At 38.7% G+C, this 72089-nt stretch overlaps 2 protein-coding genes and 1 long non-coding RNA gene across 6 annotated transcripts; 2 read left to right on the top strand and 1 right to left on the bottom strand.

The window, feature by feature from the left end:
• Positions 1-4630: 4630 nt before the first annotated feature.
• On the bottom strand, positions 4631-9311 carry LOC107818714 (phosphate transporter PHO1 homolog 9-like). The gene is made up of 13 exons (XM_016644746.2): positions 8579-9311; positions 7629-7929; positions 7488-7536; positions 7343-7414; positions 7121-7250; positions 6682-6802; positions 6307-6565; positions 6086-6190; positions 5957-6001; positions 5713-5862; positions 5340-5618; positions 5114-5253; positions 4631-4858 (listed from the first exon to the last, which is right to left on the bottom strand). The coding sequence occupies exons 1-13, from the start codon at positions 9048-9050 to the stop codon at positions 4765-4767; spliced, it is 2217 nt and encodes a 738-aa protein (XP_016500232.1). The 5' UTR covers positions 9051-9311; the 3' UTR covers positions 4631-4764.
• Positions 9312-27698: 18387 nt separating this feature from the next.
• On the top strand, positions 27699-33596 carry LOC107817269 (uncharacterized). Of its 4 annotated transcripts, none has more exons than XM_016643071.2 (4): positions 27699-27905; positions 30157-30225; positions 30754-30964; positions 31587-32005. In XM_016643071.2, the coding sequence occupies exons 1-3, from the start codon at positions 27744-27746 to the stop codon at positions 30925-30927; spliced, it is 405 nt and encodes a 134-aa protein (XP_016498557.1). In that variant the 5' UTR covers positions 27699-27743; the 3' UTR covers positions 30928-30964; positions 31587-32005. The 4 variants fall into 4 exon arrangements, with proteins under 4 accessions (XP_016498557.1, XP_075088957.1, XP_016498559.1 ...); XM_075232856.1 differs by lacking the exon at positions 31587-32005 and adding an exon at positions 33376-33596 and having other exon boundaries at positions 27702-27905; XM_016643073.2 differs by lacking the exon at positions 31587-32005 and adding an exon at positions 31210-31422 and having other exon boundaries at positions 27702-27905.
• A 23058-nt stretch (positions 33597-56654) lies between these two features.
• Positions 56655-66888, top strand: LOC142170691 (uncharacterized). The gene is made up of 2 exons (XR_012700062.1): positions 56655-57284; positions 66265-66888. It is a non-coding gene; the product is annotated as an uncharacterized LOC142170691 (long non-coding RNA).
• The last annotated feature ends 5201 nt before the right edge of the window (positions 66889-72089 follow it).

Genomic DNA, 72089 nt, shown 5'->3' with positions numbered 1-72089 from the left:
ATGAATATCCAACCATAGATAAAATTTGAATCGTGGATGAATCTGTGTGTGTAGATGAATGCTTTTCCAACTAAATTTTGGAAACTATGGCAGCATCTGGATATAAACTTTTTGCATTTGGAACCTGCTTTGTTTCACCAAGTCTATCAGAGTTGATATGAGACTGGCTTGTACTGAGTTCATCTGCACCAAGTCTCTCTTTGCCTCTATGAGTTTCTTGACCACCCATGTTGATGTCTTAGGTGTGTCTATTGTTGTAATGTCTTTGTTCTTTATGTAATAACTGTGTGTCCATTCAATCCATATAGCATCTTTCGTCATTGTCAAAGCCCATAAGTATTTCAGAATTGCAGCTTTATTCCATATCCTCATATTGATGATGTTCAATCCCCCAGCAACTTTTGGTTGACAGATCTTATCTCATGCTATCAATGCTTTCCTTGAAATGGCATTTGATCCAGTCCAAAGAAATCCCTGCATATGGTCTCTATCATCTTCATGATCTTCTTAGGCAATAGAAAAATTCGATCCCAGTATGTTTGTATTCCAAACAACACAGATTTAATAAGTTGTATAGGATATCATCCTAGCTGACCAGCAATTTACTCTTTCAGTAATCCTTTCTATTAGTGGTAGGCATTGGTAGATGTTCAGCTTCTTAGCAGATAGTGGGACCCCCAGGTACTTAAAGGGAATAGGCCCCTCTGTGAAGCCTATAAGATCAAGTGAACTCCTTGATATGCTGTGGAACACCAGCTATATACATTGAGCTCTTGTCTGCATTAGCTTACAGTCCAGATGTAGCATAAAATCTATTAAAGGCTTCCTGCAATGTTTTTACTGATATTGTGTCTGCCCTGCAAAATATTAACAAATCATCAGCAAAAAAAATATTTGTCACTCCCAGTTTTTTGCATCTTGGGTGGTATTTGAACTCCTTTAAGGTGGACAATTGGCTCATCTCTCTTTATAAGTATTCCATTGCAATAACAAATAGACATGAAGGCATTGGATCCCCTTGCCTAATCCCTCTCTTGGCTTGAAAAGGCTTGGTAAGGCCATCATTGAGTACTAAAGAGTAGGACACTGTTGACACACATTCTATTACCCAATGGATGAATTTCTGTGGAAAGCCAATGTCAGTGAGCATATATCTAAGAAATTGTCAATCCAAAGAGTCATAAGCCTTTCTTATATCAACCTTGAGAACACACCTAGGAGATAGACCCTTCCTATTATAGCCCTTGAATAGCTCATAACTAAATAGGATATTATCAATAATGCTCCTTCCTTATATAAAAGCAGACTGTGACTTTCCAATAATTACCTCAATTACTCTTTTGATTCTTTTAGTCATGATATTGGCAATAATTTTATGCAGCGTAGTACAGCAAGCAATAGGCCTATAATCTTTCACTGTTGTAGGTACTGGGACTTTAGGTATCAAGGTGATGGCTGTACAGTTCCATGTTGGCTTCATTTTACCAGTATGAAAGAAGAATGAAATAGCCTCATAGATGTTCTGCCTCACTGTCATCCAATGCTTAATAAAGAATTCTATAGGATAGTCATCAACTCCAAGAGCTTTGTCATTTGGCATATCTCTCACTGCTTCATCCACCTTTTCATGTGTTATCTCCTTTATTAGTTCCTGATGATGTTGTAATGTTAGATAATCTCCCGCTTTAATAAATCTGGTATTTGGGCATGGCTTTAACCCAGTGGCTTTCCCCATTAGCTGAGTGAAAAAGTTAGTGAACTCTTTTTCCACAGCTTTTGGATCAGTGATCTTTACTCCCATATCATTATACACAGTAGTGATATTATTCTTGTTGGCTCTAATTTTCAACTGTGCATAGAAGTATTTAGATTTTGAATCACCATAATTAATCCATGTTACTCTAGACTTCTGCCTCAATATCCTCTCATCTATAGTACTCCATTTCTCCAATTCATGCACAGTTTGTTTTTCCTGCTCTATCAGCATCTGGTTGAAAGGATCAAGAACCAGGTTAGCTTGAGTAAACTCCAATCTCTACCTTATTCATGTCAACCTTTGCTCATAGTTTGCTATCTCCTTGTTCAGAACTTTAGCCTTATCGTTTAGCTTATGTAACTTCTGTCAAATAATAGTCATAGGATCCTGAACAATCTACTGTTGCCATATTCTGTCAACCATAGGTCTAAAGTCTTTATGCTCCATTGTTACCATGTATAGCTTGAATGACTTGGGATGAATAGTTTTTCTTTTCCATAGTTGAACTATGATAGGAGAATGATCAGACACTCCAGGTTCTAAAAAATCTGCTTCCACATGCCCATAGTCCTTAGTCCAGTTAAAATTGCCAAAAGCCCAGTCAATCTTACTATACACTCTATCATTTGCATTCCTCTTGTTACACCATGTAAAGAAACAACCATTTGTTCTCAATGGGGTCAGTTGCATATTGTCAATATATTGTTTGAACTCATGTACCTCACTAGCAGTCATTGGTTGTCCTAACCTATCACTTGTGGTTAGGACATTATTAAAATCTCCACTTATAAGCCAAGGTACTTGAATCTGCCCCCTACCTGCTGCAAGTGATGCCATAATATTACCCTTTCCTGCACCTTGTTCCTAGCATAGATAACTGTCAATATTATCTGAGAACTAGTCACTGGATCATCTACTAAGAACTTAATAAACTGCTCATGAATGTGGACTATCTTTACTGTCAATGTGGTATTCCATACTCCCAATATTCTTTCATTTACAGCCTTAGAATAGTTACAACAATATCCCCAATCCTGATCTACCTTATGCAGTATATTTTTTTCCTTCTTTTCTTTAACTCTAGTCTCTAGACACCCTAGAATGTCTACTTTATTCTTTTGCAGAAAGAGTCTTAACTCTTTCTGTTTATAGGGCTTATTTATCCCTCTTATATTTCAAGTGTTAATGATCATGGTGGCTTTTGGATAGGATCAGAATTCATTGCATCTCCCTGTGCAGAACTTTGCCCACACTCTTCCAGAATTGTAAATCTGTTAGAGATGCTAGCTTCTACAGTTTTGGCTTGCTGCATAATTGGATTGTTCTGTATCCTGCTTCCTTCATTTCTGCTTGTCATCTGCATACTCTGATCAGAGTCATTTTCAGCTTTATTCTGATTGCCCTTTTCTACTTCAGTTGGAGGTTGTTCTTCAATTACCTCTCCTTATTCTTGTTGTTCTTTTGGATTCCCTCTTGAACTACTTTCTTCCTTCTGCCCCTATTTCTTCTTTTAGGAGCCTTAAACTCAGCATCTTCGTGATTTTGTTGGTTAGTCCTCCAGCATTCAAAATTATCATGGCCAAAATGTACACATTCACTACAAAACTTTGGCCTCCACTCATACAATATTTCCTGCTGCCTAGTACCAGTAAGAGTTACAATCTCTACATTCTCCACCAAAGGCTTAGTAATGTCAACTTTCACTAGTACTCTAGCATAGGAAATTTTATTCAACTCTGTTGTGAATCTGTCAGTGTACATTGGTAATCCTACAGCACTAGCCACCTTGCTCAATGCATCAGCAATCCAGTATCCAACAAGTAAACTAGGGAAATGAATCCACAAAGGAATTGTAGTAATACACTTGGGCCAAAATGGAAATCCCTTTCGCAATTTTGCAAAATAAATGGCTTATTGTGATACGAATAAGGCCTTGCTTGCATGACAAGATCCCTTTCCTCAATTGTTGTAAATCGAAACACATAGTACCCATCCTTGTGATATAGAATTTGGGGTTTGGTGACAAAATCCCACACAGATTCTACATAGCTTTCCATAGATTTCTCATACGGAGCATCACCAAGTACATACCCAATTAAAGCAGTTGCCCAGTGTTCGTTCAGCTCACTTACATCTTCTTCAACAATTTGAATGAATATCTTACCATCTCGATGACTTGGCGGAACATACTCCAATCTCATTCCCATCCGAGAGTTGCGATTCTGTTGCCAGAGCTCTTTTGCATGCAGATCCTTCTCCATCCCAGCCCCTGCTGCTGCTACAGGCTGTTCTAGATCTAGAGATGGTTGTGCTGAAGATCCAGCTTCAGAGAATTGTAATCTTCTCGGGCTTGTTGGCAATTGGTCCTTGCACTTTTGAATTTCCTTCTCCTTCACTGCCTTTGTACTGTTCCACTGGTTACTGTTACATTCATCATCCTCACTTGGCTTATTTTCCTTTCAAATTGGACGTAAATGTCTTATTAGCTGTATTCTTCAGCTATTGTATTTGAGTGGTTATGCTAACTCCATGCATCAATCATGGGCCCAAAATAATTACGCTAAAAATATTTTCGTGAAAAGATGTTTGGTAGTAGCACGTCTTGGTAGTTTGTAGAGAGAGTCAACCAATTATCAAGCACCATTCCATTTGATATAAAGAATTAATGTCCCTTGCGGATCTAAACCAGTTACGTTAAGTTGAGACGTTAGACGTAGTTTGTATATGTTGGGTTTCCCACATCGGTGGCTTTAAGTCACTTTTGGGGCCTTAAAATCCTAAGCCCACTAAGTCATATAGAATGAGTACTTGACATACTTTTAGGGGTAATTTGGTATAATGTAGAAATTCTATAAATACAAGGAGAAAAGAGACTGGAATCAACTTTCTTTGTGTCCTATATCTTCAGTGCAGTATTATAAACACCAATATTGACAAACGAATCAAAGAATTGTACAAGAAAAAAAGGAAATCATCTTGAGTTCTGCATATATATCAGCTAAATATAGTTATAGACTCGTGTCCTCATCGTAGTTAAAAGGCAATGGTACGGACTTGAAGGCACGATATTTCCCGACGTTATTCAAGTGCTCATTCTCCAATCTGAACAATAAAAAAAAGTGTAACTCATCAAATTTCTACGTGATGTCAAATAAACACACAAGTAGCTGCCTAACTCATCAAATTTCTGCTATAAAATAGATAAATAATTTAACCTGTTGTAGTACATACTTAACTGCATTGTTTTTCAGGTTACTAATTCCTCTTTTTATGGACGATTAGATGACTTCATATTCTTTTACAATATCATTGAATATATATATGTTACTCAAATAGATAATGGCTGGGAGTTCCGACCTGAAAAAATTCCACATGCCTCGGCGAAGGATCTCTAGACAGGCAACTACTGCAACCATTGCTTTCCTGTGCAGAAATGGTAGTTCTTGAAAATCTAGAACCAACTGCATCCATACTAATCTCAGAATGATGTCAAGAACCTGCATTAATTACACTTCAACAAAGTTAATTACACTGGAAGAGATCAATAATGTATATATTTTTCAAACCTGCTTTCTGCACTTACAATGGCAACAAAGTAGACAATCTTGTGTGGCACAAGTAATTTGTCTCTCAACCAACGGTTTCTTGAATTCTTTTGCAATAAACCCCAATCTATAACAATGTCCCAATAAGTATTTGCAACTGTAGTAATTCCTGAGGTTGATGCCGCCATCACTCTCCAAAAAGTTCCTCTCTTTTGAGCATAAAGTGTCCTCATCACAAGAGCAACAATGGTTGAGAAATATTTGAGGCTATTAAGCCCCTGCATTGAATCTTTCTCTTCAAATAAGCGGCGAAGGCACTGTACATATATTAAAGTACAAATTATCACCATGTTAAATAATTTTGAAGATATCTATTTTCATTTTTTCTGGTGCATGCAAAGTTTCTCACACCTGAATAAACCGAGACCAAAAGGGAATAATTGCGACGACTATGTATAAGATTTGATAAACACTGCTTTCTTGACATTTATTAGATCTTGTTCTGAAGTTGCCCCACACATAGTAGCAGACATAGAACTGCAAACTCCTAATTGCCTGAACCTGAAATGCAAGAGCACATTAAAGTTCTTTCCCATAAGTTTTGCAAAATTTGCACAGACTGAATTATCAATTAAAAAAAAACTTAGTGTAAAACCTGGCTGGTAAGTTGATCTGCCAAGAAAAAATCTGGTAGATTAACCTGCAAAATAATGTGAAACATTTTATTATCTATGTACTTTCTGTGTTATTAATCTGTAATATCTCCTAAACAAATTGCTGGTACCTTATAAAGCGGAGCGCACAGACACTGCCAGCCACATCTTATAAGGAAGAAACGACTTGAACGATATATGATGTTCAGAGGACAAAAAGTTATTAGAAGCAGAATCTGAAAGAAAAAAAGTGTGTTACAATCATTAGGGGTTTGTAATTTTTGAAACATTTTTGTATAGATCAGTTGTAGAATGAAAGCAGAAGAAAAAGTAATGTTTTTTCTAGACTTACAAACACCACGACAAGTGGGATCAGTTCAATCGCTGTCTCAAAACTTCGTGTATTTGGATCCATCTCCATATCTAGGTGGGCCAATGCAGCAGCTAATGCAAATACTGAAAGACCAGAAGCAAGGAAAAGAACTTGTCTGTAACCTAGTTCTGTTCCCTGCTTGAAGCCAAAAATGAAGGGATAATTGACCCTAAAACGCCTCCAGTAGTATATGTTCGCGGCGTACATGAGCATATGAAGGACAATGTATCCGAATAGGCTGCAAAAGATACAGCTCTATTACTCATATGTATTGCTTAAAACATGGTTTCGCTTGTAGACAGACAAGGGGCAATTAAGAATCAATATGACTTATTAGACAGATGATTAGTTTACCTGTAGAGTGGAAATATATTTTCCATATACTGTCCACGACTTTCATGCTGTAGAAGGTTTCCTAAATGTATGGATACAGCAATAGCTGCCACTAATGCTATTGAGCCACCAGAGAACAAACCTGTTGGTGAAACATATTTCAATTACTAACATCTATGGTTATGATGCAGTTTACCAACTTTTTCTAAGCACTTATCCCGGATGAAAATAATACATCACCTGATAGAGGCGAATCAAGGATCCAGAGTTAGTTGATTCAAATGAGTATGATCTTTATTATATGTGTACATTTAAAATTTTGTTTTTGCATATGTATTATTCATAGTTTGAGCTGAATGCAATAGGTACAGTTGAACTGGAAGAATCCGCCCTAAATCCGAATTTAACCTCCGATTACACAGGAATTAAGAAGTTGATGCTACTAATGATGCATACTTACCCAGGAAAAATGTTATTCTATGCGTTTCTCGTTTAGCTTGTGGTCTTAAAGATTTCATTCCTTTCCTTCGATTTCCATTGACAAAATGGTTTATGAATGTGGCCTCCACTCTTTCTATGAGCTTAGCAACCTAAAAACGGCGTAGATCGATGAGAAGTTCAAACTATGATAATGCTGAGAGGAAATTAAGCAGTTTTTGAAAGTGAAGGAAAATGTATATACCTCATCAGAGCTACCAAGATAAGATTTATCAACCATCTCTAAGTATGATTTAGAAGCTTTCCTTGAGGTGATCTGTATCAATAAATTGCACAGGTGAAAAGGCAAAACTTAAATACTTTCTATAGTGATCACTTCAGTATAGTACCTTGTCATACTTCTTCATGATCTTGGAAAATGCCAACACATTTAAGAAACTGGCACAATTAAGTGTGAGTTTTAGTTGAAGATAAAAGCAACTACTGTACTATAAGTAAGTCCTCATTTGTAAGTAAAATGCAAGCATTACCAGTAGTTTTTCAAAAGTCGAAGCTTTTGATAGAACTCAACAAAAGCCTTTCTCATTTGTTCTTCAGCTTTTCTGAGCTCCTCTTTGCTGAATGATAAGTTAAATTTTGAAGTATGGATGATATTTTTTAAAGTCGAGACAGGTGTTTCGGGTTCAACATTGATTTTTACATGGTCCAAAATCTCCAATGGAGCAGGCCTAAATTCCATTGGATTTATGTTTGCTGCATCTCTTTTCCCTCTTGTTGCTTCTTTTTCATTGGTCATCTCTACTTCTTGTATTTCCTCCATTTCTGACCTACCTATATTGGGGTTAAACAAGAATTCAAACAAATTAAAGGGCAATCATGGGATGGAGAAATTAAGGGAAAAACTCCAAATTTATTAAAATTTCTAGTTTTAGTACTTTGGGGTCATTCATACTTTTTTCATTAGCAAATTGTCTTGTATTTTCCGTTAACTTTAATGGAGCTCCAACGCGAACAGAACTCACTCTACTTTTGATTATGGTTTAAAATTACTCCGAGTCAAGGGTAAATACACAATGATTTGCTAACAATAAGGGAACGAATGACCCCCAAAATAAAAACGGAGGATAAAATTAAAATATTTCGTATAATAAGAGGGGTAGTAGACCATTTTCCCAAAAGAATGGAACATTGATAGATTAGGAATGTAGATATTCGGGAGAGGGTGGGCGTCGCTACGGTGGACGATAAGATGCGGGAAGCGCAACTTAGATGGTTCGGACACGTGCAGAGGAGAAGCCTAGATGCTCCGGTTAGGAGGTGTGAGCGGTTGGCTTTGGCAGGTACGAGAAGAGGTAGAGGGCGGCCTAAGAAGTAGTAGGGTAGTCGATTTATGTTGTGTTTCACACCCACTGGGTGAGATTTTACTGGGTTGTTGTTGTTGAATGGAACATTGATAGAATAGCCAAAGTATTGGAGATACCTGGATTTCCCAAATGGGAGGGCTTATCAACCTTGATTCTTAGAGCAATAAGTGCATTCATTTGTTTACTCAACTCATCAGCCTCAGCCTTCACTTGTTCTACTTTTTTCTGGTAAAAAGTTAGGACCTTGTTGAATTCATCATCAAGTCTTTTAAAGAAAACCATCTCATTTTCTCCACCTTTTTCAGGTGACATAAGAAACATAGTTTGATAATGGCCTTCTGAACTAGTAACTAATATGGCTTCATCTTCATTGTTTTGACAAACTTCAAAACTAGTCTGAAATCCACTAAAGGCTCTGTACATAGATAGCCTTCTCTTTATTGAGCCTTCAACTTCAGGTAATGCAGCAGTATTCCTTTTCTTGAAATTCAATATGTCTTTTAAAACACTCTTGAGATAATTGTAATCCATATGGGCTTCTTTCCATTCTTGGACCATTTGGGATGCAAATTCTTTCCCAAATTTCATCTTTATTTATCAAAGATGAGATTATCCTGTGGACTTGCTCTGTTTTACCAAATCCAAAATGAAAAGGGTGGTCTTTATATAAGAATGTGGAGTTTGGCTGTCTAGCCGTGATTGGAGAAAGGGTCAGCAACCAAGCTGTTAGTTTCCAAGAATGTCCAAGAAAAATGGACTCCTCGTAAAATCAATGTGTTCCTCTTTTTCTTTTGATAGTTTAGAATTTTTCTTGCCAGCCCAGAATGAGTATGAGTATATTACCGGTCTCTGATAATTTTCAATTATTATATTGAGCACCTTCATTAAATACTCATCAACCCCAAAAAGAGTGTAGTTTTAAAATTAATTGTTAATCATCATGGAGTTAAGTGTAAACACGAATGATGACAAAAAAACGTCCAGGCTGTAGAAAACAAAAGAATACCAACCGGAAAAGATTGTATTATAGTAAGATATTGATAAGTAAAATGCATGCGGATGGATACATTTAACATAACATAAGGTCAGAATACTTGCAATATTCTACAATGGCAAAATACATAGTTTACTCATCCACCTTGCACTCAAATCCTTGTTACACACATATTGACAACAGGTATAACTTTACACATCAAACCTTTCAAATGTGTGTCAATTACACACTACTTTTGACCAGCCCCGTTAATATTCAATGTTGTGTTTACTTGCGCTTATTTAAATTAAAAAACAAACGATTCTTTAATTAAAATGGACAACCCGACTCTATTTTTAATCCCGACCCAAAAAAGATCTGACCCTGTCGATTAAAAACAACTTCGCGACCAGATTAACAAACATAATTCCATTTTCAACAAAATATTTTTCAGCCCTAACCTTTGAAGCGAATCCGACGAGAACACATCTGCTCTTTGTTGTTGTTACTTTCGTCATTTTCAGGTTAATATTCTCATTTTAGGTTGTTCAACCATTTTGATTTAGATGGGTGGGTCGAAATAGTTAGGGTTTATTTGGGTATTTCGTCAGGAGTATTTTTAGGGTTTAAGACATCTTTTGGGGGAATCTCTTGTCATTGTCTACTGAAACCTTTGGCTTTTGAGTTTGTGTTGTCTTTTCTTTTTTTATTCTGTTATATCTTTCTTTATTGTCCATTTTGATTTCTTTATTCTTTATTTGCATGTGAAATTGAAATCTGTTGTCTGCTTCTTTCAGGGACAATGTCTTTTAAAATTATTACTTTAAAGTGGTATCACGGGTGTGAGTTAATTATTGGTCCTTTTAGTAGATATGTAGGGGGTAGTCAAACCTTGACTTTAGACGTGGCTGTAGATAAGATTTCCTTCTTTGAGTTTATGGATTACACTAGGGAGATGGGCCTAACTAAAGTGGATGAGCTGTATATATGCCCGATGGATAGGATTGACAAGCTGGTAAATGTATTGACTGATAAGGATATTTTAGATATTTGCAATCATTTAGAGGATGGGGATATACTAGAAATATATGTGACTCATGCTGCCCTTTTAACAGTACATGACCCTGTTGAAAATGGGAAAAGTGTGAGTTGTAGTAAGGCTTCTGGAAAAAGGCCTATAGAGGTCCAAGAGGTTGAAGAGGTAGATGATGAAGATGCTGATGACATACACTACACTTCAGACAGTTCTGCTGCTTCTGATGATGGAAATGCTTCTGATGATATTGCTTCCAACTCTTCTACTTCTGATGATGCTACTTCTGATGAAGCTAGGAATGAAGGAGAAGTAGACATAGACTGGACTTCTAATAGTTCTAATGATGTTGACTTAAATGTTCCTGATGAGAATGACCTCCAATCTTATATCCATAAGGAGTTGGGTGAAGGTATAGAGAAGGTGAAGAGAAGCAGCAGAAAAAGAAGTGAAAAGCCTAAAGGAAAGGGTGATATAAATATAGATAAAGCAGGTGTAGACATTGGGTTTGATGAGCTGCGTACAGGTAGCAAGCAAAATAGGTATGAAGGTCTAGTTGGGACTGATGAGCCATACTTTGATTCTTCGATGCTTAAAGCTTTGCATCAGATGTGGAAGGTGAAGATGGTGAAGAGCATAAGAGGGAAATGAAGGAAAAAAAAGAAGAAAAAAAAAAGATTGATCTTTGATCCTACTGCCAAGAAAATAACTTGGGAGTTAGGATTGATATTTGAAAATGTTGATGGGTTTAGGGAAGCAGTCACCAAATATGTAATTTAAAAAAAGGTGCAGATTGAGAAGTACATAAATGAGCCACATAGGGTGAGGGTTAGATTTATGGTACCTAAATGTGGATGGCTTCTAGCAGCTAGTAAAGATGGCAGATCCAATAATTTTAAGATGAAAAGATATAATTCAGTGCACAAGTGTTATACAACCAACAAGAACAAGTTTTATAATTCAAGATATCTTGCAAAAAGATACAGGAGCAGAATTATGTCACAACCAGGTATGAAGATTTGGGAGTTGAGAAAATTGATAAAGTAAGAACTGGACCTCAATGTAGGGAGATCAACTGCCCATAGGGCTAGAGCTAAGATATTGAAAGAAATCATTGGTGATGTGCATCAAGAGTTTAAAAGACTCTATGACTATAGAGATATGATTTTGCAGACCAATCCTGGGAGTACATGTGTGGTGAAAGCAGAAGATTAAGGTGATGGAAAACTGGTATTTTCTAAAATCTATGTTTGTTTACATGCCATGAAAAGAGGCTGGCTGGAAGGATGCAGAAGAATTATTGGCCTTGATGGATGTTTCTTGAAAGGAGTTTGCAAGGGACAACTTCTTGTAGCTGTCTCCAAAGATGGAAACAATCAGATGTCAGTTGTAGAGGTGGAGAACACATTCAATTGGACTTGGTTTCTGAAATGTTTGAGTGAAGATTTGGGCTTAGAAGATGGAAGAGACCTTACAATGATGTCTGATATGCAGAAGGTAACTATTTTCCTTCAGTTTCTGTTCTCTTTCATTAACTATTGTTCTGTTCTGCTTCAGTAACTATTGTTCTGTTCTGTTTTTATTGTTTTGTTCTGCTTCAGTAACTATTGTTTTGTTCTGCTTCAGTAATTTTCTTTAGGCTTTTCGTTTGATTTAGACTGGGGTTTACCTTGATTTTCTAATTACTTTTCTTGGTGGGGTAAGTTTTCTTATAGCCCATTTGGTCAAGCCGCAAAAATCAGCTTATTTTGAGAAGTGTTTTTTCTTAAAAGTATTTTTTGGTGAGAAGTAATTTGTGTTTGACTAATTAATTTGAAAAGCACTTCTAAGCATCAATTAGTGTTTGACCAAACTTTAAAAACTGCTTCTAAATGTATTTTTCTCAAAAGTTCTTTTCAAAAAAGTATTTTCGTAGAGAAACTATTTTTTTCTACTTCTCCTCAAAAGCACTTTTTTTCCCTTTCAACAGCTTGGCCAAACAAGCTATTAGCATAAAAGGTTTCCATATTCGTTTTTTTGAGAAAATGTTTTGCATTTTTATTAATTAAAATAATTTCTTCTCATACAACAATACAATAGAGTAGGAGAGTCATCTTAAAGGGGGAAATTTTTTCATTCAATATTTCTGTTTTCTCTTTTATATAGAAGTAGTAGATTATTCATTTTCTCCCATATAACGTAGGCAAATAAAATCACAATATAATAATATCTTATGACATATTTCTCCCTTGTCGTCATAATACATAAGAGATATATTTAATGTATTAAATTAAATTTTTAGACTTTTATTCTCTAGCAGTCCTTTCAGAAATACTTGCTTCTTGATCCTGATTTTTCCATTCAAATTTTGTCCTTTTTTCAACCAAAAAAAAAAATAAAATCCGTTGACAATGTCCCAATTGGAGGCAAGGATACTGGTCAACTTTGCTCTTAAATGATGTATTTGTTGTACGACCATCATCCTTGCAAATTTCTTTGCATCTTTAAACTGCGACATTATTTTGTTTAATTTCGTTCGTGGATTACTTTTCTTTCTTTCAGCTTTTCTTTTTCCTTGGCCTTTTGGATATTGTCAAAGAAACGATAAGAAATTCCATGGTAGTGGTACATTTCAATTTCGAATACGAAATGATTTCAACAAATAAGGAAAACATTTGCATTGAAATAAACACAATAAAAGAAAAGAAGAATATTGCAAAGAAAAGAGAGAATATTCTGCATTGGCATAACCAACATGTAAATATATAATTTGTTTGAGATCGAGCCTTGTGCGGATCAAATAAATACCTAGCATCGGCATAAACCAACAAGATCGGGGCTGCAATCATTGCTATAAAATAAGCCCATATTGATAGCCCTTTTAGATGGGGCATTTGCATCTATACCCGCTTTTTGGATCGTGTTTTAACTTGTACCTGTTTTGCAAAAAAAATTGCAAACGTACCCACTTTTTCGCGTAACTTCAGCATACGGGGCTGAAGTAGCAAAGACAATCACGCAAAACTTCAACATTCTAGTAGACAGGCCTGAAGTAGCAAGTGTGCTGAAGTTTTTGTTTATAATTGTTGAACATAAGCATAGTAGCTGAAGTTTTGTTCTCTATTTGCTGAAATTTTTGTTTGTAATTGCTGAACTTAAGCATAGTAGCTGAAGTTTTGTTCTCTATTTGCTGAAGTTTTTGTGTGTAATTGCACTAAATAAGCTGAAGTTTTTTTTGTCCTGGATTCATTAGTTTTGTCATTAAGCTTTTTCAAAAACTTTAGCAGAAGATGCTGAAGTTATTTAGTTCATTTATAAAAACTTCAGCACTAAATAAGCTGAAATTGTTTTGTCCCGATAAGCTTTTACAAAAACCTCAGCACAAGATGCTGAAGTTATTTAGTTCATTTATAAAAACTTCAGCACTAAATAAGCTGAAATTGTTTTGTCCTGATAAGAGGAGGTGGCAGACCTACTTTCATAAGCTTCTAAGTGAAGAAGGGGATCAGGATACTATACTTGGGGAATCGAGGAATGCCGACAGTCACCATGAAGTAAGTAATTGTAGGGACATTGAGATCGATGAAGTCTTGGAGGCAATGCGTAAGATGAGAAGGGGCAGAGCTACCGGGCCAGACGAAATTCCTGTTGAACTGTGGAGGTGTGTGGGTAGAGCAGGCTTGGAATGGCTTACTGCATTGTTTAGTGTTATATTCAAGACTAATAGAATGCCTGAAGAGTGGAGGTGGAGTACAATGGTCCCGCTGTATAAGAACAAAGGTGATGTCCAGAGCTGTAACAACTATAGGGGCATCAAATTATTAAGTCATACCATGAAAGTTTGGGAGAGAGTGGTAGAAATGAGAGTGCGAAGGACGGTGTCTATTTCAGACAACCAGTTCGGGTTCATGCCGGGACGATCTACCACAGAAGCTATCCACCTTATTAGGAGGATGGTGGAACAGTACAGAGATAAGAAGAAGGATCTCCACATGGTATTTATTGATCTGGAGAAAGCGCACGATAAGGTTCCTAGGAAGGTCTTATGGAGCTGCTTAGAGGATAAAGGGGTCCCGAGTAACTATATTAGGGTGATTAAAGACATGTATGATGGATCTAAGACTCGGGTTAGGACAGTAGGAGGCGACTCTGAACACTTTCCAGTTATTACGGGGTTGCACCAAGGGTCTGCGCTCAGCCCATTCCTATTTGCCCTGGTGATGGATGCACTGACTCATCATATTCAAGGGGAGGTTCCATGGTGCATGCTATTTGCTGATGACATTATTCTAATTGACGAGACAAGAGGCGGCGTCAACGAGAGGCTAGAGATTTGGAGACATGCTCTTGAGTCTAAAGGTTTCAAGTTGAGTAGGACGAAGACGGAATACCTCGAGTGCAAATTTGGAGTTGAGCCGACGGAAGCGGGAGTTGAAGTGAGGCTTGACTCTCAAGTCATTCCCAAGAGAGGTAGTTTCAAGTACCTTGGATCGGTTATTCAGGGGATCGGGGAGATTGACGAGGATGTCACACACCGTATAGGGGTGGGGTGGATGAAGTGGAGGTTAGCGTCGGGAGTCTTGTGTGACAAGAAAGTGTCACTGTTACTAAAAGGTAAGTTTTATAGAGCAGTGGTTAGGCCTGACATGTTGTATGGAACTGAATGTTGGCAGGTAAAGAACTCACACATCCAGAAGATGAGAGTAGCAGAGATGAGGATGTTGAGGTGGATGTGCGGGCATACAAGGATGGATAAGATTAGGAATGAAGATATTCGAGAGAAGGTGGGTGTGTCCCCCATGGAGGACAAGATGTGGGAAGTAAGACTCAGATGGTTCGGGCACATTCAGAGGAGGAGCACTGATGCACCGGTGAGGAGGTGTGAGCGACTGGCTGTAGTGGGCACGCGGAGAGGTAGAGGAAGACCTAAGAAGTATTGGGGAGAGGTGATCAGACAGGACATGGCGCGACTTAGGATTACTGAGGACATGGCCCTTGATAGGGAATTATGGAGGTCGAGCATTAAGGTTGTAGGTTAGGGGAGAGTGTGAATATTTCTACAGCACAATAGAGTGAGACTATCCAGTTAGGAGTTAGACTAGGAATGTCATTGGTCGTCTATCGATGCGGGGCTTTACCTTCTAGTTGTACTATACCAACCATCTATTTCGTAGTTCGTATTTCGTATCATGTATTTCATATTTCATATCTTTCATATTTCATATTTCATATCTCTTATATATTGTTGTTATTTTTATTACGCATTTTTATGGTACTAATATATCATCTCCTGTTGCTTTTTTGAGCCGAGGGTCTCCTGGAAACAGCCTCTCTACCCTTCGGGGTAGGGGTAAGGTCTGCGTACATATTACTCTCCTCAGACCCCACTTGTGGGATTATACTGGGTCGTTGTTGTTGTTGTTGTTGTTGTTTTGTCCTGATAAGCTTTTTCAAAAACTTCAGCAGAAGATGCTAAATTTATTTAGTTCATTTGTAAAAATTTCAGCACTAAAAGCTGAAGTTTTTTTTGCCATGGATTCATTAGTTTTGTCATAAAGCTTTTCAAAAACTTCAGCTTATTTAGTACTGAAGTTATTTAGTTCATTTGTAAAAATTCAACACTATATAAGCTGAAGTTTTTGAAAAAGCTTTCTAACATACTAGATAAATAATCAGATTGTCAACAGTATCTAAATCATAAATTTTGGAAACAATAAACGTGAAAAGAACAGAATTATCATTGTCTACTAACTTACGTACGTGGAAATATTCACAAATTATTGTCTACTAACTTACGTAATTATTTATAATTTATTTTTAAATAATCTGATAAATATATTTATGGCAATCATCCCATGAACTGAAGTTTCATAGCAGCACCAACAGTAGCAGAAGGAAGAAGCAGAAGCAGAAGAAGAATAAGAAGAAGAAGAAGAAGAAAATGAAGGAGGAGAAGGATGAGGAGAAAGGGGGCTGAAGTTGTTTAAAAAGTGGGTACAAGTTGAAACTTTAAAAAAAATGAGTATAGGTTAAATGGGGGCGACCAAATAGGGCGCCTCGTGCAATTTTTACCTTTTAGATACCGTAATATGTGTTTGATTCCATTTTAATGTCTCCTTGTAGGAGCAAAACTATATCTTGCTAAAACATTAAATGGAAAGGTTATGTCAGGCCTTGTAGTATTAGCAAGATACATTAGCGTACCAATTGCACTAAAATATGGTACTTCTGGACCAAGAAGCTTTTCATGATTTTCTTGAGGTCGGAACGGATTCTTATTCACATCAAGTGATCGAACAACCATCGGAGTACTTATCGGATGTGCTACATCCATATAAAATCGTTTCAATACCTTTTATGTATAGGCAGATTGATGAACAAAAATTCCGTTTGCCAAATGTTCAATTTTTAAACCGAGACATAATTTTGTTTTTCCTAGATCTTTCATCTCGAATTCGTTTTTCAAAATAATCAATTGCCTTTTGGAGTTCTGTAGGAGTTCCAATAAGGTTTGTGTCATCAGTATATACGACAAGTACAACAAACTTCGATGTCGTTTTCTTTATAAAAACACATGGACAAATGACATCATTTATGTAACCTTCCTTTAAAAGATACTCACTAAGGCGATTATACCACATTCTTCCTGATTGCTTTAGACCGTACAAAGATTTTAGCAATTTGATTGAAAATATTTTTCGGGACTTTGAATTATGTATGTCAGGCATTTTAAATCCTACGGGAATTTCATATATCTCATTATCAAGTGAGCCATAAAGGTAGGTTGTAATCACATTCATTGAATGCATGTCAAGATATTCATGGAACAAAACTAATGAGATAATGAAACGTTATTGCATCCATAACAGGTGAACATGTCTTTTCATAATCGACACCAGGCCTTTGTGAAAATCCTTGTGCAACAAGGCGTGCCTTATATCTTTGTACCTCATTTTTCTAATTCCTTTTACGTACAAAGACCCATTTATAGATAACATGCTTAATACCATCAGGTGTGTAACGACCCGATTAGTCGTTACAAGTATTTTAACCTCGATCCCCTAAATTATATTCTTTTCTATGCTATATGGTGGTTATATAACTTGTGTGGATGTTTGGTTTGGATCTCCGAGTGCTCAGGTAAGTTTTGGATTGTGTCGCGCTCTTATTTCATGTTTTGGCATCGTTTCTTTTGGCATAAAGGGTACCATATGTAGACATCTACTTTTGACCCTCCCCGAAACCTGATACCTTTTTAGTGCTAGAATATTTCTTTTAGTTCTAATATTGTTATTTAGAGTTAGTTTTATTTTAATTTAGATGTACACAGTATAAGCAATTAGCACGTAGTATCTTGATTTTCTCTTAAAGGTAGCCTTTTACTATTTTAATATGTACATATTATTTACTTTTTCCTTTAACAAAAATTAGTGACTTCACGTCATTTTCCAACAAAAGAAAAATGACAATCATAGAGTAGAGAGATAGCGGGCGGAGGAAGAGAACACAAACCTTTTAGACATCTCTCTCTTCTTTTAATTTCACGCCTCATCTTCAAAACCACAGTCAATTGTCCTAACTCAAATTTTGTCACCTTAATATCTAAACCCAACACTCAATCTATAGCAAAACCACCGAAACAACACCACGTGATAAGCTTGAGCCTTTATTTGTATATCAAAATTTCCTCTGGTTCGAGGTTCTATTTGGTCAAGGTTTCGATCCCATCTCTGTTGTAATGATCTATTTCTGGTCAAGTTGTTCTTTGTCTTCTCATTAATCTGATATTAAAGTGTGCTGCAAAATATTCGATCCACTAAGAGTTGGATAATCGAGGAAAAGACTTACTAGGGAATTGAATTAACGCAAGTCGAGGTAAGTGACTTGTCTAACCTTGTGTGGGGGAAATTCCCCTTAGAATTTGTATTGTTATGATAATTGTTATGTGTTGAAAGCTGTGTACGCGAGGTGACGAGTGTGTACACGGGCTAAATGTGAAAAATTTTGGCTTTAAATTGTGTAGATCTCTGCTACATATTAGTTAAATTATTCTATCATGCTATAATCATCATCATCATTCTAATTTCAGATGTCCAACTTTCCTTTCCTTTTCCTGCTAATTGCTTTACTTGTTTAGTTAAAGTTTGGTTCCCTTTTCTTTTGTGCTCACTAATTGAATGTTGAATTCTTCAATTGAGTTGTTAAATTATGGAATATCGATTATTGAAATTGGTATTAAAGTATAAAAATCGTAATTCATATTGAAATAAAAGTGTTAAATTATTAAACATTTTTCTGTTGAGTAGTTCACTCCCGAAAATTTTGTTGAGATTTTTTTTGTATATATTGTGATTAAGCTGTGAGTCCCTTATTGTGGAAACTATTGTTATTATTGAATTATCTGGCAAGCCGAAATATTTGGGCACTTAGGTGCGAATTGTGATATTAATACGTATGTGATGGTATAAGGCCTGGGTGTTGAAACGCATGCGGTGAGATAAGGTGGGTTTGATACACGTGGCTAGTAGGGAAACTACTAGAAGCCATGCGGTGTGATAAGGTGGGCTAAAACGCGAGATGCTATTTTGGGAAAAATGATTATTTTTTTAAAAAAGAAAAAAAAAACTAAATGTGGAGGCTCCCGGGGTGATATAAGGAAAGATTGTGAAATTATTTATGAATTGAGACTACGAGGTGAACCTCGGGAGTGATCCTGTTGATATTTTTCATTTGGTGTACTTATCTTCGTTTGTTTTGTGTCCCTTATTATGTAAATTCATCTTCCACTAACTAAAGATTACAAGTCACTCTGCACCAAATAAAAATAAAATAAAGTGATTCCTTAAAATATAGTTAACAATATTCAAAGGTGACCACAAGGCCATTAGACTATGTTATGTCTGCTTAACTTTAACAAACAATTTTAAATTATTGAGCTATGGAGTGATAAAAAAGGGAAAGGACAAGAAATAATGAAAAGAACATACACGTACAACTTATTTCAACATTTCAAGAAAAAGTGGTCTGCCTAGTGGACATAATTTTAACTAAGCATATAATTATTTTTCCACCACTCCACTAGCAAAGACAATTAAAGAATATAATACTCTTTCCTAACAAATACACACAAGCACGTATATAGAACAAACCAGTATGTGATAGTAGCAAAGTCTGCAGGCTGGACAAAAATAATTCATAGGAAGAGACGCCAATTTTGGTATGGGTATAAGCACGTCGCTACTACCAAAATATCATTAGATCTTATTATTATTATTATTATTCGTCATGTCCCTTATTATTTATTTCCAGTAGGGCCCTGACTTGACCTCGTCACTACTCAACCGAGGTTAGGCTTGACACTTACTGGGCACCCTTGTGGTGTGCTCATACTACATTTCTGCACATTTATTTTTGTGCAGATCCAGGTACTTCTTATCAGACCAGGTACCAGTGAGCTAGCTGTACGTGGAGACTTCAAGGTATATCTGCTAGCGTCCGCAGACCTCAGAGTCCCCCTATATCTTTACTATCCTGTTTCTTTATCTGTATTAGACTCCGATGTTTAGAGCTATGTTAGAACTCTTTCTAAGAGCTTGTGACTTGTATTTTACATCCGATTTTGGGAATTTTATTATGTACTGAATGGTGGATATTTTGAGAGTCTTAATTGTTATTTTGATTATTCCGTGTGTTAATAGGCTTACCTAGTCATAGAGATTAGGTGCAGTCACGATACCCTATGGAGGGAAAGTTGGGGTTGTGACAATTTGGTATCAGAGCTCTAGGTTCATAGGTGTTATGAGTCACAAGCAGGTTTTGTAGAGTCTCGCGGATCGGTACGGAGACGTCTGTACTTATCTTCGGGAGGCTATGGAACTATTAGGAAATTATCACTTATTTGATTCCTTATCGTGCGTATTTGTTGTCTTCAAATTATTAAACCTTTTCCTTTCTATTCTCTCACAGATGGTGAGGACACGTACGACTGGATCCGATGATCAGACACCCACACCCCCTGCTATAGCTGCAAGAGGCCGAGGGAGACCACGTAGTGCAGCCAGATCACCTGCACGAGCTGCTGCAGAGGAGCCATTAATAGTTCCAGTTGAAGAGCAGGCACTTGAGACGCCTGTTACTGCCCCTACACTTCAGGAGACTCTTGCTTAATTTTTGACATGTTTAACACTCTAGCTCAGGCAGGATGATTCCACTTGCTCCTGCCACATCACAGGCCGGGGGAGGAGCACAGACTCCCGCAGCCCGTACTCCAGAGCCACGGGTCTAGGTTGATCATGTGCCAGGGGTCATACTAATGCAACCCGAGACTAGAAGAGTAGTTTCCGAGGGGGAGCAACTCAAGCTCGAGAGGTACAAGAGATACCACCCTCCTACTTTCAGTGGCTTGGCGACAGAAGATGCCCAGGGATTTCTTGAGGAGTGCCACCGTATACTCCGTACCATGGGTATTGCGGAGACTAGTGAGGTTTCTTTCACTGTATTTCAACTTAGGGGAGCAGCTTATCAGTGGTGGTGGGCATATGAGTTAGGTAGTCCAACCGAAGCAGCTTCACTCACTTGGACTCAGTTCTCAGATATGTTCTTGCGGGAGTATGTTCCCCATTGTCTCAGAGATGCATGGCGCGCGGAGTTTGAGCAGTTGCGCCAGGGTTCTATGACTGTCTCGGAGTATGCAGTTTGGTTCAGTGATTTATCCAGGAAAGCACCAGCCTTGGTTGTTACCGTCAGAGAGAGGGTTCGTCGATTTATCGAGGGGATCAACCCTAATATCAGATATAATATGGCCCGAGAGCTGGAGATGGACATCGCATACCAGCAAGTAGTGGCAATCGCCGGAATTAGAGGCTATGAGGGTTCGGGAAAGAGAAGAGAGGGAGGCTAAGATGCCTTGGGATTCTGGCACATATAACAGTTCTCGTGCTCCAACTGCAGCCCGTCATGGTAGAGGCTATGTGAGCCCTCCTATTCATTCTGCACTTCCAGCTGCCAGTGACATTCCGCCTACTCCCAGACCTCAGGCTCTTTATTATGCACCGCCATTATCTAGTGTACCTCCTGCACGTGGTTATTTCAGCGGCCAGTCTAGTCGATCAGGCTCGATCCAGTCTTAGCAGTCGCGTTCTCCGAGGGCTTATTTTGAGTGTGGTGACACTCGTCATATTGTGAGGGATTGCCCCAGACTAAGAAGAGGTAAACCTCCACAGATTTCTCAGGCCTTAGCCAACCAGTTCATTAGATTGGATATCTCGGAGCCCAATCGGGTTCTGGCATGTATGGTTTCTCAGTCATCCTTATATGACCGCATCAATGAACGCCAGTATGACGATCCTCATTTACTTGTCCTAAAGGATAAGGTTCAGCACGGTGATGCCAGTGATGTAACTCTTGGGGATGATGGGGTACTGAGGATGCATGGTCGGTTGTGTATTCCTAATGTAGAAAGTTTGCGTGAGTTGATTCTCCAAGAAGCTCACAGTTCGCGGTATTCCATTCATCCGGGTGCCGCAAAGATGTATCAGGATTTGAAGCAGTAATATTGGTGGAAGAGAATGAAGAAGGACATAGTAGAGTGTGTAGCTCAGTGCCTAAATTGTCAACAGGTGAAGTATGAGCACCAACGACCAGGTGGATTGCTTCAGAAGCTAGAGATTCCAGAGTGGAAATGGGAGCGGATTACTATGGATTTCATTGTTGGGCTTCCACGGACTCAGAAAAAGTTTGATGTAGTTTGGGTGATTGTAGACAGATTGACCAAGTCAGCTCATTTCATTCCAGTGGTGACGACTTACTCTGCAAAGCGGTTGGCGGAGATTTATATTCGCGAAATTGTTCGCCTTCATGGTGTGCCAGTGTCTATTATTTCTGATAGGGGCACACAGTTTACATCACGGTTTTGGAGAGCAATGCAGCGAGAGCTAGGCACACAGGTACAACTGAGTACAGCATTTCACCCTCAGACGGACAGACAGTCTGAACGCACTATTCAAATATTGGAGGATATGTTGCGTGCTTGTGTCATTGATTTTGGGGGTTCTTAGGATCAGTTCCTACCGCTAGCGGAGTTTGCTTATAATAACAGTTACCAATCAAGCATTCAAATGGCTCCGTATGAAGCTTTATATGGGAGACAGTGTCGGTCTCCGGTGGGTTGGTTTGAGCCAGGTGAGGCTAGGCTATTGGGTACTGATTTGGTTCAGGATGCCTTGAACAAGGCCAAGTTGATTCAGGAACGGCTTCGCACGGCGCAGTCTAGACAGAAGAGTTATGCTGACAGGAAGTTCCGTGATATGTCTTACATGATTGGTGAGAAGGTCCTGCTGAAGATTTCGCCTATGAAAGGTGTTATGAGATTTGGGAAGAAAGGAAAGTTGAGTCCTAGATATATTGGACCTTTTGAAATACTTAAAAGGATCGGGGATGTGGCTTATGAACTTGCTTTGTCACCTAACCTATCGGGTGTTCCTCCAGTGTTTCATGTATCTATGCTCCGGAAGTATATTGGGGATCCGTCACATATTTTGGATTTCAGTACAGTTCAGTTGGATGGTAATTTGACTTATGATGTAGAGCCGGTGACAATTTTAGATCGGCAGGTTCGAAAGTTGAGATCAAAGAACATAGCTTCAGTGAAAGTGCAGTGGAGAGACCAGCCAGTCGGAGAAGCTACTTGGGAGACTGAACGAGAGATACTGAGCAAATATCCACACCTATTTGAGACTCCAGGTATTTTTTTTAACCCGTTCGAGGATGAACGTTTGTTTAAGAGGGGGAGAATGTAACGACCCGATTAGTCATTACAAGTATTTTAACCTCGATCCCCTAAATTATATTCTTTTCTATGCTATATGGTGGTTATATAACTTGTGTGGATGTTTGGTTTGGATCTCCGAGTGCTCATGTAAGTTTTGGATTGTGTCGCGCTCTTATTTCATGTTTTGGCATCGTTTCTTTTGGCATAAAGGGTACCACATGTAGACATCTACTTTTGACCCTCCCCGAAACCTGATACCTTTTTAGTGCTAGAATATTTCTTTTAGTTATAATATTGTTATTTAAAGTTAGTTTTATTTTAATTTAGATGTATACAGTATAAACAATTAGCATGTAGTATCTTGCTTTTCTCTTAAATGTAGCCTTTTAATATTTTAATATGTACATATTATTTACTTTTTCCTTTAACAAAAATTAGTGACTTCACGTCATTTTCCAACAAAAGAAAAATGACAATCATAGAGTAGAGAGATAGAGGGCGGAGGAAGAGAACACAAACCTTTTAGACATCTCTCTCTTCTTTTAATTTCACGCCTCATCTTCAAACCACAGTCAATTGTCCTAACTCAAATTTTGTCACCTTAATATCTAAACCCAACACTCAATCTATAGCAAAACCACCGAAACAACACCACGTGATAAGCTTGAGCCTTTATTTGTATATCAAAATTTCCTCTGGTTCGAGTTCTATTTGGTCAAGGTTTCGATCCCATCTCTGTTGTAATGATCTATTTCTGGTCAAGTTGTTCTTGGTCTTCTCATTAATCTGATATTAAAGTGTGCTGCAAAATATTCGATCCACTAAGAGTTGGATAATCGAGGAAAAGACTTACTAGGGAATTGAATTAATGCTAGTCGAGGTAAGTGACTTGTCTAACCTTATGTGGGTGAAATTTCCCTTAGGATTTGTATTGTTATGATAATTGTTATGTGTTGAAAGCTGTGTACGCGAGGTGACGAGTGTGTACACGGGCTAAATGTGAAAAATTTTGGCTTTAAATTGTGTAGATCTCTGCTACATATTAGTTAAATTATTCTATCATGCTATAATCATCATCATCATTCTAATTTCAGATGTCCTACTTTCCTTACCTTTTCCTGCTAATTGCTTTACTTGTTTAGTTAAAGTTTGGTTCCCTTTTCTTTTGTGCTCACTAATTGAAGGTTGAATTCTTCAATTGAGTTGTTAAATTATGGAATATCGATTATTGAAATTGGTATTAAAGTATAAAAATCATAATTCATATTGAAATAAAAGTGTTAAATTATTAAACATTTTTTTGTTGAGTAGTTCACTCCCGAAAATTTTGTTGAGATTTTTTTTGTATATATTGTGATTTAGCTGTGAGTCCCTTATTGTGGAAAATATTGTTATTATTGAATTATCTGGCAAGCCGAAATATTTGGGCACTTAGGTGCGAATTGTGATATTAATACGTATGCGATGGTATAAGGCCTGGGTGTTGAAACGCATGCGGTGAGATAAGGTGGGTTTGATACGCGTGGCTAGTAGGGGAATTACTAGAAGCCATACGGTGTGATAAGGCGGGCTAAAACGCGGGATGCTATTTCGGGAAAAATGATTATTTTTTAAAAAAGAAAAAAAAACTAAATGTGGAGGCTCCCGCGGTGATATAAGGAAAGATTGTGAAATTATTTATGAATTGAGACTACGAGGTGGACCTCAGGAGTGACCCTGTTGATATTTTTCATTTGGTGTACTTATCTTCGTTTGTTTTGTGTCCCTTATTATGTAAATTCATCTTCCACTAACTAAAGATTACAGGTCACTCTGCACCAAATAAAAATAAAATAAAGTGATTCCTTAAAATATAGTTAATAATATTCAAAGGTGACCACAAGGCCATTACACTATGTTATGTCTGCTTTGCTTTAACAAACAATTTTAAATTATTGAGCTATGGAGTGATAAAAAGGGGAAAGGACAAGAAATAATGAAAAGAACATACACGTACAACTTATTTCAACATTTCAAGAAAAAGTGGTCTGCCTAGTGGACATACTTTTAACTAAGCATATAATTATTTTTCCACCACTCCACTAGCATAAGACAATTAAAGAATATAATACTCTTTCCTAACAAATACACACAAGCACGTATATAGAACAAACCAGTATGTGATAGTAGCAAAGACTGCAGGCTGGACAAAAATAATTCATAGGAAGAGGCGCCAATTTTGGTATGGGCATAAGCACATCGCTACTACCAAAACATCATTAGATCTTATTATTATTATTATTATTATTATTATTATTATTATTATTATTATTATTATTATTATTATTATTATTATTATTATTATTATTATTATTATTATTCGTCATGTCCCTTATTATTTATTTCCAGTAGGGCCCTGACTTGACCTCGTCACTACTCAACCAAGGTTAGGCTTGGCACTTACTGGGCACTGCTGTGGTGTGCTCATACTACATTTCTGCACATTTGTTTTTGTGCAGATCTAGGTACTTCTTATCAGACCAGGTACCAGTGAGCTAGCTGTACGTGGAGACTTCAAGGTATATCTACTAGCGTCCGCAGACCTCAGAGTCCCCCTCTATCTTTACTATCATGTTTCTTTATCTGTATTAGACTCCGATGTTTAGAGTTGTGTTAGAACTCTTTTTAAGAGCTTGTGACTTGTATTTTACATCGGGTTTTGGGAATTTTATTATGTACTGAATGGTGGATATTTTGAGAGTCTTAATTGTTATTTTGATTATTCCGTGTGTTAATAGGCTTACCTAGTCATAGAGACTAGGTGCAGTCACGATACCCTATGGAGGGAAAGTTGGGGTTGTGACAAGGTGTTTGGACTACAAGCCCAAAAACTTCACGTTTCACAAGTGAACTCAACTCTGATTGGATTGCTTCTTGCCATTTCGATTGATCACATCTTTTTCGACATTCTCCAACAGATTAAGGTTTAAGATCTCACTATCTTACATAATGCTATATGCAACATTATATGCAAAGACTTAATCTACTATTATATCCAATTGATTCAAATTAGTCTCAATATTGATTGGATTTATTGATAGCTCCTTATTTTCTTGAGTCTCGGGCTTAGTAATTTCCTCATGAATCTAAGTATTGGTAAAATTATGAATTTTTTATGTGACTCTTTCATAGTGTTATCGTGATCATTTATTTTTCTTTTTCTAGGATTTCAATCCTTAGTACACATTGGTTTGCCTCGCTTTATGCGCGCTTTTGACTCATTAGCTATAAAACTAGAAGATTATCCAACAAGGACATCAATACGGATTGGAATATTCTTTGCAGGGATATATGATTTTGTTATTCTTTTTAGATCCGTAAATGCGTCTGGCATTTGATTTGCTATTTTCTACAAATGAATAATCTTTTACACCTCTTTTTCAAAAATAAAGGTACGTGGATCAAGATAAGACAATGATGGACTTTTTCTCAAAATTTCTCGTTTGGTCTCACCATTTTCTACCAAAAATGTCTCATCGAATTGACAATATGCAAATCGAACAGTGAACAAATCTCCCGTTAATGTTTCGAGATAGCGAATAATGGAGGGCGATTCAAACCCAACATATATGCCTAACCTTCTTTGGGGACCCATCTTGATGTGATATGGCTGTGCTACAGAAACATATATTGCGCATATGAAAATTCTTAAACATGATATATTAGGTTAAAATTTTTAAATGGGATATTCTTATGACAAAATAGCCCTTAAAGATTAAATAGCCTTTGAGCTTGATCTTGAATCTATATTTGTTGCCACGAATGATAATCTTGAATTCAACTAGCACGAATTTTATTTGAACTTGTACTCCTTGAACGTTGATTTGTTCTTCCTTCTTGAGCTTGAACTTGATTGCGTGAAACTTGAAATTTGTAGAGAAATTTGTGGTGCTTGATCCACGAGCTCTCTCTTGTTTCTTGTTATAACTTTTGGTGTCTTTTCTGAGTTATGAAGACCCCTATGTATAGTTGTGGGAGGAAAGAGTAGTGATGAGAACAAACTCTTTCCGACCAATCAGATCGAAGCATGACAAAACCACATTTGATTTGCCAGAACATGTCACTTGCATATGTGGCACGGTTTTATTGGTCTTTTAATTTGACTTAGCACGCCTTGTCATTTTGACATGCGACATGATCCTATTGGCTCTTCCGTATGACTTGACGTGCCACGTCACCGAGCTGGGCCTCTAGTAAAATAACATATTGGGTTTAAAAGCTGGCTTATCACCAAGCTGGGCTTATCATTTATAGTCCAATCGAATGGGCTGACCCAATAAATTTGGATTTATTTATTCAATCCATATTATATACTTAAACTAATATAATTATTCAAATTATATTACCCCAATAAATTTATTTAGATTAAAATATGTTGAATTTAAAATATAGTCAAAATTATTTTATGAATTCCACAAATTATTTTTTACTTTGGTTTGAAATATGCCAATCCATCAAACGGGCAAATGACCAAACCGAGAGAGAGAGATGAGAGGGGTGGGAGGGCCATTGTTATGCATCGGCGATCTGCTCAGCGACGTCGGAGAAAGTGACGCCAGCCATGATCAGCTTCCACCGCGCCCCACCATAACACCTTCACCGGACTACAAATCCAGCCTCCAACCTTCCGATCTAAACAACCTTTTCCAGGTTCTCTTCCTATAGTTACACATATACAATTTTATACTCATTCTTATTATTAGTTGCTTTGTCCTATAGTTTCTCTTTTAGGACTAACTTTTTTCAAACTTCTTTGATGATAAGCTTGGTGAATGTGAACGAAAAAGTCCAAACCAAAATACTAGCCTATTACTTTAATACTGACTAGTTGATGTTGCATATGTAGATCCTTTTCTCCATTGTGTCTGTTCATAGTTAATTCTGCATTAGTTCCGAGTGATGTTAGGTCTTTTTAGACTACTTCCCCCTATGCAATTTCCGATGTCACTTTGGGTCCCCGACTAATCAGGATTCGCGCCAGAACTTCTATTAAAGGGGAAACGCTCCGGCCAGGATTTATTCCACAAAATTATTTTTAGTTAGTGCTATAATTTTGTGAACACAAATGCTCTGGAAATTGAGATTTATCTCTGAAGTTAGTTAAAAGCTTGGTTCAGCACTGAGCCGGGGGAAGTGGGCGGGGATGTGAGGCTTGAATCACAGGTTATCCCAAGTAGAGGCAGCTTCAAGTACCTTGGGTTGGTTATCCACGGGGGAGGGGAGATCAATGAGGATGTCGCACACCGTATTGGGGTAGGATGGATGAAGTGAAGGTTAGCATCCGGATTTTTGTGTGACAAGAGAGTGCCAACGATACTCAAAGGTAAGTTCTATAAAGCGGTGGTTAGATCGGCCATGATGTATGGGGCTGAGTGTTGGCCTGTTAAGAACTCACATATCCAAAAGATAAAAGTAGCAGAAATGAGGATGTTGAGGTGGATGTGCGGGCACACTATGATGGACAAGATTAGAAATGATGATATTGGGGAGAAGGTACACGTGGCTCCCATTGATGACAAGATGCGGGAAGCGAAGCTTCGATGGTTCGGACATGTACAGAGGAGAAGCCCAGATGCTCCAGTAAGGAGGTGTGAGCGACTGGTTGTGGAGGGCACGAGAAGAGGTAGAGGGCTTAAGAAGTATTGGGGAGAAGTGATCAGGCAGGATATGACGAGGCTTCAGATTTCCGAGGATATGACACTTGATAGGAAGTTGTGGAGGTCTAGTATTACGGTTGTAGGCTAGGAGGTAGTTGAGTCTTGCGTTACCTTGTACTGTTGTGAGCCTAATCTGATAGGGTTTTTGTCTGAAATAGCTAGGGGCATTGTCGTGTCTTACTATTTTCTCTTTTCGGTACAGGACCTATTTACTAGCCGTCATTTTTGTTTTGCATTTTTTCTTCTGCATTTTATGTTCCTATTTTTCATATGATCTCTGTGGTGAAACTAATATTCTCTCCTTTTTGTTTTTCTTATTATCTTGAGCCGAGGGTCTTCCGGAAACAGCCTCTCTACTTCTTCGGGGTAGGGATAAGGTCTGCGTATATACTACCCTCCCCAGACCCCACTTGTGGGATTTACTGGGTTGTTGTTGTTGTTGTTGTTAGTTAAAAGCTTGCAGTAGGCAATAGGAATTGCTGCGACAAGAATTCTGTCACTATTGTTTGGGGAATATGAGGAGGTTGGAAACTGCATGCAACACATTACATTACAATCTGCGTGTTTGCATTCTCTAATCTATTCAGTGTCAAAATTCTGATGTATGTGAAAGTAATGTGTTCGAAATCATTTATTTTCTTACTGCTGCAATTAAGTTGATGGTTAAGGTCTACAAGTTCTCCTGCAAGCATTTGGTTCTTAATGATGAAAGTTAGGCTATGATGGGATGATAAACAGAAAAGAAATGAAAGGGGACTTTCTTAGATAAACATAAAAATCCTCGTATGACAAATCTACATTGCGAATATTACTAGCAATTGATTTTGATCAGCAAATGTGGTGAGGCAATTGATCAGCAAATATTACTAGGATTTTCTGATAAACATAAAAATCCTTGTATGAGTAAGGTCTGCGTACACACTACCCTTCCCAAACCTCACTTGTGGCATTAAACTAGGTTTTTTGTTGTTGTGTGACACAGAGAACTATGTTTTCTTCACCTGTTTTCCTGCTTCAGCCTAGCTTAGGATAGTTTGCACCTCAATTGGGGAAGTTTAATATCAGTGTACGGGTGGTAGTTTGTTTTGGAAGGGAACAATCTGCTATTCTGTGGTCTCTGTTAAAAGCACTACTTGATATAATGTAATGTCTAGGAGTTCGTTTTACTTTCTGATTACACTGGTATTAATCTTCCTTTAGATCTTTTAGTTTTATATCAACTTAATGTTTTGCTTATTGTTTAGGAAAACTATGAGCAGCTGAACAAAGCACTTGCTGGTACAGATCATTCATGGACGCATCTCACACTAGAGGTAATAAAAGTTGATATCATAGGAGAAGTTATAGAGGATACCTCGATAAGGAAGAGAGTACCAAAAGATTGAGACACAATATCTTTTATGTGTTAATCTTCAGGATCTTAAATATTTTTTATTCAACTTTATTTGGTGCTGCAGTAATATGTACCAATTGATCTAGTGACCTTATGATTTACAGCTGTGCATTTTTTCATGTTTGACGTGGAGTATTAATTTCGTATCGTATATAGTCTATGCTTCTATTATTACCAAAATAGGTAGACAGAGGATAAGCAGATGTAGTAATTGGTCACACAATTTGCTTTTCACATCGGCTCATTTCCAGATTTCCCATTTTGATACCAAAATGGTCTCTAAATCTGTTCTTATCCAATAAATAAAATAAAGAGGGAGGGAAGGAGACTCCAAAATGGGCTCTAAAATCCAATAAATAAAATAAAGAGGGAGGGAGGGAGACTCTAAATCTGTTTCTGTGTATGTTTTCACTTTACTAAGAGATTTTGCTTCTTTATTGCATTTTAGCTATGCACTGCTTTGGAGACTGCAAGCAAGTTGGTTCACTCGACCAATTCTAGTGTTGGCATGTTGAAGGATAAGGTTGAGGAGCTTTCGAAAGTCATTAGTAGAAGAGACTCAGCTATAGAAGCCGCAAAGGCCATTGAAGGCTCTCCAAAACAACCTGAGAGCACTCAGTGAAGATGTCTGATCATGACGATCAATTTCCAAGTTGAAGGTCAGCAGTCTTGTTTTAATCACTTCTAGCTTTTGCAAGGACATGCTTAGTTTGTTCGTGCCGTAAATATGCATGAATTAGATATATTTGCACTGGCAAAACTTAAGTTGCACTTGCTGCGGCTGCTTCCTGGTCGCCCCCTGGTTAAAATCTCTTGTCATTTATCCAGTGGCATCTGACTAGTTACTGCATTTCACTATGTAATCCTTTTATTGTAACCTTTGTTGTCATTATATTTAGTGTAGGTTGGACTTATGGTTTAGTGGATGGATTTCCTTGTAAGAACCAAAGGTGGCAGTCATTACTTACTTTTCCCTATCATATACAAAGCTCTTTCCTCTCTTGTGAAGCGAACTGCAGTAGTTAACAAAGCATGTAGGAAGTGCTGGCCTTTGGTTTTACGTACTGTAACAGAATCTTCCCTGATAATTTATTGGCAATGAAATATTCTTTTTTGATGTGCAAAAACCAGCACTAACATAATATTGGGAGAGTACAAAATTTATGCTTGATCTTACATCTATTCCTGTAGAAATGTTAGAAATTCAATCGATGAATCTACTTTATATGTATCTTTGAGTTTGCACCACTTAGCTAATTGGTACAATGACCTATGCTTCAGGTTATGTACAGACTGAGCCTTCCCGTCAAGACATCATAGAATTCATTCCTTCTTGTGAACCTGCAAAATAGTAGCGGTAAAGGGTTCCAGATCTTCTTTTCTCTGCTTAGAACTCCATCCAGTCCAGCACATCAGAAGTTACATTTACTGTCTGGGCATAGCTCAATCTACTCTAAGAACATTTACGAAAGACCCAATAATCGGGCTATTATGGGGCAGTGCAGAAGTAGAAAGATGTCCTATTATCTACTTCAAACAGGAAGTATTACCTGCAGAGTGATACCCTTTCTTTGTAGTTTGTTTTGTGTCTACTAAAAACAAGCAACCGTAGTTGGTGATTTGTTTTCTGTATCTTCTTCCATGTCATTGAATGTTGGATAGAGAGGAGATTACAGAAGCAAGATTCTATTGTGAAAATGCAATTTTTTGCCTTGACAATTGCACATTTAAATGTTCTGAAGAAATCTGGACTTCTTCTAATCTTCTGAGGACTTTTTCTGTACAGTCCAACTCCCAATAAAATAATTTCTTATGACCATATTTTCCTGCCAGTGGAGTGTCATTGGCCCGCGGTATCTCAGAGTTGGCTGCAAAAGAGAACAATGCAGGAAATTGCTCTATAAAGGGGGCAATGTCTTGACATTCATCTGCCGGAAGGATATCGTCCTTCCATTTCCAACTTTGAAGTGAGTCTTAGCACAACACTCTTCCCATAAGTTTCTGATGCATCTCTAGACACCAATCCGATATGTGTAGCTACTTTGCCTGGTACATCAAGGGTTCTGAGTGCCAAGCTTTGCTTGGATATTTCTCCAAAGTGTAATCATTATTGCTGTATCTCCACAACCTTTTTTATAGAAGTGCTTACTAAGAGCTCTCAGGATTAATTCAACACTTCTATCCTTTCTTCAGTGTCCCAGATGATTACTGATAATCTCTCCTCTCTTTATTGCCTTCCCACAGACAATTCTTCTCACTCTGTCAAATCTTCGTTGCATGTATACAGCCGGAAAGATGGACATCATGTATGAGTGCATCTAGTCCACAAGGGACAAGTATTGCCTTTTTCAATTCGAGGGTCTTCTTTCAACTTTCCCATTCACCCTTTTTCTAGATTTGTGATTGACTCCTAAAACCAGTCCCAAGTAAGTAGTTGGGAGGGACTCTAGACTGAAACCAACACTGTCATTTTTTTGAAGTCCTTGGGCAGAGTTGACAGTGTATATGCAGTTTCTGCTCAAGATAATATGGAGGCGTTAGAAACAGCTTCAAACAACGATTCTTCAGATGCCTTAATTGATTTTCATCTGCATCAGATAAAACGAGGGTGTCATCTATGTACAAACTGTGGGATATGATGATCTGATTTTGCCGCAATCCACCCACATTGAAGTCCAAGCCTTCTGCATGCAGCCTTAAGTATCATGCCAAGGCCTTTCATATCTAGGATGAAGAGAAAAGGAGATAAGGGTTCTCTTCGTCTTATGCCCTTCCAGATGGAAAGAATCCTTCAGGCTTTCCCATTTATGGTGATGGAATATTTGATTGAGGATATGTATAAGTGTATATAATCGATCCAAGTTTGCGTACCCTACTTGCCTTGGTAGGTTTACCACATACTCTAGTTGAAATAATGATAAAAATGCCTTTTCAATTCCTAATTGCGTAAAACACGGACGGTATTCTTGTTCTTTTTCCCCCTCATATCCAAACACAAATGTGTAATTACAATGGCATCCTTGATCTGCTTCCCTTAATGAATGAAGGCTAATTGTATACCTGATACCAGGTTGCTCATGACAATCTTCTGCCTTTCAACGATCAACTTAGCAACCGGCTGTATAAAAACCTTCCAACCAATCTTTATGTTATGTTCTTCTTCAGCTTCAAAGCACCACCATCTTTAGAATCAGTTCTATGTAAAAAGATTTGTTTTTTTGTTTTTGGTAGAAGGTTCGGAAAAAAAAGTTCTATGTAAAAGGAACTAAAGCTTTAAGAGCTTTTGGGCTGATGGTAAACAGCTCCAGTTTGCCTTGTATCGTTAGGTCCCCTATGCCCTTTTGGTAGCGGCAGAAATAAAAACTTGCAGTTGCAGAAATCAATCATCAATTTTAGATTTTGCTAATATTTACTTTATAGTGTTTGTTAGGGTTTTCTACTAATCAGATCAAAACAGAGAAACTTTCATTGAGGTCAATTTAGTGAAATGTTCGTTTAGAGTATTTCATGAATCGATGATACCGAACAACTTAGGCAGCACTTATTTTATACTACAAAGTGTTTTCTTTATTCAGTCGCAGAACACACGAAGTAATTTGTTTGAAGTACTTCATACTAGTAACTTATTTCTTAAAAAAGAAAACTCATCTGCAGTCCTAAATGAAACGCTAATTGGGGAAATGTAAAAGCGTTCAAAACTTTACAGTTATGCATTGTATCTAGGTAGCACAAAGGAACATGTTATACTTATTGGTGAATATTGGTATACAATAACAAAGCCCCAGTTTCAAACAAATATGCGCCTTAGTTTTAAAGAAATTGGGTTGGCTACATGAATTTTTATTGAGTAAACAATTTTATTCCTTCATAAGTAGTAACACATTCTTCAATCTACTAGGGGTGAAAATTTAGTTTCTGGCCAAATTTGATTCAAATGTCAAAGGTTCCCTAAAGTTTGAGCAAGAGATAACTTTTTACATCTCTAAAAATTTTGTAGTGTAAGCTGTCTTTGTTTAGAATCTATTTCTTACCATTTTTTTTTGGTTAACAAGGATAATTTATTAATATAAACTAAGTAGCATTACATTGTTCTATCATGGAAGTTCCATTGGGATCAAGTCCATAATTTGTAGAGTTAAAGGAGCTATTAAAAAAAAAAAAACAGAGGTGCCAGTTATAGCACAGATGTTCCCTAGACTAGCTAATTTATTACATGAACTCTCTAAAATAATTCTAGTAAGGCAGGATCCTTTTTTATCTGCTAGAAGTTGATAACAACAAAGTGAGAAGCGTTAGAAAGTTTCACTTGAGTGTTGAAATAGTCCAACTAGATACTTTCTGTTGCCAAAAAATGGGCTATTTCTTACAACTTTCACTCATCAAAGTTCCTCTTAAAATCTTCTAAATTCACCCTTGTAAACTAGTATAGTTAACTAAAATAAGAAAAGTATTAAATTTGTTTGTTATTGCAATTTAATAAAGGAGAAGTTAGGCCCTATCCACTTTTTTCCCTTCTCATTTTTTTTAATACCCAGCTAAAAGAAGTCAAACTAGCTACTATAAACTAAGGTTGTTTAACGGGTGGGCCGGGCTGGGTTAGGATTTTTTGTACCCGTACGGGTTATGGTCCGGGTTGGGGCTTACCGGGTTTAACGGGTTCGGATTCATTCGGATAAAAATTGAACCGTACGAATTACGGGTTGAGGGGGGCGGGCCGGGCCGGATTTAGTGTATTTTTTAAGTTTTTTTGTATTTTGTATAACTATTGTAAGTTATATTAATATAAAGAATACAAGTAAGATGGAAAAAAATTACACTTATAAATTTCAAGTGCTACATTTATTTCAAAATTCAAACTTACAAATTGAAAGGTTTACATTTAGCAACAAGTAAATTAACCAAAAAAGAGTAAATTCAAAGGTTAAAAAGAGTAAATTCAATGGTTTTGCATTGCCTTAGTAAGTTCTTCATAATCAATATGGACTGAGTGACCTTCTTCTGGAGTGTTAAATTCGGATGGGTTACCATGTGTTAATATATCTTCAAGTTCCTCGTCTTCTGGGCTATCAACATCTTCACGTCCTTGATTTCTTCGTTCCGATCTAATCCAATCTCTGAAACATACTAAAACTTCCAAAGTATTGCTTCCCAATGAGTGACGGGTGTCTCCAAGTTGTTATCTTGCTTGACTAAATGCACTCTCTGATGCAACAGTTGAAATTGACACATTCAGTACGTCCCGAGCCATAGCGAAAAGAACATGAAATTGCTTTCCATTCTCATGCCACCATCCCAACGGTGAAAATTCCTTTGTGCGAGGCTCTTTTTGCTTCTGCAAGTAGAATTGAAGTTCATCAATGTTCCTGCTACTGGTTTGAGTGATAGAAAATGTAGAAAAAATATTAAAACTATCTGATGTAACATTCATCATCCACAGTAGCAGAAGTGGTACAGTGCATAGTGGGATTAACATTGCCTACACTACGAGCAGCATCATCAATTACATTTGCATAATAATTATATAATTGTTGTAAATATTCATTTAGCTTGTTCATACAAGTATATAAATCTGGGGTTTCAGTTGGTCCAATCTCCATATAAGTATATAAAGCATTCATTAATTGGTGATAACCAGACATCTTAATAGAAGAATTTAAAACAACACCAATTAAGTAAATCAGAGGAATTGGAATGAAATATTTTTTGAATTTTGCTTGCATTTTTTCAACAACATCCCTATATTTTTCTTTCTTTTTAAATTCAAAGAATAGAAAAGAAATTTCAACTATATGTACTAAAGCCATAGTAACAGTAGGGTAATATGCTCCAAAAAACTCAACAGTAGCTGTATAAAATTTATGTAAAAATTTAATAACATCATTAATGACCTCCCAAGTAGTAGTTGTTAACATACGGTTTGAATCAGTACAATGCGCATTAGCAACTTCAGTTATTGGGAATCTATATTTGTAGCAACATTTTAAAAATATATATGTATAATTCCATCTAGTAACAATTTCGTCTGGCATGAATTTGGGTTTAAGGTTATATTGGACACACTTATTCTTAAATTTCTTTATTCTAGATTGTCTATTATTTCCTTGAATAACACCAACTGCTCTTATAACATGAGTAATCTCAGTTGAAAATAAATCAAGGTCACGTTTAACAATTAAATTATAAACATGACATGCACACCTAACATGAAAAATTTCATCAATAGGTGGTTGCAAATGCAGTTTTAATATTGAAATTGCGGCATTATTGTTAGAAGCATTATCAAAAGACATACACAATACTTTTTGCTTGAGATTATAAAATTCAACACATTCACAAATAGTACTACTTATAAATGCAGCAGTATGACTTTGATCTTCATCATATTTAAAAGCGATAATATGTTTTTGCATACAAGTAGTATCATCTATCCAATGACATGTAATTGTCAAATAATCATTTCCATTAACAGCATGGCCAATATCAAAAGTTAGACAAACTCTACAAGGAAGGTGGCTAAACAAATAACGTATGTATGTTTGATATTGTCCATGAAGTCTAAAGATATCAGCTCTACAAGTACTTCTAGGGATACCTTTAAATAAAGGATTGTAAATCCTTTGAATATACATAATAAGATATGATGAAGAAGCAAAAGAAAAAGGAAGACAACCCAAAGCAATCATTTTTGCTAACTCCTCACGATCCTTCATTTTATCATATTTCACAAGACTACCAGTAGTAGGGTTTAGAGTTGATTGATTTCCATCTCCATCAGATCCCCATTCTATAGGATGCTCAGTTCTCATATGTCTACTAAGTGTCCCAGTCCCCCGTAATTATCCCCCTGTCTTATGTTTAAAAGTATCATTACAAAGTTTACATTTAACTCTATCAGTACCTTCTATTTCCTTAAAGAATTTCCAAACCTTACTTCTTTTTCTACGATTACTAGTCGGGGCCACATGTGGTCTACTACTAGCAACATGACCGCCACCCCTGCTAGCAGCTCCAACACTACTAGGTGTAAGTGGTATCTGATCTTCTATTTCTAATTCATTATCATCTATACCAAAATCTTCCTGCAGTTGTTCATAATCTATATTATTATCAGGTAATGTTTCAGGAATATTTGGAGAGGTATTTAAATTACTAACAGATGCTGAAGCTGAAGTACTACCTCTTTTTTTTATTTCCCCGATTAGTAACCTTGTTACAAACTCTTTTTGCAGCATTAAACATATTGTAAAAATTTAACTACTAGCAACAAAACAAATAAAAATGCAAATAAAATAGTAAATAAGAGAAAGAGTTGGAGGGAGTGCACCGAATTCGGCAATAAATTGAGCGCTTGATGATTTCGCAACTCCAATGTTACCACGAAGAAACGTCAATTGTTCCAATTTTGAAGTTCAATTGTTCAAACTTCAAAAAATAAATACTACGATAAATTAAATTCCAAAAAAAAAATAGCCAAATAGTTGATTGCACTTTAATAGGTGAAGAATGAAGATTGAAGAATGAGAGAATATGAGAATTGAGATTGAGAATTGAGAGATGAGTGAAGAAATGAGGAAGAGGGGGGAGGGGGGTATTTATAGATTTTGAAAGGGGGGTTAATTTAAAAAAAAAACCCAAAATTGGGCTAATTGTGCAATTCACCCGTTGGGCAACGATCATTTTCTGAAATGGACCGTTGCCAACGGTCAGATCTGGCCCAAATTTTAAAAAAAAATTATTTTTTTTACCGTTAAACCGGTCTGGTTAACCGGTTTAACGGTACTATTCATCCAACGGGTTGTACCGGTCCTGGAAACCGATATTTCAAATGTGAACGGTGCAACCCGCGTGACCCCCTTAACCCAGCCTCGTTATACCGGTCTGGGCCGGTTCCGATTTTAACCGGTTTGGGCCGGTTCGGAATCGGGTTGACCCGGCCCGTTTAACACCTTTACTATAAACCCAGCCAATTCAAGCCAAGTCAAAACAAAGCCAAGCCAAACCAAATCAAGTCAAGCTAAGCATAGTCAAATCAAGCTAGGCTAAGCCAAATGGGTAAAAATAAGTTGGGATGAGTGGGTAGGTAGGGATAATTAATTTAATTGGGTAGGTATGTATTTTAAATAGTTTTTAAATTGGTAGGAAAGAGTAATTATTTTAAGTTCAATATGTATTTTACATAAATTGCTCGGGTCCATCGAAGCTAATTTGTGGAGTCTAACTTTCTGTAATAAGATCATGGACGTGCATTGGCTACTTATAGAAATATGAGAGAAAGCTAGTTTCTTCAAATTGCATTTTCTATTCTAATATGGGTCAGTAAGTTTTTACCCTTCCACTTTGATGCAAGTGGCAACCGCTCTCGATTTCTGAGTAATACACATTCTCTTCTTCTTTTCCAACTTATTAAAATTCCTCGCAAAGACTAGTCAAAATCACTCGCTTTTAGTAATTCCTAGCAACTAGTCAATGATACACGCAAAACTATGACTTCAAGTTTATTAAAATACTAGTGCTGAAATATTTTGAGATTCTTCAAGTACAGATTAGCACCAATAAAGTATGGCAAATACAATATTAAAAATATCAATAAACAATTAACTATTTATATCTCAAGTCACTGAACTTATGCCAAGACAATTCAAATTTGAAAACTTTTTAATTTAGGAATCTGACTGGAGCATAAACTTTATAGGTCCATTCTAGGGGTGGGAAACGGGCAGGTCGGATCAGATATGAGCGGGTCAAAAACGAATAATTTTAAAAACAGGTAAATTATCCGACCCGACCCATATTTAATACAGATAAAAAATGAGTTATCCAACGGATATGGATATGGCTCTTGATCGGGATAATTCCTAGTCTTCCAAACTTGATGAACCCCTAATTTGAGTCTTTACAAATATAAAAGTTAATTCGTTAGTTATCCATTGGTAATCCATCTGGTTATCCATTTTCTAAGTGGATAATATGATTCTTATCCATATTCGACAAGTATTCTTGTAATGACTTTCTTTCTTCAGCATCATTCCTTGTAGCATTTGCATCTATACCTATTTTTTTGGGTCACGTTTTAACTTGTGCCCGCTTTGCAAAAAAAATTGCAAGCGTACCCACTTTTTCGCGTAACTTCAGCATACGGGGCTGAAGTACCAAAGGCAATCACGCAAAACTTCAGCATTCTAGTAGACGGGCCTGAAGTAGCAAAGGCAATACGCTGAAGTTTTTTTTGTCTTGGATAAGCTTTTTCGAAAACTTCAGCACTAAATAAGCTGAAGTTTTTTTGTCCTGGATTCATTAGTTTTGTCATAAAACTTTTTCAAAAACTTCAGCAGAAGATGCTTAAGCTATTTATTTCATTTGTAAAAACTTCAGCACTAAATAAGCTGAAGTTTTTTTGTCCTGGATAAGTTTTTTCAAAAACTTCAGCAGAAGATGCTGAAGTTATTTAGTTCATTTGTAAAAACTTCAGCACTATATAAGCTAAAGTTTTTTTTGTCCTGGATTCATTAGTTTTGTCATAAAGCTTTTTCAAAAACTTCAGCAGAAGATGATGAAGTTATTTAGTTCATTTGTAAAAACTTCAGCACTATATATGCTGAAGTTTTTGAAGAAGTTTTCTAACATACTAGATAAATAATAAAGTTTTCTAACATACTAGATAAATAATCACCTTATTCTTTCATAGTGTATTACTACTATTAAATAATCTGATTGCCAATAGCATCTAAATCATAAATTTTGGAAACAATAAACGTGAAAAGAACAGAATTATGTGGAAATATTCACAAATTATTGTCTACCAACTTACGTAATTATTTATAATTTATTTTTAAACAATCTGATAAACATACTTATGACAATCATCCCATGAACTGAAGTTTCATAGCAGTACCAACAGAAGAAGAAGAAGAAGAAGAAGGAGGAGGAGGAGGAGGAGGAGGAGGAGAAAGAGTCTGAAGTTGTTTAAAAAGTGGTACAAATTAATTTTTTTTTTTTAAAAATATGTATAAGTTAAATGGGGGCGATCAAATAGGCGCCACGTGTAATTTTTACGCAACTATCATATCTACATAAATAATTAGAGCAGTAATCCTGCCGTGTTGTTTCTTTAAAAATAAAGTATGGTATGAGTTGCTTTGATCGTATCCAATCAGTCATAGACTTCGTGAATTTCCCAAATATTGTATTGATCACTTATCTCTACAACAATGTTACAACCAGTATTTATAATACAGTGAAGCTAGTAGACTAGGAAATAAAATATCTTACACCTATACAATCTCTTACTAATGAAATAAAATAAAATCAAATAATGTAAAAGAACTCTATTGAGTCATAGAATATCACGGAGAATATCTCAGAAAATCTCAACATGACCTACATCTCGGAGTTTTATAACCAATATTCTTTTCTACGAAGTAGCATTTCCATAAGTAGAGGATGAAACCCTTGCTTGTTTATCCCGACGAGGGATTCAGATAAGAAAAGAGTTCCAAACCTTTATGCATGCACCTCCGTACAAGTGCTGCATACAAGTTCCGGCCAGGATGATTGAGAAAGATTCAATCAATTTGAACCACAAAAGAAAAGTATAGTGGCTAGGAAAGCTCCGGAGATTCTATAGGAAATTGAAAGCGTCGAAGTAAGCTGTGGCTTATAAATAGGAAGATGAGGAGATAACACCTTATTCCTTTCAAGGTTGTACCTTGTCGTAAGTTCTCGCCGTCTCCATTGCGTGCTTCTTCAGTATCTCCTCAGGAAGCAGCAAAAGGATGCAGCAAACTAGAAGATTAAGATGGCACCGCAACTAGCCTAGCTTTTACTTTCTTTCAAATCACAACCAAGAATGTGGCTGAATTCTGGGCCATCTACTGTGGCCTTATGTTGGCATGAGATTTGGGTTACAAGCAGGTCATTCTTATATCCATTTTACATGCATTTTCTTCTTGTTCAATTTTCTCTTAATCATTGTAAGTTGCAATTATAATTAAAAACAAAAATAGAGCATTGCAGCTTAACAACTTCAAAATAACAATTCTGATTGCAGATATAAACTTTTTTATTTCTAAACTTTTTTGGTCGACATCACGACACCCACATTGATCGGGTACTCGTCTATAATAGAGGCGACTGGAACTGGCCGCGGGATAGGAAGGTTTATTTCATTCTGGCATGGGTCTAGTCTGTTGCATACAAAAGTCTGCCATCCCTTCGCCTCGAAGTTCAGGGTGTTTCGCTGAATAGGAATCCCTGCTGTGATCCATGGTGATGGTGGTCCCTGGGCTGCAAGAATCTCAGCAAGCCATGGGCGAGCTGCATCTCCCATCGCCAGCTTTTCCAAGTACTGTGCAGGCTCAACATCCTCAAATCCCAAATAGGTGTTCAATGTATGCTGGTCAAATCGCACCTTGAGGTTTCTCACTTTAGTTGTCTTTGTCCCTTTCTTGATCCCCATTGGCATAGAATTCCCGGACAAGGTATTCCTTTGCATCCACTATGCTTTGGGTGAACCACATCCACCCCTTCCGCTCTCGGAACTACCTTAAAGCTGCTGGATTGTACTTTTCAAGATCTTTCAATTGGAATTATTGCTCAAGAGTGAGTGATCTCACTGGCCACCACTCTTGGAAGCTAGTGAAGGCAGCCAGACCAACAAACTGGTCCTTCCATACCTCTTTCTTCTTCGACCTCTCAAGGCCGTCATATGTAGTATCTCTCCCTTGGCCATCATCTGGAATATCATCAACTATAGTTGCTAGTGCCTCAGGGACAAGTATAGAGGAGGACTCCGAAGCCTGATTGGCACTCTCCGAACCCTCAGAGGTGTTATGTGATGAGGAAGGCTCGTCCCGAAGTTGATACCTCCCCGGTGGCTTTGATTGGACAGACAACTGCTCTTGAATTGAGTTTCCCTCCGATGCTTCCCTAGATGGGGCATAAGAACTGGATTCAGAGGGCTCTACATTTCTTACTTAGCTGGCTGTAGGCTTTTTGGTGATTATCTTTTGGAGGGTGAGGGGTAAAGTACTTTTGCCTCGGCCTCTAGAAGGTTCACCCCTCCCCTTTGAAGTATCACCACGGCCTCGAGATCTAACCATTTTCTGTAACAAGCAACAACATGAGTCAGTTATAATTCAAGTGCAAACAGACAGTGAACAGACAATGTAAAGCATTCTTGCGAGGTGATGGAGTGAGATCCGTACAATTATAAGTGCGACCGCAGGCAGAACATAGCAAACCACACAATTTGATCTTGCGATCGCAGAACAAGATCTGCGGTCCGCGCAATTATTAGTGCAACTGCAGAACTGGAGTGCGGTCTGCACATTTTCTATCATGGCCGCACATCAGATTCACCAAAATTCAACTCTTTGAAGATAGAGATTGGACTGTTTTGCAGTTGTACTCACTTTTCTGCGGCCGTGATAGGATTTCTGCGATTCGCACAATTTCAAGTGCGGTCTCAGAATCATGCTTGACCCAAGACCCTAATCTCAACTTCTGCGGACTGCACAATTTCTTATGCAGCTGCAGATTTTAAAACATTTATGAATAGAGTTCTAGGGTTAGAAAGTTTTGCACAATTTTGACATGGTATTAACATTGAAGCATGAAAATCAAGTTACCCATTCCCCCATAGAGCAATTATCAGTTGTCCCACACAGTTTAAACCCCATATGATTGTAAAATTGAAATTGACTGACAATTGGCCTAAAACTACCTAACAAATTATAAATTAAATTAAAACTTGAAAAATTCTACCAATAATTAAAACATACCAGATATGAAGTAATGCAAATGAGTGATCACAGATGTTGAATTGTATGTGAAAGATAATTTAGCAGATGCTTTCAGTGTTTTAGCTTTTTGAGCGCTCAAAGAGGGGAAAAAAGAATAATCAGTAGCCCTAAGTCTACTATTTATGCTGGAAGGTATGACTAAGGGACAAAGGGCTGAGTGCGGTCGCAGAATTCCTTCTGCGGGCCGCACTTTGTATCTGGGGCTCAGAAGCCCTTGCTGATATGCGGTCAGTAGAATTTTTGATACGGTCGCTGATTTTTATTGCGGACCACAGATTTTGTTATGCGGCTGCACTTTAGCCATTTCTCTGACAAACCAAACTTCAGAGAGTTTTCATTTTTCCTTTTTAATTTGTGCGATCCGCACTACAATTGTACAGCCGTAGTTACCTTTTGTTGTAGCAATCACAATTGTGCAATCCACACAATAAACATGCGGTCCGCACTTTTTTCATCCTTAGCCAATTTTCAGGTACAATTCCTATAAAGTACACTCATTTCTGCAACATACTTCAAATCCAGTTAGCAAAAAAATAACACCTAATTATAAAAGAGAAATGAAAATAAAAAGAAACATGAGTTGCCTCCCAAGAAGCGCCTGATTTAACGTTGCGGCACGACACAGATTACTATCACTTGAAATGAACCACCGCTACAACGTGGCCATCACCAACTTTTCCCAAATAATGCTTCACCCGATGACCATTGACTCGGAACACCTCATCATTTTTATTCTTCAAGTACAATGCACCAAAGGGTGTCACACCTACAACTTCAAATGGGCCACTCCATTTAGACTTTAACTTCCCAGGAAACATCCTCAACCATGAATTGAACAACAACACAAGATCACTCTTTTTGAACTCTTTGTTCCAAATGTACTTGTCATGAAGATATTTCATCTTCTCTTTGTATAAGGACGAACTTGTGCATGCATGGTACCGGAACCCATCCAACTCTTCGAATGTGCCACCCTCAAGTTGGAGGCGACCTCCCAATTAAGATTCAACTTTTTTAGAGCCAACATGGATTTGTGCTCAAGTTCTACCGAAAGATGACAAGCTTTTATGAACACTAACCGGTATGGAGACATTCCAATAAGTGTTTTGTAATTCGTCCGATAAGCCCATAAAGTATCATCAAGTTTCTTGGACCAATCCTTCCAGTTAGTATTTACTATTTTGGACAAAATACTCTTTATCTCCTGGTTGGATACTTCCACTTGACCGCTTGCTTGCGGATGATAGGGAGTCGTGACTTTATGAGTGACACCATAATTGGTGAGTAAGGTGTCGAAGTCTTTGTTGCAAAAATGTGAACCCCATCACTTATGATAGCCCGCAAAGTACCAAACCTTGTGAAAATATTCTTTTTCAAGAATGCCACCACACTTCTAGCTTCATTGTTGGGTAGAGAAACTGCCTCAACCCATTTGGACACATAATCAACCGCGACCAAGATGTAGGTGTTTCCACAAGAACTCACAAAGGACCCATGAAGTCAATACCCCACACATCGAAAATATCAATCTAATGGTGGTAAGGGGCATTTCATTTTTCTTTGTGATTCCACAGGCCCTTTGACATTCTTCACATCGTTTTATTAGATCACTTGCATCCTTGTAAAGAATGGGCCAATAGAAACAACAACTTAGCCTTTGGCCGCCGTTCTTGCTCCACCATGGTGACCACCATATGGCGAAGAATGACAAGCTCCAAGAATTTCACATTACTCCTCCTCCGGTACACATCTTCTAATCACCCATCCGTACAAATCTGGAAAAGGTACAGTTCATCCCAATAATAGTCTTGACAATACCATTTGAGCTTCTTCCTTTGGTTTGAAGAGAACTCTTCCGAGATGATACCACTCACAAGAAAATTTTATAGATACACAAACCATGGAACTTCTTTCATTGAAATAGCCAAAAGGTGCTCATCGGGGAAGGAGTCATTGATTCAAGGCCATCATGCGGCTTTCCCTCCTCCTCCAAATGAGATAAGTGGTCCGCCACTTGGTTTTCACTTCCTTTTCAATCTTGGATGTCAATATCAAACTCTTGCAAAAAAAGCACCCATCTCATCAATCGGACTTTGGAATCTTTCTTGCTCATAAGATAACAAAGTGTCCCATATTCTGTGTGGACAATTACTTTAGCACCCATCAAGTACGGGCGGAACTCTTCAATAGAAAACACAATGGCAAGGAGATCTTTCTTCCTAATGGTATAGTTGACTTGGGCACTATTCACGGTAATAATAGCATAGTAGACCGAATGAAAAATGTTGTTGATGCGTTGCCCCAAAACAGCCCCTACCGCTACATCATTTGCATCTCACATTAGCTCAAAAGGAACACTCTAATTTGGAGTGGTGATAATGGGAGTAGTAGTCAACTTGAATTTTAACAATTCAAAGGCTCTCATGCAATCATCATTGAAGTGGAACTTAGCATCTTTCTCCAAAAGCATGCAAAACAGGTTTAGAGAAATCCTTGATGAAACGCCGGTAAAACCTCGCTGGCCTAAGAAACTCCACACGCCCTTCACTGAAGTTGGAGGCGGATGTTTAGAAATCACCTCAATCTTTGCCTTGTTGACTTCAATGCCATTATTTGAGATCTTTTTTCTTCACATTATTTTCCAAGGACAATGCCTTCCTCGGCCATGAAATGACATTTCTCCCAATTTAGCACCAAATTTATTTCTTCACACCTTGCCAACACTTATCCAAGTTTGCAAGACAATCACCAAAGGAATTTCTGACCACCGAGAATTCATCCATGAATACTTCAAGGTAATCCTCCACCATGTCCGTGAACATAGCCATTGTACACCTTTGAAATGTAGACGGTGCATTGCACAACCCAAATGGCATCCGATTGAAGGCAAAAGTACCGTAAGGACATATAAAAGTAGTTCTCTCTTGATCCTCCGGAGCAATAAGAATTTGGTTGTAGCCGGAATACCCATTAAGGAAACAATAAAAAGCGTGGCCGACCAATCAATCAAGAATTTGATCTAGGAAGGGAAGTGGAAAATAGTCCTTTATTGTGATTTTGTTGAGCTTACGATAATCCATACACACTCTCCACCCGGTCATCGTTCTTGTAGGAATCAACTCATTCTTGTCATTGGTGATCACCATCATGCCCGCTTTATTTGGGACACATTGAATCGGAGAAGTCCACGAACTATCAAAAATAGGGTAGACAACCCTGACATCCAACCACTTGATGATCTCCTTTTTGACAACCTCTTGCATGGCTTTATTGAGTCTCATTTGATGTTCAATAGATGGTTTGTCACCTTCCTCCAAGTTAATCTTGTGCATGCAAAATGCAGGGATTATCCCCGAATATCCGCCAATGTCCACCCAATATCCTTCTTCCTCTTTTGTAGCACCACCAATGTAAAGTCTACCTGCACATTAGTCAACAATAGGAAAGAATAACCGATAAAGTAGAAGAAGGGCCAAGAAATTCATACCGAAGTTGTGGAGGCAATGGCTTCAACTCCAAGATAGGAGGCACTGCGATTGAAGGCTTTGTAGGAGGAGTTGTCATATTTTCAATATCCAAGGACAATTTACGGGGCATATATGTGTACGGCTACGACCTCATTCCTTGCAAAGAGTTTACACATTCCACGAAGCCATCCATTTTGTCATTATCAAAGTTTAGCAAGATGGCCACCAACATATCACCGACATTTATCACAACACTTGCTTCATCCACAATCGCATCGGTCACCAAGTTCATGAAAGAGCACACCTCATTGCTATTGGGTTGCCTCATGGACTTACACACATGGAAAACTACTTTTTCATCACCAACCCTGAAGGTAAGTGTTCCAGCTTCAACATCACAAAGAACCTTCCCACTATCAAGGAAAGGTCTATCAAGAATAATCGTCACCTCATAATCGACCTCACAATCAAGAATGACAAAATCCGTCGAGATAATGAATTTATCAACACGAATAAAAACATCCTCAATCACTCCCAAGGGTCTCTTCATAGTACGATCGGCCATCTGCAATCTCATAGAGGTGGGCCTTGGTTGCCCAATTCCCAATGTCTTAAAAACCGAATAGGGCATCAAATTTATACTTGCCCCAAGATCACAAAGAGATTTTGCAAACTCGTCACTTCCAATTGTACAAGGAATCGTGAAAGCACCGGGATCCTCCAACTTGGGAGCCATTGAATGCACAATTGCACTAACTTGATGAGTCATTTTTATAGTTTCAAAATTCATCGACCGCTTCTTCGTCACAAGATCCTTCATGAACTTTGCATAACCGGGCATTTCTCCAAGGCTTCAACTAATGGCACATTGATTGAGAGACTCTTCATCATTTGGATAAACTTCTTGAATTGGTTTTCACCATTTTGCTTTGCAAGTCTGTGAGGGTAGGGAGGTGGAGGCTTAGGCAACGATGCCCTAGACTTTTGCACTAACAGTTCCGGTATGTCAATAATGTTATCCTTAGATGGGTTCACCTCCTCTTGAGTCTCTACCACACTATCATCAATATCAATCCGAATCTCATCATTGGATTGATCAACATTGTTCGGGATCTCCTCTTTTGCACTACTTGCTCTTCATCCACAAGTTGCCTTACATTACCACCTTTTCCACTCCTTGTAGTAACGGCCATGGCATGTCCCGTGTTGTTTCCACCCTTTGGGTTCACCGCCATGTCACTTGGTAGTGCTCCCTTAAGACGAGTATTTAGAGCTTGAGAGACTTGCCCAATTTGAACTTCCAAGTTATGGATTGATGTATTGTGAGGCAAGTTGGGCATCGGAATCGGCATTCTTCTCCATCATTTGCTTGAACATATTCTCGATATGCCCCATATCATTGTTGGAAGAACTTGGACCATGTTAAGGATAAGAAGGCGAGTTTCTCGGTTATCCATACATCGGGGGACTTTGAAAACTTGACCCCTGGTTGCCTTGATATTGTTCCATCCCTCTTGATTGTTACCTCCCCAATTTCCTTGATTGTTGCCACCCTAATTACCTTGATTATTTTCACTACTCCAATTTCCTTAATTGTTGTCATTATGCCAATTCCCTTGATTGTTCCCACCACTCCAATTACATTAGTTGTTAGAATTTCAATTACTTTGATTACCTTGAGGTCTCCATTGTTTTTGATTCGGTCCTTGAGAGTTGTTTCTTTGCCCTTGGTAGTTGTTCACATAACCTCCTCATCTTGTTCATTGTAAGATTCATCTTGATCAAACCCACTATCTTCTTGCACATAATTCTCCATTCGATTTTTCACTTGTGGACCATTGGTCCTTCTTTTGTTTAACATCATGCTTACTCCCTCCATGGCATTGACTTGCTTAGGACTTTGCACTTGTTGAAGTTGAGCCTTTGCTAATTGATTTATTGTGGTGGTCAATTCGGCAATGGCTTGCCCATGGTCATGCAACTCTAGGTGAATCACGTTCAGATCACCTTGAGGATCATTATCCCTAGATTGCCATGCCGATGAGGTATCTGCCATTTCATATAAAGTCTCACAAGCTTCCGCATATGGCATTATCATGAAATTTCCATCGACAAGTTGATTTACCACGCACTAATTGATCGTATTGATCCCTCGATAGAAAGTTTGTTGAATCATATTCTCCATCATGTCATTATTAGGGCACTCTTTGACCATAGTCATATACCGCTTCCATATCTCATGTAACGATTTATTGGGCTTTTGTTTGAATGCTAGAATCTCATATCTAAGAGTAGCCATATGCCCGAGAAAAAGAACTTGGCGATAAATTTCTCCGCCAAACTCATCCCAGGTATGGATGGAATGGTTTGACAATCTTTCTAACCAATCTATGGATTTTCCCCAAAGAGAGAAGGGAAATAGCCTTAACCTTAAAGTATCCTCGGAGATGTTTGTTTGTTTACTCCCCCAACAAGTGTCCACAAACCCCTTCAAGTGTTTGTATACATTTTCCTCGTTGCTCTAGCAATGTGAGCATTACATTCGTGATTTGAAAGTTGCCTACCCTAATGTGGGGAGGGATTATGACACTTGCATACCCTTCATTTGGCAACACCCGGTGTGGAACCGCTCTTGGTAGAGGTGGGGGTGGAACTGGGGCATTGTCTTGAGGCGCCCAACCTCTTTTATTTGCTTGAGGTTCAAGAAGAACATCTTCAACTTGGTCATCCTCAACGTCCACATCCCCCAAAGGCATGTTTCTGAGTTGATCATTGTTTCTTTCCATTGTTGCACCTACAACTGATTCACAAAAATTAGTAATACGGAAGAAAAAGAAGACAATCCACACACAAAACCAAATATATAGCTAAATCTCTTTTTAGCTCCTCGGCAACGGCACCAAAAATTGATAACGTCCAAACGCACACCTCACAAGAGGTATAACACAGTCATATACAATAATAAAACCCAACAAGAAGTCGGGATCGATTCCACAGGGAGCTAAGATGGGAGTTAGTAGTATATATTCGGAATAAGTAAATGAAATATCTAGATTGAACTTCCATAAACAAGATTTTGCTTTTGCTTCTAAAATTAAGCTAATAATTGCAAATCTAAAGATTTATAACTAGAGAAGATTATTTTTGAGTGTTTTCCAAATATATAAAAGGCATAGGGCTATGACCATGACCTAGGTATTTTCCTAATGGGATATAGACTTTTATGCTTGTTTTATTGACTGGGGTGTATTATAGCTCACAACACTATGTTGCCCGCTCAATACCTCTCGGTCAGAGAGTGATTTTGCCCAATTTGACTTTCTCAATACCGAATGAGTATCTACCAAAACAATTGATAAGAGCTCAAGTTGGGATATTATTATCTCTAGGTTGAACCCTTTAATTGGGTTAATCAATTTCTCAATTGACTCAATTCCTTGTTAGCTAAGTTAACCTAAACTAGGTCCCTCTTCCACAAGAAGAGACTAAGTCAAATAGGTATGAATTAATGTTTGAAACTATTAATTCCACAAATGAAGCAAACATTAATTCCACAAATGAAGCATGAACAAGCTAAGTAACAAACACACATTCATAAACAAGCATAAAATTAATCACCTATAAGGTTTACATACTAGGGTTGGGTCACAACCCTAGTGAAAATCTAGTTACTCATGCTTGAAATTGAAGAAATAGAAGAACAAATGCTAATTAAACTCATATTGTAAAATCAAAATGATAAAAACTATGTTAAAATATCCCAAACTATGAAAAACTACTAAAAAAGCAAAGAGAAACGACTATTGTAGTTGCTGATGTCAAAAGTTTACCTAAAATTGTGAAACTCGTCTATTTATACAAGGCTGAAAATTTCAAACAAAAATGCCTTTCGGGAGGTTCTGCGGTCGCACAATTCCATGTGCGGTTTGCAGATTTCTTCAACTTGTTAGGAACTGGAGGTTTGCGACCGCATAATTCTGATATGTGGCCGCAAGGCACTCTTTCTGTGGTCCACACTTTTACATGTGCGACCGCACTTGATATTCTGTGGCCTACACTTTTACACATATGGTCGGGTAGCTCTTCTTCTATGGCCACACAATTCCTGTGTAGTCCGCACTTCTGGGGGACTTGGAATGCACATTCTCTGAATTTTGGTCCTAGCCATCTTTTGCAGCCGCACAATTCATGTGTGGACCGCACTTTGCACCAAATTCTACTAGCTTTTCCTTCATCATCTGTAGTCCGTGCTTTTGGGCTTCTGTGCCTTTTATAGACTTGAGTTCAAATTACTCCTTTTGAGTTGGATTTCATCTCGGGAGTCCATCTTCCAATATTCCTGCAATTAAGCATATTTCATCAATTTTTGGGAATACAATTAAACGTTTTTAGACTAAAACAAAAGCTAAATGGCGCTAATAAGTAAACAAAATCCCCACATATCAGTCGCTCATCGTCATTCTTATCAGCAAAGTGTGTTTCCTCATCATCATCGTCCTCATCAGAGAAGGGTGTATCATCTCCAGACTCATCAGCATTGTTGTCATAATCACTATTATCTTCCTCACTCTGTGCATCTGCTAGATCCTGATTAAATATATCGTCTTTGGGCAACTGAGTAAGGGCATGGCCTTCAAGTTACTCAATTCTAGTGTATCGAGTTATTCTCCACGACAACCTCACCCCCTTTATATAATCCAACCCTAATTTTTTTCTCTTCAAATATTATGGCAAAATGCAGAAAAAGTTAAGTAAACCAGTATTTCAGAATGAGTAAAGAAAAATAAAAAGGATGCAGAAGATTGAATTTTTCGGAATGAATTTTTGATGAAAGAATGAAGCTCCTTAAATAACCAAAAAAATTGTGCGGGAGGTACAATAATTGAAGGGTATAGTGCATTAATTAAACGCGCTATATATATATTGTGTGGTAAAGCTATGTTTTATACCCACTAATTATTGTAGGCCAGTCAATTAAGAAGTAGAGCACATGCAATCCATGCGCTATCCATAAAATTGCCATAACTTATTTTTTTCACTTATTTTTTTGTGTTTTGAGTCCAAAAAAACTATACTTTGGTTCTGAAGTCCCAAAAAGAAAGGGTCTTTTTGTTTTCCCGGTATTGGAAAATGGAAAGGGAAAAAGAGAAAAAGGAAAAAAAGAATTTCACTTTTAAAAAACTAATAAAATACTACTGGAAATGCTCACTCCTATATTAATTAAAAATACATTGTAATAATTTTCCCGCGGTGAGTAAGACGTGAAACAACAATTCATATTAGCTGTTAGTGTTTGTCCAAAAAGTATAAACTTTTGGTTGAACTATTATATTTTATGTAATGAAGAGTTAAACTTAGTTAATGATAATATCTCTATATATAGATCTTGAAAACACGGATAATGTAAGACAGAGTTAGTGGGGGATTGAAAATAACATACATTTAATATTCCAAAAGGTATGAACAATAATGGAGAAGTAACTAGCAATAAATAACAATAAATGACATTTACGTAAATAGGGGGAGTCATTCACCCAATAATTAATGAGGTAGATGATTGTTCCTCCTGACAATGATGAGTGACAGACAAATCTTAGAATGTTTGAACTATTCTCGGATCTTATGGAAAAGTATGGAATAATGTGTATAAGAATAATTATGAAAAGGTATAGTTTTTATCTTTGCTAGAAAGAGAGAATCTTCTTGTGAAAAGTGTTCTTATCAAGTGAATATTACATACCCTATCCCATTATGTCTTTTTCTATTTATACAAGACATGTCTTTAACAAATCCTAATAGTACAAGTGCAGAGAATATTCACTAGAATATTATTTCAAACACTAGCTGTTACTGTTCTTTACACAATGCTCGACGTCGTCATGGTTGACATCTCGGCCATGATTCTTGCTGCTTCGTGGTCGACCTCGAGCAAATCTTTCCTTAATTCCATATTATGCTAAATATCCTTAGGACAGATTTTGACCTATATAGTTAGTCCCTTCGCTTATTAAGGATGACCCCGGACGACCTTGATGAGCGGGCTCTATTTATCGTGGTTGTCAAAATTGGGCGAGCAAGTCGAGTAATGGCGTTTTAGATGAGAGGACAACATGACATTTCGTGAGCCAAAACCTTTGGGGTCGCGTCGTTTCAGAATGACGTCACGACATCATGCATCATTATGGCATATTTTTCCGATGCTTTGCATTATTTCTCGTGCCTCTGCCATTTCCATACCTATGGTGGGTAATGGTGTCTTGATTTCTTGATCCTGACGCTTGAACTCTTATAAATAGGGACATGAGACCATTCGTTTGTGTTTTGCATCTTCTTAATATCGAATCCCTATGTCTTATTCTTTATTCTTCATATTGAATCCTTGTCTTCTCTTTACTTCATTATTGTGTATCTACCTTCCTGATTCTGGTGATTCCAGTTGACCCTTATGCACTTAAAACATCCTCTCTAAAAAATATGGTTAACGTACCCTCTGGTTACGGCATGACAACTGACCCTATCCCTTTGGCGGTGCATATGTCTCTTCATGATGATAATGTTTTTGTCGCCATTTAAGATGAGAGTTTTCCTATGATGTAGAAAATAATCCCTCATAGTAAAAGAGTTAGGTCCGACTTTCCAAAAACTCTTGAGGGCAAGATTGAGGTCTCGGAGTCAATGATGAAGAAGGTCGATCTCGTTGGGCTTAGGGCAAAGTTCAAAATTCCTGCCCACGTTGATCTGATCCCAACAGAGCGTGATGTAGTACAAATCCACCGCCCCAGATATTGCGCGTTCTATGCATATCCCTTCTACGTTGGCTATTCCTTTCCTTTTCTCCCATTAGCGGAGGAATTTTGCCGCTATTACAACATTTGCCTGGCCCAACTCTCTCCATACATCTACAAGCTTATCCATATGTTTACTAAATATGTGGAGTTGGTCGAGGTCGGGGTCACTATCTGCCACCTCATGCATCTCTTCGCCCCTAGTTTCTATAGGGGACGATGTTTCACCTTCACCGTCGAGGAAGTAAATGTCTGGTGGTAAAGATGGATGACAAGGCAAATCGTTAGTTCTGGCTCAACTACTTTTTTGTCAAAAGCAAGGACGTGGTGGCCAACACGAGCAGATTCCTTGAGACTTGGAATTATGCCCGTAAGTATGTCTTTTGAGTCAAGCATTTCGTTTGCCTCTTTTAGTCATAGTTTGACATTCTGTCCCTTCATCGTGCAACCAAGATAACGCCCCCTCCTTTGGTCGGGGACATTCATGATTGGATTAGCCAGGTTCTACCTCACATAGTAGGGATTTGTGAATGTCCAGCTTTCTCAAGAGGTTCGGGCCTGCATCTTCCGTGACCGATGAGTTTATCTATTTTTTTTTATCTATAGTGTTTTGACCTCATGGTCTCTTGCTCGCTATAGTTTTGTATAGAAAGTGACAATCTTTTAATCTTTCTTTTTCAGCCCGAGGATCTTCGAGGAGACTGGGGTCTGCTCCTCCTACATTTCGTAAGAGGAAGGCTACTACTTCTTCGGAGTTTTTTCCCATTGTGACCGTGACCAGGCCTACCCGGTTGTCTACTTCTGTTCCTTATTTAGCCGCGGCTAGGTCTTCTCGGTCGTCGAATACATTTGCAGTACAACTCCCGACTTCCCCTTTGCATTTTCTGGTAGATGAAGAAGAGGTATTATCGATGAGCGATGGAGGTTTGGGTTTTTGCAAAAGGGGGTCGGTGGACGTCGGTGACAGGGTCATCCGGGCAGTAGATTCAGTAACGGGTGATCATGAAACGGCGACCATGGTGCTTGAAGATGACGTTGAGTTTCCATTTTAGATCCCGCTATCAACTGAGGCCGAAGAGGGTGTATCCTTTCCTGATGCCGAGATTGGAGCTGGAGGGCCATCTATGGGAGTTTTTGATCCTTTACGGTGAGATGATCCATCTTCCTCGCGAACGAATGATGTTCCTTCTTTGCCGGCCGATGGGAGAGGTGAGGGCATCACCGATGATGGTTATGAAACAGGCTCTGGCCTTGATACTACCGAGGTAAGGATGATGTGGGGAAGGGTTTACCCGGCTTGAAGTGAGATTGGAGGGGTCTACGCGGACCACTGCGATCCCCATGGATCGAGATTTACTGGTGAACATGGAGAACGTAGTTCCTCCCCTGGGTCCCCTCTGTTCCGATGCGGAGGGTAAAACCCTTGAAAAACTGGATGATGCTACCCTATTAAGGAGCATAGCCGGCCTCGCTCTCAGAGTAAATTTTTTGACTTTTATTTCTCAAGTTCAACGCTTTGTGTTTCATCTTACTTTCTATTATCTTTTTTCATTTACTGTTGTTTTGGAAATTGAGAGCGCCCAATGGGAGGAGAAGCGCAAGACTACTTTTCATAAGATGGAGCAAAAATATCGTGAGTACCGTAAGAAGCACTGCGAGATCTGCACGCGGTTTGATGAGAGCAGCAATTTCTAGGATCTACGAGATGAACCGAAGGAGAAGGACGATGAGTTGTTAAGAGTCATTGAAAAATACATCATTCTTGAGGGGGGAATTAATGGATAAAGAAGAAGAACTAGAGGTGATCAAGGGGGTCGAGGCCCAGTGTGCCGATCTTCAAGCCCAAGAGGTCTCATTGCGTGACGAGCTCAAGGAAAGTCAAATCAAAGCGGACACTATGAGTGGCGAGGTCGCTAAGAAGGCAACGGATTTAGAGAAGGCGAAGTTGGCCTTGTTGGGGGCTGCGAGGAAAGTGTAGGCTTTGGAGATCGTGATCTGCATTCTTCGTTATATGCGGGGGAGTTCTCTAGAGATGGCCAGGCTCATAGAGAAGTAGCTTGATGAACGGATAGGGGAGCTGGGAAAAGAGGCTTCAGGCCTTTGCGATCGAGTTGCTGCTCTCGAGGCTGAGAAGGCACAGTTATTGGCTCAGCCGTCCTCTTCCCGTACTTCTCGTTTTCCTTATGTTCCACGGGATTTGTAAGAGGAATAGATTCACGTCGAGGTCCAACTGGATATATTTAGAGATCTGATGGGTGCATGAACTATTTTGGAGGCTGATTTCGAGGATGCTCGTGCTAAGGCACGTAGACCCCAGGTTGCTTGTGTCTATGATCCTGCTACATAGGAGACCGGTGAAAATGAGGAGGATGCGGGCATGGTTCAGATTGACTTGGACGCCTGGTATGAGGGTGAGTATCCCTATGGGAATAGTGATGGCGAAGAGGCAGATGGAGATAGTTTGGGCGATCAAGCTGATGGCACTGTTGGGCCAAGTGACGATTAGTTATTTTTCCTTCTTTTTTGTTTAGTCGTAGACTTGTGCATTTTTTGTGGGCGTCTTTTCGAGACTTTGTAAAAAATATTTTAAGTATGAAATGCTAGTTCTGTTACTCGTACCTGGTTCTTTTTCTTCTGTTCGAGTTTGTATGCTTTTTTTGATTTTGTTGCTTAGTTGCCTTAGTCATAATAGCTGCGAGCACGTGATTTTTGCCTTATATGAATTACTCCCATAAAATATAAGAAAATAAGTTTTTCCAATTTTTACAATTTTATAGGATGTTTTGTAGAATTTTATTAATTATTTGTATTTTTGTGCATATTTAATTTCCATTAAAAATAAAAATAAAAACCAAAACACCATGCATTGAATTTAGGTTTGATTTTAAATTTTTTTGGAATTAATTTGTAATTATTGCTTTTATTAAAAACAAAATCATAGAATAGCTCATTTTACACCTATTAATTTTAGTCTATTGATTTTTCCTTTTGATTTAGGACTAAGTAATGTTATAATTATTGTGACTAGGCAATTAGTTTAATTGTATCAACTTAGATTAATTTAGGAGTTAATTTTAGGATTTTATTAATTAAAGAAAAAGAAAAAGAGAAGAAAAAGAAAAAAACGAATTTGGGAAAAAGAGTTGTTCAATTGGGCTGTGAATTAACCCAATTCCCTCACCCCAAACCCCTCTGCCCAGGCCCAATAGATACTAAGACCCGCCAGCCCATCAGATTAGACCCGACCCGTCCCCAAATATACATAGACAATACAGAACCCTAAATTCCCAAGACTCAAGCGGTGCCCTCATTGTTCATATTCTCTTTCACCAAAACTCACCTCTGCCTCGCCCAAACTCGCCCGAGTTCACCCCCTAACTCACCTCACACGCTTCCCCCCTCTCTCCCCTTGCCACATAGGTGTAACGGTTTCTGACACCAAAAAGATTCCCCCTCCCTGACTCCCCCGATTTCGAGCTATATCACGCGATGGAAGGTTCTTGAGGGCGAGCGTTGGATGAGTGAGAGGTGTTGGATCCATTTCACTCAATCCAAGCCTCACATTCATCAGCTGTTCGTTTTTAAAAAGGGACCTCATCTGATTTTGTAGAGGACAGAGAATTTTGGGGTAAAAAATTGGAGAGGAAAGGTTTAAGGATTTTTTTCTTCTTCTCATTTCTCTTCTCTAAAAGTTTCTTTTAAAGGTTTGAAGAAGAACATACAATTTTTCTTAATTTTTCAATCGGACTTTGAGTTCCAAAGGCATGAAAAATGAACTAAGGTCTATCGATTGGTCGTGAGGTTCAAGTTCGTTGACTTCGCTTTGCTACTGTTTTCCTGCTGATTTGCTGCTGAACCTCGCTAGGATTTGGAGTCAAAAGGTGTATTATTGAGTCTATAATTATTAAAAGAAGTTTGCCATTTCAGGTTTGATCTTTTCTCCCATGTAACTTTGTTTTTGAGATGTTCTTGAGCTATGGGATTTCTGTCTTTAGAATGGTTTGTTCTTTGTTCTGTGATCAAACCTCATGAAGGAGTCGAGTTTGGATTTATCATTTAGTCCCGATTCATATTCGGAAATGATATTTGATATGTGCTAAATGTGGTCAACTAATAAAAGCTGGTTTGAGTGTTCGTCTTCTATTCCCTGTATGCTGTAACTGTTATTACGGGGTCGAAATATATATTGAGTCAAGATTTCATCGCTTTCAAATGAACGATGTCTTCAGCTTTTTGTGATTTTTAAGCGAGCATGAATCTAGGATTCTTATTCTCGTGATGTTTGTTTTTTGGACTATAAATGATTTGTTCTTGTGAAATCTTCCTCATTTACTAGAAGCTTCAAACTAGAATCACCCTCTTTACTTGAACAGTTGTTTTTTTTCAAAGTGTTGTTGGTCAGAATTTTTTGTCATGTTGTTAAGGAACGATCGCTTCATAAGACGAGATTTTCTTGTGCTTCTGCTGTTGCATATGATATGATTTGATATTCAAGTTAATCTTCTTGTATCTTCTGTCTTGGTCTCAATATGTTCGACATGAATCACTGAAGAGTTTCCCCTTTCTCTGATTTCATGATCATTTTCGCATGTTTTGTTGGTTTGAAGCTGCTGAAGTTCAAACTTGAATTAGAGGGCTCGTGAATTTCAAAAATTTTGTGAGGTGCTTTTCTCAATTGCTTAGTAACTCGCACACTGGCTAGTCTTACTTCTTCTTCTGCATCTTCGATCTGTGAATGTCTGTGACTGTATGAGGTAAGAGTGTAGAGTGGACCATTAATAGAGAATCCAAGGAAGTGAGGTGTCATTCTGCATTCAATGCAATTTATTTTCATATCTTCAATTCCATGTGCTGATCTTAGTTTAAAAGATCATATGTGCTAGTTGCAGACACAGATCATGTTGGAAGGATCAATGGGTGTTCATGTTTGTTTTTAGCATGATTCTATCACTAAACTCCTTAAACAAAATATCATATGAAGCTTGTGTAATAGTGTGGATTTGTTTCCTTTGAGATCATTTTGCATTTGCTAGTTGAGCTATGCGCCTTTGTCCATTCTGATAAACATTGCACTTTAGGTACCAGGTCCTGTTAAATCGTGTGGGATGGCCATGCTTCAGTTGGCCCTGTTTAACCCTTGTGTGTGCTTGAGTGCCATTTCATTTGTCATAAGTTGCTATTTCAGTTTTGCTTAATGCCCTGGAATCATGAATTTGGCTAAGAATGACCGTAGGAGTTTGACACGGATCGAGTCAAAGAATGCTTAAACTGTTCCTTCTGTTGGTTCTGATTTATATTTTTGCTCTGTTGCTAGTAGATTTGGTTTAACTTGTTCAGGTGTTGCCTGTTGGACTTGGCTTTACTAATTGTTCAGTCGGATATTGGTATTACCAATTTGATTTCTCTAAATGAATTGCTGAATCCAGAATGCTACATGTAGATTACAAATTTAGTTGTCATTGCATTTCATGTATCTGACAATTTGGTTAAAAGTTGCTACGAGGAAATACTCACAGGTGTTCACAAAATTCTACATTAATCATGTCTAATCCCTTTCCCTTCCGTTAAGCTGGATATCTCAAATTGGTAGGAGCAGTTTTGATCAATTTAATGTAGGTAATTATTTGTCTCGTTCGATTTTAGTTTTTTTTAGGGAATAGTTCAAACGTCGTAGCTTGCTTTAGGCACTTAATTATATTATTACAACTACAGGTACGGTTCCCGTGACGTGGTTGTGATATTTAGTTTTAAATTAGATATAAGTTGGAGTATTTTTGGTTTGCCTTATCCAAATACAATTCTTTTCCTTTAAAATAAATTGAGGTGTGCCATACGCAAACAAAATCCACAATCTATGACCCTCATATTAATTATCTTAATTAATGTAGAAAATGCCTTGAACTCTCGTTGTTTTGCTTTAGGCGCGTTAATTAAATAAATTGTCATAGCTACGGGTACAGTTACCGTGACATGGTCGTGACATTTAATTTCTAAAAGTCCAAGGGTACATTTATGTGACCCAGCTACAGTTTAATCTTTTTTTAATAAAATAAACACGTTGTGGATCGTGGGTACGGTTCCCATGACATGATTCACAAACGTGTAATTAAATAAATATTATTAAAATATTTGGGTTATTAAAAGTTGGTTAAAAGGAATAAAAATGCACATAGGTTTCAAAGATATTTTAAAATCAAATAAATAGGCAAATAATAACAGTTGAACGACCGTGCTAAAACCACAGAACCCGGGAATGCTTAACACCTTCTCTCGGGTTAACAAAATTCCTTACCCGGATTTTTGTATTTGCGGACTGTAAAAGAGAGTCAATCTTTCCCCGATTCGGGATTTAAACTAGTGACTTGGGACACCATAAACTAACCCAAGTGGCGACTCTAATTTTAATTAAATAATCTCGTTTCGATTGTTACTTAAATTGGGAAATACTCCCCTATACCTTTAGGGGTAGAAAACGGAGGTGTGATAACAACTTAGCTCAAGTAGGTTGAACGAGGTTGAAACAAAACCTCAATTTGATCATGGCTGAGGGCCAGTAGGTGTTAGTTCGAACGAGGTAGAACATATCGCATGTTTATTTCTGGACGAGGGTCGATTAGGTGTTGATTTGAACTATATTTAGAATTGTTATGGCTGAACGCCGAATAGGTGTTGATTCGGACGAGTACGAATATAAACTTTATTTAGTTATGGCCAAGGGCCGAATAGGTGTTGATTCGAATGAGGTCGAATATAACCTATATTTAGTTATGGATAAGGACCAAATAGGTGTTGATTCGAACGAGGTCGAATATAACTATATTTAGTTATGCCCGAAGGCCATATAAGTGTTGATTCGAACCAGGTCGAATATAACCTATATTTAGTTATGGCCGAGGACCGAATAGGTGTTGATTCGAACGAGATCGAATATAACCGATATTTACTTATGTCCAAGGGCCGAATAGGTGTTGATTTGAACGAGGTCGAATATAACCGATATTTAGTTATGGCCGAGGGCCGAATAGGTGTTGATTCGAATGAGGTCGAATATAACCTAAATTTTGTTATGGCCGAGGGCCGAATAGGTATTGAGGAAACATTGCTTTATCTATTTGTATGGTGAAAATATGGATAAACTTCATGCATTTGTGCTTTGTTCATACACTTGGAGAAATTTACACACTTTTCGGGCTGACATTCTAGTCCCAGTCTATCTAGTGTTGGCTGGCATTTCAGTCCCAGTCTATCTAGTCCCTTCATTGGTCGATCTGGAGAAGTATATTGAGAGGTCAAGCAATGAACTAGCCGTCCTGTGACTCCGTCTGTTCGCACTTCAATTTGAAGTGTCCCCTCGTCGCCTCGTTTAAGAACCTCCTCGAGAAAACCCAATTGGGACAAAACTCAAGTGAGGGAAAAAAGAGTACGACTTGGAGGATGTTTTTTCTTAAAAGTTGAAGTACTTGAGGTGGGTGATATTCTAGTTGTTTGGTAGTAGTTTTCTTTCCATTTTTTCTAGTTGGAATGACCCTTTATTTGCTGTTGCCATGATTTTGTATGGGTTGTCCCGATTTGTTCCTAGTTTACCTTTCCGTGAGTCTTTGCTTGCTTGTGTTTTTGCTTTGAGCATGTAGCCCCCAACTTTTAGCGGTCTTACCTTTGCCTTTTTGTTGTAATAGCGTTATTCCTGTTGTTTTTGGGCGATAATCCTTATGTAGGCTATATACCTTCATCGAGCTCTTGCCTTTTGCTTTCATCGTTCCTCGGCCCGCTCTCGTGAGGGTATTTCAGACTAGGCTCTCTGAGTTCGACCAGTATTACAACATCAGTCCCATAGACTAATGAGTAAGGCGTCTCTCATGTGCTCGTCTTCGGCATTGTTCAATAGACCCAGAGTACTTCTAGTAATAATTCCGGCAATAACCCCTTGGCGTTTTCGGGTTATTTCTTCGTGATGTTCGGTATCAATTTGTTGGAGGACTTTCCTTGCCCGTTACCCACGGGGTGATACGGTATTAAGAGTATTCTTTTGATATGCCATTTCTCAAAAACTTCGGCAACTTTTTTTCCCTATAAATTAGGGTCCATTGTTGCAACTGATCTCTTTGGGAAGGCCGAAATAACATACGATGTTTTTCATATGAAGGCGATCACTTCTTATTCGCATATTTGGGCGAATTCTCCTGCTTCTACTCATTTAAAAAAATAGTCAATTAAAATCAAAAGAAATCGTACATTACCTCACCCCCCGGGGAGGGGGCCTACGATGTCCATTACCTATTTGATGAATGGCCAAGGGGAAGTGACTAAGTGGAGGTGCTCGCCTTCTTGGTGGATCATTGTGGTGTACTTTTGGCACTGCTCATATTTTTTATGAAATCTACGGCCTCTTTTTTCATGGTGGGCCAGTAATATCCTGCCCGTATGAGGCATTTGACCAAAGCTCGATTGCCGGAATGAGCTCCGCAATGCCCTTCATGGACCTCTTTAAGAACGCGCCGCGTTGATTTGGGCCTAAGCATTTCACCAGGGGGCCGCCATACGTCCACTCGTAAAGGTCGTTATGAACGATGTTGTACCTGGCTGCTTGCATTCGAAGTTTATTGGATTTTTTTATTATCCGGGAGTACGCCATCCTGAAAATATGTAATATACGGTTGTGTCAGTCCCAAGTGAAGTTTATGGATCTTAACTCGATTTGATCTATCGATGAGTTGAGGAGGTGGACCACATTTCTTTCTCTGGTTGTAATGTTTTTGGTGGCTGCTACTAATTTGGCGAGGTCGTCTACCTTGGTGTTCTGTGCTTGGAGGATATGGTCGAGATGACATTCATCAAACTCGGACAGTAGCTTACAGATCTCGATCTGGTATTTTTGTAACCTTTGCTCTTTTATTTGGAAAGTCCTTGTGACTTGGTTGATTACGAGTTGAGAATCGCAGCATCATTTTACCGTCTTGCCCCGTATTTGAGTACTAGCTTTAACCCTGCAATTATGGCCTCATACTCGACCTCGTTGTTAGTCATGTCCGGGCACCTTATGGACTGGAGAATCATTTTGCCGATCGGAACATCGAGTATGAGTCCTAATCCGGACCCTAACGCATTAGAAGCATTGTCGGTGTACAAGACCCAGAGGTCTTGTGTTTGGGGAGAAGCGTGGGCAGCTTTTTTTTTTACTTCAGGTATTATTTTTGTGCTAAAGTTGATGATGAAGTCAGCAAGAACTTGTGACTTTATCGCTATTCGCGGTTAATATGTGATATCATGCTCGCTTAGTTCTATGTCCCATTTGGCCAACCTGCTCGATGGCTCGGGTTTATGCAAAATACTTCTTAAGGGGAAAGTTGTGACTACCGAGATGGGGTGGCACTAGAAGTAGGGTTTAAGCTTTTGTAAAGCTACGATCAAGGCCAGGGTCAATTTTTCGAGGTGAGGGTACCTCATCTAAGCGTTGACTAGTGTTTTGCTAATGTAATAGAGGGGAGACTGCGTACATTTATTTTCTCGGACCAGGATTGCACTCACAGCTACTTCAGATATAGCAAGGTAGACGATGAGGCACTTCCTTGGTTCCAATTTTGAAAGCAATGATGGTGACGACAAGTAAGCCTTCAACACCTTCAGGGCTTGGGCGCACTCAGAGGTCCATTGGAGGTCGCTATCCTTTTTAAGTACGCCAAGAATTTGTGGCACCTATCAGATGATGGTGAAATGAACCTTGAAAGAGTGGCGATATGGCCAGTCAACCTCTGAACCTGTTTTTGGTGGTCAAGTGCTCTGGTATCCCTTCGATGGCTTTGATTTGGTTGGGGTTGACCTCGATACCTCGATGTGACACTAGGAAGCCCAAGAATTTTCCTGAAGCCACATCGAATGCACACTTTTCGGGGTTTAGTTTCATTCTATATTGCCTAAGTATGTCGAAGGTTTCTCTCAAGTGATCTCTGTGGCCTTCTTTCCTTTTGGATTTTACCAACATGTCGTCTATGTAGACTTCCATAGTTTTACCGAGTTGGTCTTTCAAAATCTTTGTTACTAAACTTTGGTACGTTGATCCTATGTTTTTCAGTCCGAAGGGCATGACTCTGTAGCAGTACGTCCCCTGATGGATGATGAAAGTGGTTTTCTCCTGATCCTCTTCTTCTATGAGGATCTAATTATAGCCTGAGTAGGCGTCCAAAAAAATCAGCAGTTCATGCCCGCCGTCGCATTGATGATTTGGTCGATATGAGGTCAAGGAAATGAATCTTTGGGGCATGCTTTGTTCAAATCTGTAAAGTCCACGAACATTCACCACTTGCCATTTTTTTTCACCATGACCACATTGGCAATCCATTAGGGGTATTTTGACTCCCTGTTGGAGCCATTTTCCAATAATTTTCCGACCTCTTCATGTACCGCGTCATTGATTGCAGAGTTGAACTTGAGCTGGACCTGTCTCACCGGGGGTGAAGTGGGTCGACATTCAGCTTGTGTGTGGTGGTTTCCTTCGGGATACCTAGCATATCTGCATGGCTAAAAGCAAATAAATCCGTATTAGTTGTTAAGAATTGACGAAATTTACCTAGTTCTTGAAGCTTGCTGCTGATGTAAGATTTCTTGCTATGGTTGTTGCCATCTAATTGAACGGGGTCGAGGTCTTCTATGGTCGATTCTACAACTTCGACCATATCGGGGTCTTTGATGACTTCCTCGTCCGACCTCGACCCAATTGATTGCTATGCCTCTTTTTCTTTGTCCTTCATTTGTTGAGCGACCAGACAATCTAGAGCGATGTGGTAGGATTCCTGGGATGTGCGTTGTTCCCCTCGTATACTGAATATTTCCCATGGAGTTGGGAATTTAATGACTTGGTACAAGCTGAAGGGGATGGCTCTCATGGTGTGTATCCATGATCGCCCTATTATGGCGTTGTATGTTGTTTCTTGGTTCATGATATGGAATGTGGTTTCCAGAGCGACTCCACCAGCTAGGACGGGGAGTGTGATCTCACAGTATGTTCGCTTAACTGCATTATTAAAACCCGTTAGCATAATGCAGTGCGACACTATCTTATCCTCGAGTTTCATTTGTGCAAGTACTCGAGGGTGGATAATGCACTCACCGCTTCCACATCTACTATAATGCGTCTCACATCGATATGTAAAATTCTTAAAGTGATAAAAAGGGCATCATAGTGAAGGAAATCCAAACCGTCGGTATCCGACTTATACAAGATGGTACTTTCTTTAAATTCGTCATACCGTTCATGGGTGATTGACCGTTTGAAATTGTGGCTTATGGTGAATTTCACACTGTTTATAGAGGCATCGTCATTGTCGCCAATGATCATATAGATGGTACGGGTTGGCGAGAGTGATTTTGGTAGTCCTTGATATTGTTAACGTCCTCTAGCAAAATTGGTCCTTCCTCGGTCGCTCAACAACTCTTTGAGGTGTCCCTGTCATAGCATGTTTACGACCTCCTTCCTTAAAGCGATGCAATCCTAAGTTTTTGTCCTCACTCTAGGTGGAATTCGCAAAGGGCATTTAATTTTCTAGTATTCGAGTCTGATCTCATCTTTTGCGGCCACTTCCCCTTAGGTCCGAGCTTCTCCAAGGAGTAGACTATTTTTATAGGTGATACACAAAAAATGTGAGCAGATAACAAAAAGGGCATACCTCTTTCATTCCGGTGAGTCCCTGTCTTTGATCTGGGTGGGTCCTCTTCGTGGTGGGAGGAAGGCACAATGGCGCTTCTGACATATGGTAAATGTCATTCTCGGTTGGGTCGTGCAGCTACTAGGTCCCTCCTGATATCATTTCTTCGATCTTTTCTAGATTCGGCTTGTACCGAGGTCAATCGATGAGTTGGACTATTGAGGTCGTCCTCATCTTCTCGGACCATTGAAATATGCATTGTGTATTTCATCCCAAGTAGTTGGGGGGTATTTCATAAGCCAACTTAATAATTTTCTAGTTTCCCATAAACCATTTCTGCTCAGCCCATTCTGGAACACTGCAACCGCCATCACTTCCGTTACATTTGGCAAGGTCATCCTTACTCGGTTGGAACGGGTGAGAAAGTCCCTCAATCCTTCTCCTAGAGACTGTTTGATGGAAAATATGTCGTTTACTCTTGCTTCGGCCTTTTGGTCTCAGCATGGGCCGTAACGAACTTGTCGGCCATCTCTTCGAAGGTCTCAATGGAACACGAGGAAGTTGTGAATACCATGTAGATGTACCTCCCATGAGGGCTTTGCCAAATTTCTTCAACAAAATAAAGGATTCTTGTTCCTTGGCGAGGTCATTACCTTTCACGGCGGTGGCGTAATGAGTTACCTGGTCTTCGGGATCGGTCGTACCATCATATATTTTCAGGTAGGGCGACATCTTAAAGGTTTTTGGTATGGCATACGGGGCGGCGTCATCAATGTATGGATTCTCGACGAACCGATCAACATCTCTTTTTAGCAAGAGCTTTGGGGCACCGGGTATCTTATCGACCCTTTCCCGGTGTTCTCTCATTTGGTCTCGAAGTACTTTGTTCTCGTTCTCCATTTTCTCCATCCTTTTCAAAATGGAGGCGAGGGTGTCGTCACCTGCACTATTAATAATATTGTAAGTAATACCTATCGTGAGAGGAGGGAACTGGTCCCGCTGCTCATCCGCTGGTGGTATAACGCAAGTCCTTGCATTTTCTGCAACCATATCCTGAACAGATTTATGGAGGACGCTAGTTAGCGTGTCGGTTAGCCAAGACTCGAGGATCTTTTTAACTGTTGGTGGTGTCTCTTCTACCACGGAAGTGGAATCTCCTTTACTGATAACTAGGGATTCTAATTCATTTTATACTCCATTTTACTTGAGTTTTGGTTAAAAATGTGTAAAAATAGTCCCAAAGGCTTACATGTTGTGCTTGTTTGCAGGGTTTGGTCAAAAAGGTGACAAGTAGTTAAAACCAACTCAAAAAGGAGTGAAGCATGCACAAGTACCAAAAACAAGTCAAAGCATAGTTGCAACAGACCCACTGCAGCCGCAATCCATTTAGTGCGGTCTACGGTGAGGAGATTCAGAGAGGTGCAAATTTGGAGCTTAAAGCAGTGCGGTCCACGAAGGTTTTCTCGCGGCCGCAATCCCTTTTATGCGGTCCGCGAAGAAGGGGTTTCAGAGAGTTAGAAGTTTGGACAATTGAAGCCAGTGCGATCCGCGGAGCATTTTATGCGGACCGCAATGAAGCCACCATGGCCGCGGTGCTTTTTGTGCGGGCCGCGGTGGCCAAATTCAAATAGTGAATATTCAAGCCAAAAAGACTCACCGCATCCGCGATGCATTTTCCGCAGTCCGCGGTACCTCCGCAGGGGTATTTTTGTCCAGAAAATTCGGTCTAGTATAAATACTTTCTTTTCACATTTTTAGGGTATCTTTTGTAATATGTTAGACTCCATAGCACGTGAACGGCTGTTTTGTTCTATTTTGAGTAATTTGTAGCTACTTTAACACTGAATCTTCATTATCTTAGTTTGTAATTAAATCTTATGGGTTATTCTTCATCTATTTTCCTGATTTCTTTCATTATTATGAGTAGCTTGACCCATTAGCTAGGGTTGTGGCTCAACCCTAGTATGGGTATTTGATGGGTCTTTTATTCTAAGGCTTAGATGTTTATGGGTAGTTGATATTTGGATTGATTTGTGTTTTCCATGTTAAATTGGTGGTTACAAACACTAATTTATGCCTATTTGACTTGGGTTCTTCTTGAGAAAGAGAGCTTGAGTCTAGGAAAATCAGTCCAACAAGAAATTGGGGTGTAATCAAAAGATTGATAGTCCCAATTAAAGGGTTAAACCTAGAGATAGTAATACCCGACTTGAGCCTATATTGCTTGCACAATTTTGGCACCCAATTGGTCTTGAGAAAGTCAATTAGGGAAAAGTCACTCAAGCTACCTAGAGTTATAGAGTGAGTAATTCCATGCATTAGCTATATTGCAATCCCTAAAATAACTTTTTTTCCTTAGGCTTTAGATCCCATCAAGTATTCACCTAGGAGAAAGTCACTTCCCTAGTGCCTCTTTAACTATTTAGAAATCCTTACAAGCAATCACTCTTAGTTTAATTCAGCATACTATTCGCATAAAAATTAGAATTAACAACACAAACGAATATGATTGGAAATGTAATTAAGAGCACTACGCACTACTAGTTTAGATAGGAATCCAATTGTCAATTCTAGCTCCCTGTGGATTCGATCCCAACCATCTCGGATAAAAGCTTCTTCGACCACTCTCGCCACTTTGTAGTGGTGTAGGGTTGGCACCGATCACTTTTTGGTGCCGTTGCCGGGGAACTAACGGTTTTGGCTATCTATCTAAATAGTTTTGTGTATTGTTCTTCTTTATTTTTGTGTTACTAATTTGTGTGTGTTGCAAATTCAAGTACAAAATGGCAGCAAACAATGCACCTCTTGGAGATCTTCTGCCGGGGGAGGAGTTAGATGACAATATTGATGATAAGGTTCCTATTGTACCTCAAGGCCGCCAGGCCAATGGTAATGTTCCAGACCCTCCCCCGCCACCTCCAAGAGTGGCTCCTCGAGTGCTTCCCAACCAAGGATATGCTAGTGCAATTGTCCCACCTTGGATCCGGGCGGTCATTTTTCAAATTACAAATGTGATGCTGACATTATTGGAGCAGCAAGGGTATTTCACGGGTGCTCCCCATCAGAATGCTTACAAACATCTCAAGGGTTCCGTGGATACATGTTGGGGGAACAAGCAAACTAATGTGTCAGAGGATGCACTTCGGTTGATATTATTCCCTTTCTCACTTAGAGGGAAGGCATTGAATTGGCTTGAAAGGCTTCCCAACCATTCCATCACTACTTGGGATGAGTTGACGGATAAATTCATTGCTAAGTTTTTCTCGCCGGGACATATGGCAGCATTGAGGGATGAGATCTTAGCTTTCAAGCAGGAGCCCAACGAACCATTTCATGAGATATGGGAGAGATACCAAACCATGGTAAAGGAATGTCCCAACAATGATAAAAGAATGAGGCAATGATACAACAGACATTCTACCGGGGCATTAACACAACAAATTAGTGCATAGTGAACCAACTTGCCAGGGGTAATTTCATGAAGCTCTCGTATGATGAGGCTTGTGACATTCTTGATGAGATGGCTGACACGTCCTCCACTTGGCAAAGTAGAGACAATGTGCCACCGGGTGACCCCACAGTCATCCACTTGCACAAAGAGCTTCATGATCACGGGCAGGCAATAGCAGAGCTGACAACAACACTGAACTAGCTAGCAAAGGCACAATTTCATCAGGTTTAAAATCCACGACAGGTTAATGCTATGGAGGTCAACATGCTACTGAACAAAAGAAGACAAAGAGGTCAATAAAATCAATAGAGTCCGGATCAATATGACAATGATAGTGGTGGATTCCAAGATGATAGTTATGATGGGTAAAATGAAAAAGTGCAATATGTGAACAATTATTAGGGCCAAAAGGGAAATTCTTCCAACCAACAACAATGGAGACCCCAAGGCAATTGGGGCAATCAACAACAACAAGGGAATAGTAGTTGGGGGAATAACAGCCAAAATTCCAATTGGGGCAATCCAAACAATAATCAGAACAATCAGGGTAATTGGAGTGGCAACAACAACAATTTTGGTGGAAACAACAATCAGGGTGGTTGGAATAATGAAAACTAAGGAAATCGAGGGCAAGGCTTTCAAATACCCCCAATGTATCAACAACCGAACAATCCACCCCCATTTCCATCCCAAGGTCCTAGTTCTTCCAACAATGAAATGGGGAGAATTGAAATGATGTTTGAACTAATGATGAAAAAGAATGCGAACTCTGATGCTCAGTTGGCTTCCCATAATACTTCAATCATAAACTTGGAGGTTCAATTAGGCCAAATCTCACAATTCTTGAATACTCATCCTAAGGGGGCTCTACCTAGTGATACGGTAGTAAACCCGAAGAGCGGGAACAATTTCGGGCATATAATGGTGGTAACTACAAGAAGTGGACGAGGCGGCGATGTGAATGCCTCCAAGCAAAAAGGAATTTTGAGTGATGAAGTTGAGTTGCAAGAGGATGAGATCCCTTTGGTGGTTGAAAATGTGATTGATGAGAATGTGAATGAGGAAGTGAGGATTGATATCCAAGATGCCGAGGTGGAAACACAAAATGATGTGAACCCGTCTAGGGAACATGTTATAGACATGCCAGAAATGGTTGTGCCTAAAGCTAAGGCTCCTTTGCCAAGGCCACCTCCACCTTATCCTCAAAGGCTAGCGAAGTAGAAAAATAAGAACCAGTTTAAGAAGTTCATTGATATGATGAAGAGCTTATCCATTAATGTGCCTTTGGTGGAAGGTCTAGATCAAATGCCGGATTATGCTAAATTCATGAAAGATTTGGTTACAATTTAAAGATCCATGGATTGTGAAATTATCAAGATGACCAACTAAGTTAGTGCAATAGTGTACTCAATGGCTCCGAAACAAGAAAATCCCGGTGCTTTCACCATTCCTTGCACCATTGGGAGTGCAAACTTTGCTAAAGCTCTATGTGATTTGGGGGCAAGTATCAACTTGATGCCCTACTCAGTTTTCAAGACTTTGGGTATTGGGAAACCGAGGCCAACTTCCATGAGATTGTAAATGGCGGATAGAACCATGAAGCGACCATTGGGTATAATTGATGATGTTCTTGTCTGGGTGGACAAATTTATCTTGCCAGCTGATTTTGTGATCTTGGATTGTGAGGTAGATTATGATGTTCCAATCATATTAGGAAGACCTTTACTTGAAATGGGGAAGACCTTAGTTGATGTGGAAGCAGGGGAACTCACCTTTCGAGTGGATGATGAGAAAATAGTCTTTTATGTGTGCAAGTCAATGAAGCAACCCAACAGTTCTGAAGTGTGCTCTTTTGTGGACCTTGTCACGACAGTAATAGTTGATGATACTAGTTCAATGATCAATGTGGAGGACCCTCTAGAGGCGGTATTGTTGAATCTTGATGTAAATGAGGATGAAGGCCGAGTGGAGTGTGTGAATGTTTTACATAGAATGAGCTCTTACTCTTATGAGCCTGGGAAACTCTCTTTGGATCTTAAGAATAGGAACACTCCACCAACAAAACCTTCAATCGAGGAACCTCCAATGTTGGAGTTGAAGTCGTTGCCTCCACACCTTAGGTATGAATTCTTAGTCCCTAGTTTAACTTTGCCAGTTATTCTTTCCTCTTGTATTACTAATATGCAGGTTGATGCCACATTGGCGGTGCTCCAAAAGAGGAAGAAGGCAATTGGATAGACCTTAGCTGATATTTGAGGGATAAGCCCCGCATTCTGTATGTATAAGATTATTCTGGAATATGTTCCAAAGCCCTCCTTGGAACATCAAAGGAGGTTGAACAAGGCAATGCAAGAAGTTGTGAAAAAGGAGGTGATCAAGTGGTTGGATGCCGGGGTTGTGTACCCCATGATAGCTCTTGGACTTCGCCGGTGCAATGTGTGCCGAAGAAGGGTAGCATGACCATGATTACCAATTCGCAAAATGAGTTGATTCCAACAAGGACTGTAACCTGGTGGAGGGTGTGCATGGATTACCGCAAGTCGAATAAGGTGACCCGCAAGGATCACTTTATATTGCCTTTTCTTGATCAGATGTTAGATCGACTTGCTGGGCGTGCCGTCTACTGTTTCTTTCATGGGTATTCTGGGTACAACCAAATTTTGATTGCTCCGGAAGATCAGGATAAGACCACCTTTTCTTGTCCATATGGTACCTTTGCCTTTTCTAGGATGACATTCGGGTTGTGTAATGCACCGTATACATTTCAGCAGTGTATGATGGCCATATTCACCGACATGGAGGAAGATATTTTGGAGGTGTTCATGGATGACTTCAGTGTTGTGGGTGACTCATTTGATGAATGTTTGAAAAATATTAATAGAGTGTTGGTCCGTTGTGAAGAAACCAATCTTGTTCTTAATTAGGAGAAATGTCGTTTCATGGTTGAGAAGGGCATAGTTCTTGGGCATAAAATTTCAAAGCATGGTATAGAGGTGTGCAAAGCAAAAATTGATGTGATTTCAAGACTCCCCCCTACTTCTGTCAAGGAGTTAGAAGTTTTCTTGGGCATGTGGGGTTCTACCGGAGATTTATCAAAGACTTTTCGAACGTAGTGAATCTCTTGTGTAAGTTATTGGAAAAAGATGCCAAGTTCGTGTTCAATGAGGGATGTATGCAAGCCTTTGAACTTCTCAAGCACAAGTTGACCACTACTTCTATTCTCACCGCACCCAATAGGAGTTTACCTTTTGAGCTCATGTGTGACGCGAGTGATGTTGCGGTTGGGGCGATCTTAGGTCAAAGAGTGAACAAAATGTTTCATCTGGTGTACTATGCGAGCAAGACAATGAATGAGTCTCAAGTGAACTACACGGTGACTGAGAAAGAGCTTTTGGCTATTGTGTTCGCAATGGAGAAATTTCGGTCGCATCTCATGGGTGCCAAGGTCATAGTTCATACCGATCATGCCGCACTCCGGTACTTGATGACGAAGAAGGTTTCCAAAGCTAGGCTGATGCGATGGGTCTTGTTACTTCAAGAGTTTGATTTTGAGATTGTGGACCGGAAGGGTAGTGAAAACCAAGTGGCGGAACACTTGTCCCTCTTGGAGGAGGAGAGGAATCCTCGTGATGGCCTAGAGAT

Source organism: Nicotiana tabacum, chromosome 16, assembly GCF_000715075.1.
Source record: "Nicotiana tabacum cultivar K326 chromosome 16, ASM71507v2, whole genome shotgun sequence".
Lineage (NCBI taxonomy): Eukaryota > Viridiplantae > Streptophyta > Magnoliopsida > Solanales > Solanaceae > Nicotiana > Nicotiana tabacum.
This window is presented reverse-complemented; position numbering and strand designations above follow the sequence as displayed.

Excerpts from the sequence above, each read along its gene's own strand:
- LOC107818714 (XM_016644746.2), bottom strand. The coding sequence starts at position 9,050 with ATGAAATTTGGGAAAGAATTTGCATCCCAAATGGTCCAAGAATGGAAA. Across the intron at positions 7,930-8,578 it reads CTCCCATTTGGGAAATCCAG|GTAGGTCAGAAATGGAGGAA; the intron begins GTATCTCCAATA and ends ACCCCAATATAG. Across the intron at positions 7,537-7,628 it reads CGACTTTTGAAAAACTACTG|TTTCTTAAATGTGTTGGCAT; the intron begins GTAATGCTTGCA and ends TAATTGTGCCAG.
- LOC107817269 (XM_075232856.1), top strand. The coding sequence starts at position 27,744 with ATGAGAGGGGTGGGAGGGCCATTGTTATGCATCGGCGATCTGCTCAGC. Across the intron at positions 27,906-30,156 it reads ATCTAAACAACCTTTTCCAG|GAAAACTATGAGCAGCTGAA; the intron begins GTTCTCTTCCTA and ends CTTATTGTTTAG. Across the intron at positions 30,226-30,753 it reads GGACGCATCTCACACTAGAG|CTATGCACTGCTTTGGAGAC; the intron begins GTAATAAAAGTT and ends ATTGCATTTTAG.